The 72,089-nt window shown below is 39.0% G+C and overlaps 1 long non-coding RNA gene across 2 annotated transcripts; it reads right to left on the bottom strand.

Moving 5' to 3' along the window:
• Positions 1 to 9,875: 9,875 nt before the first annotated feature.
• Positions 9,876 to 52,198, bottom strand: LOC134728645 (uncharacterized). Of its 2 annotated transcripts, XR_010109265.1 has the most exons (5): positions 48,003 to 52,198; positions 47,106 to 47,207; positions 11,218 to 11,838; positions 10,948 to 11,076; positions 9,876 to 10,593 (listed from the first exon to the last, which is right to left on the bottom strand). It is a non-coding gene; the product is annotated as an uncharacterized LOC134728645 (long non-coding RNA). The 2 variants fall into 2 exon arrangements; XR_010109264.1 differs by having other exon boundaries at positions 10,948 to 11,838.
• Between the last annotated feature and the right edge of the window lie 19,891 nt (positions 52,199 to 72,089).

The raw sequence follows: 72,089 nt of genomic DNA on the forward strand, positions 1-72,089 counted from the left end.
AGCTCTTTAATTTAATTAGATCCCATTTGTCAATTTTGGCTTTTGTTGCCATTGCTTTTGGTGTTTTAGACATGAAGTCCTTGCCCATACCTATGTCCTGAATGGTAACACCTAGGTTTTCTTCTAGGGTTTTTATGGTTTCAGGTCTAACGTTTAAGTCTTTAATCCATCTTGAATTGATTTTTGTATAAGGTGTAAGGAAGGGATCCAGTTTCAGCTTTCTACATTATGGCTAGCCAGTTTTCCCAGCACCATTTATTAAATAGGGAATCCTTTCCCCATTGCTTGTTTTTCTCAGGTTTGTCAAAGATCAGATAGTTGTAGATATGCGGCGTGATTTCTGAGGGCTCCGTTCTGTTTCATTGATCTATATCTCTGTTTTGGTACCAGTACCATGCTGTTTTGGTTACTGTAGCCTTGTAGTATAGTTTGAAGTCAGGTAGTGTGATGCCTCCAGCTTTGTTCTTTTGGCTTAGGATTGACTTGGCAATGCAGGCTCTTTTTTGGTTCCATATGAACTTTAAAGTAGTTTTTTCCAATTCTGTGAAGAAAGTCATTGGTAGCTTGATGGGGATGGCATTGAATCTGTAAATTACCTTGGGCGGTATGGCCATTTTCACGATATTGATTCTTCCTACCCAAGAGCATGGAATGTTCTTCCATTTGTTTGTATCCTCTTTTATTTCATTGAGCAGTGGTTTGTAGTTCTCCTTGAAGAGGTCCTTCACATCCCTTGTAAGTTGGATTCCTAGGTATTTTATTCTCTTTGAAGCAATTGTGAATGGGAGTTCATTCATGATTTGGCTCTCTGTTTGTCTGTTATTGGTGTATAAGAATGCTTGTGATTTTTGTACATTGATTTTGTATCCTGAGACTTTGCTGAAGTTGCTTATCAGCTTAAGGAGATTTTGGGCTGAGACAATGGGGTTTTCTAGATATACAATCATGTCGTCTGCAAACAGGGACAGTTTGACTTCCTCTTTCCCTAATTGAATACCCTTTATTTCCTTCTCCTGCCTAATTGCCCTGGCCAGAACTTCCAACACTATGTTGAATAGGAGTGGTGAGAGAGGGCATCCCTGTCTTGTGCCAGTTTTCAAAGGGAATGCTTCCAGTTTTTGCCCATTCAGTATGATATTGGCTGTGGGTTTGTCATAGATAGCTCTTATTATTTTGAAATACATCCCATCAATACCTAATTTATTGAGAGTTTTTAGCATGAAGAGTTGTTGAATTTTGTCAAAGGCCTTTTCTGCATCTATTGAGATAATCATATGGTTTTTGTCTTTGGCTCTGTTTATATGCTGGATTACATTTATTGATTTGCGTATATTGAACCAGCCTTGCATCCCAGGGATGAAGCCCACTTGATCGTGGTGAATAAGCTTTTTGATGTGCTGCTGGATTTGTTTTGCCAGTATTTTATTGAGGATTTTTGCATCAATGTTCATCAAGGATATTGGTCTAAAATTCTCTTTTTTTGTTGTGTCTCTGCCTGCCTTTGGTATCAGAATGATGCTGGCCCCATAAAAAGAGTTAGGGAGGATCGCCTCTTTTTCGATTGATTGGAATAGTTTCAGAAGGAATGGTACCAATTCCTCCTTGTACCTCTGGTAGAATTCGGCTGTGAATCCATCTGGTCCTGGACTCTTTTTAGTTGGTAAGCTATTGATTATTGCCACAATTCCAGATCCTGTTATTGGTCGATTCAGAGATTCGACTTCTTCCTGGTTTAGTCTTGGGAGAGTGTATGTGTCGAGGAATTTATCCATTTCTTCTAGATTTTCTGGTTTATTTGCATAGAGGTGTTTGTAGTATCGTCTGATGGTAGTTTGTATTTCTGTGGGATCGGTGGTGATATCCCCTTTATCATTTTTTATTGTGTCTATTTGATTCTTCTCTGTTTTTTTCTTTATTAGTCTTGCTAGCGGTCTATCAATTTTGTTGATCCTTTCAGAAAACCAGCTCCTGGATTCATTAATTTTTTTGAAGGGTTTTTTGTGTCTCTATTTCCTTCAGTTCTGCTCTGATTTTTGTTATTTCTTGCCTTCTGCTAGCTTTTGAATGTGTTTGCTCTTGCTTTTCTAGTTCTTTTAATTGTGATGTTAGGGTGTCAATTTTGGATCTTTCCTGCTTTCTCTTGTGGGCATTTAGTGCTATAAATTTCCCTCTACACACTGCTTTGAATGCGTCCCAGAGATTCTGGTATGTTGTGTCTTTGTTCTTGTTGGTTTCAAAGAACATCTTTATTTCTGCCTTCATTTCGTTAGGTACCCAGTAGTCATTCAGGAGCAGGTTGTTCAGTTTCCATGTAGTTGAGCGGTTTTGAGTGAGATTCTTAATCCTGAGTTCTAGTTTGATTGCACTGTGGTCTGAGAGATAGTTTGTTATAATTTCTGTTCTGTTACATTTGCTGAGGAGAGCTTTACTTCCAAGTATGTGGTCAATTTTGGAATAGGTGTGGTGTGGTGCTGAAAAAAATGTATATTCTGTTGATTTGGAGTGGAGAGTTCTGTAGATGTCTATTAGGTCTGCTTGGTGCAGAGCTGAGTTCAATTCCTGGGTATCCTTGTTGACTTTCTGTCTCATTGATCTGTCTAATGTTGACAGTGGGGTGTTAAAGTCTCCCATTATTAATGTGGGGGAGTCTAAGTCTCTTTGTAGGTCACTCAGGACTTGTTTTATGAATCTTGGTGCTTCTGTATTGGGTGCATATATATTTAGGATAGTTAGCTCTTCTTGTTGAATTGATCCCTTTACCATTATGTAATGGCCTTCTTTGTCTCTTTTGATCTTTGTTGGTTTAAAGTCTGTTTTATCAGAGACTAGGATTGCAACCCCTGCCTTTTTTTGTTTTCCATTTGCTTGGTAGATCTTCCTCCATCCTTTTATTTTGAGCCTATGTGTGTCTCTGCATGTGAGATGGGTTTCCTGAATACAGCACACTGATGGGTCTTGACTCTTTATCCAATTTGCCAGTCTGTGTCTTTTAATTAGAGCATTTAGTCCACTTACATTTAAAGTTAATATTGTTATGTGTGAACTTGATCCTGTCATTATGATGTTAGCTGGTTATTTTGCTTGTTAGTTGATGCAGTTTCTTCCTAGTCTTGATGGTGTTTACATTTTGGCATGATTTTGCAGCGGCTGGTACCAGTTGTTCCTTTCCATGTTTAGCGCTTCCTTCAGGAGCTCTTTTAGGGCAGGCCTGGTGGTGACAAAATCTCTCAGCATTTGCTTGTCTGTAAAGTATTTTATTTCTCCTTCACTTATGAAGCTTAGTTTGGCTGGATATGAAATTCTGGGTTGAAAATTCTTTTCTTTAAGAATGTTGAATATTGGTCCCCACTCTCTTCTGGCTTGTAGGGTTTCTGCCAAGAGATCTGCTGTTAGTCTGATGGGCTTCCCTTTGTGGGTAACCTGACCTTTCTCTCTGGCTGCCCTTAACATTTTTTCCTTCATTTCAACTTTGGTGAATCTGACAATTATGTGTCTTGGAGTTGCTCTTCTCAAGGAGTATCTTTGTGGCATTCTCTCTATTTCCTGAATCTGAACGTTGGCCTGGCTTGCTAGATTGGGGAAATTCTCCTAGATGATATCCTGCAGAGTGTTTTCCAACTTGGTTCCATTCTCTCCATCACTCTCAGGTACACCAATCAGACGTAGATTTGGTCTTTTCACATAGTCCCATATTTCTTGGAGGCTTTGCTCATTTCTTTTTATTCTTTTTTCTCTAAACTTCCCTTCTCGCTTCATTTCATTCATTTCATCTTCCATCGCTGATACCCTTTCTTCCAGTTGATCGCATTGGCTCCTGAGGCTTCTGCATTCTTCACGTAGTTCTCGAGCCTTGGTTTTCAGCTCCATCAGCTCCTTTAAGCACTTCTCTGTATTGGTTATTCTAGTTATACATTCTTCTAAATTTTTTTCAATGTTTTCAACTTATTTGCCTTTGTTTTGAATGTCCTCCTGTAGCTCAGAGTAATTTGATCGTCTGAAGCCTTCTTCTCTTAGCTTGTCAAAGTCATTCTTCATCCAGCTTTGTTCCATTGCTGGTGAGGAACTGCGTTCCTTTGGAGGAGGAGAGGCGCTCTGCTTTTTAGAGTTTCCAGTTTTTCTGTTGTGTTTTTTCCCATCTTTGTGGTTTTATCTACTTTTGGTCTTTGATGATGGTGATGTACAGATGGGTTTTTGGTGTGGATGTCCTTTCTGTTTGTTAGTTTTCCTTCTAACAGACAGGACCCTCAGCTGCAGGTCTGTTGGAATACCCTGCCGTGTGAGGTGTCAGTGTGCCCCTGCTGGGGGGTGCCTCCCAGTTAGGCTGCTCGGGGGTCAGGGGTCAGGGACCCACTTGAGGAGGCAGTCTGCCCGTTCTCAGATCTCCAGCTGTGTGCTAGGAGAACCACTGCTCTCTTCAAAGCTGTCAGACGGGCACATTTAAGTCTGCAGAGGTTACTGCTGTCTTTTTGTTTGTCTGTGCCCTGCCCCCAGAGGTGGAGCCTACAGGGGCAGGCAGGCCTCCTTGAGCTGTGTTGGGCTCCCCCCAGTTCGAGCTTCCAGGCTGCTTTGTTTAGGTAAGCAAGCCTGGGCAATGGCGGGCGCCCCTCCCCCAGCCTCGCTGCCGCCTTGCAGTTTGATCTCAGACTGCTGTGCTAGCAATCAGCAAGACTCTGTGGGTGTAGGACCCTCGGAGCCAGGTGCGGGATATAATCTTGTGGTGTGCCGTTTTTTAAGCCTGTTGGAAAAGTGCAGTATTCGGGTGGGAGTGACCCGATTTTCCAGGTGCCGTCCGTCACCCCTTTCTTTGACTCAGAAAGGGAACTCCCTGACCCCTTGCGCTTCCCGAGTGAGGCAATGCCTCGCCCTGCTTTGGCTGGCGCACCGTGCGTGCACCCACTGACCTGTGCCCACTGTCTGGCACTCCCTAGTGAGATGAATCCGGTACCTCAGATGGAAATGCAGAAATCACCCGTCTTCTGCGTTGCTCACGCTGGGAGCTGTAGACCGGAGCTGTTCCTATTCGGCCATCTTGGCTCCTCCCTCTAAAAATTCTTATTTCTAGCCTGGGGATTGGGGCCACAATTTAGAATGAAGCAGCTTCTTGTGAGGATTTACAACAAGATGGAAACACATACTGCATCCCACATTTTGCAGCAAAACCTGCATAAGATGGTGCTTGATTTCCACATTGCCTAAATGTGCCATCTGTCTTCAGGGCATCTGGTAGAATGCGTCAGTACATCAGCATGGCATTCTTGATGGGAGAGGGCATTTCTGACTCCCATGCTTACCACCAGGTTTGGATCGGGGTTTTAGCATATTCAGGAATACATTAGTAAATGATGCTTACACCATCTACCTCATAGTCTAACATCACTCACTACCAATTGAAAATGAAGTCCCCAGATGTTTTCTTGGGTTCTTCTATGGAACAACAAGAAAGATTAGCTTCTCTTTTTCTCCCCCTGCAGTATAGTCAGTATTTTGAGAAAATACAAGTATAGCTCACAGGGATATTCTTTTGTATTCTTAATGCCATTAAGGAATTGCCCAAAGAATTAAATGGATATCTTCTGATGTTTTCTAACTCATCTTTTCAAGCATTATGAACAAGGCCCAGTGTTCTGAATAGCGTTCTGCATGGGCTAGGCCTGTCAATAAACACCCTAAGCCTTGGTTATTAAAAGCACTCTACTCAGCAAACCCTCAGACTCCTGAGCCATGGACGCAGAGTTCACTCTCTGGACTCGTTTCTCTTAGCTGCTGTAGAAGCTCTTCCTGCTTCAGCAATCCAAGTGATCTATTTTTCCTGTCCTAAAAATTAATTGATTCCTGCTTCTGAGTGCCATGGACTATGAATAGCTATGTCTTTGCTCAGCAACAGTCTATTAGAGTAGATCCAGCTGGACTTACTTTGAAAGGCTCCATAGCCTGGCACAACCTGGGGACCCTGGATCTGAAGTCTGAAAGAAATTAGGACAGGCCTACTAGAAGCTTGTCTAAGAGAGCCAATTAAAAATGTGAAATATGACCAGCAGTCTTCACGGTACAAATTTTCCGACTCCCAGAAGATGAGGGAACTATTGTTATTACCGAGGGAACGGACCAGTGGACAGTTTGCAAACTGATAACCATTGCAGGGAGTGGATCCTTAAAGCAAGACTCACTTGGGTCTAAGTTCCAACTATAAACACTTCGAATTGAGAGGTCTCAGGAATAACACTTAACCACTCTGACCTCAGTTTCTTCTGGGGAAAAAAGTCTACATTGGGTGTCATGGAGAGAATGATAATGAAGTATATGAAGAAATGTATGTTAGGAAAATGACAAATGATGCTAGCAGAGTGCTTGGCACTAGTAGCTGATGAACAATGATATCAATAATAGCAACAATGATTACTAGTCAAAAAAGTATCCACATTCAGGCCGCTAGCAATTTTCTCAGGGAAAGGCTATGAGAATTTCAGATACCTATACTATATTCTGGGGGACATTTGCAGTTCAGCAGGCCACCGCCTGCTCCTCCTTTACAGCAGTTGTCTTCAGGCTCACTAGACTTGAAAACTCTCTCTATGCCTCCCGTGAGTCAGTGGTACGGACAGTCCCAAAGAGATTGCTTTGCTTCCAATGAAGGATGTAGTTAAGGAGAAAATGCATGGAGACTCTGAACAGCAAATGCTTAATTAACTTCACAGTACTGGGGGAAATGTCTTGCTGAGGCTACTTAAATCTTGAGAAGCATACGCTCCTTTCTTGGACCTGAGTCCTTTCCTTCCACAGAGCACTGTTCATGTTCAAGTTATTAAAATTACATGTGACCCTGAGTTTGGACCCCTTCGGTCTATGAAACCTCCATTACTTTTAAGCCACTCTTACACTTGAGGTAAGTTTGTAATTTGGGGAGTGTTGATGGCATTTCACTGGGTCTGCACCACACCAGGAAAAGGGTCTGCAAGGTTCCTTGGGGCCACCAAGTCAAAGATGGAAGGTTAGAGTTTAAAGATTCTTAGAAATCCGTAAATTTAGTAGCTTGGCTTTTAACTTATTTGGGATGAGTGCAAAACAGGTTTTATTAAATAAATTCCTGAGCAGGACACCAATTAAAGCAATTGATAAAACTGCAGTTACGCGCATTGCAGTGGAGGGAGGGAAGAGAATCCCTGAGATACCTCTGGGATCTGAAACACCTTTAAAGACCACATTGTCTAATTTAATTATCGCCTATTAGGAGAGGATGACAAGCCAGTTCTATCTTAAAGTATGGTATCCTGGGTACAGTATCAGCTTCACCCCAGAGATTGTTAGAAATTCAAATTTTTGGGCCCAACCCAGACCGACTGGAGGCGGAATCCAGGAGTCTCTGCTTTAACAATTACTCCAGATGATTCCGATGCACGCTCACTCAAGTTTGAGAACCAGTCCCCCAAGGGCCTTTCAGTGAATATTTCAAGCTCATTTAATACAATGCAGCTTCAATAGATGGCAAGGATAGCCCTTTACACATCCCAAGGAGTTTCTGCGGTACACACCCTGTCTTGGGAGTGGTTCTCTTCCATTCAGTACACTTTAGCAGCATTGCAGGGAACTCTGTCTATCATACATTGCAAACAATTCAAATGGTGGTTCTTCTAGACAAATGGCTTCAAGTCAAGAGATTTTGATCCCTACAATAGATTGTTTTAATGGATTTGGCCAGTAGCAAAACTGTTGCAACGGAATTACACCCCAAAAATAGCTATTCTAAAGAAATTATTTGTCCTTAGAAAAATAGTGAACTTAAAGAGTGATTTTCGGTTTTCAAAACATGTTTTGCATGTAGTATCTTCTCGTGTGATAATGCTGCCATCTTAATCTGACACCCCCACATAACTTTCCCTTCCTATATTTAGGAGTACAAAATCAAGAACGGAAGCGTTAGGTAAATGTTCCTAGATCACATACAGAGATAGTTGCAGAATGAATATTGGAATCCGGTTCTCCTTGGTACCTAGTTCACTGTTTTTTTTTTCTGATGAATTTATTAGGCCATTTCCTGAGACATGAATTTACAACCAGATCAGTTACCTCTATGGAACTTTATTTTTTCTCTCTTTTCTTTTGTTGATAATTGATCATAATAAATTTCATAAGCCTTAAAATTGTTGAATTCCCAGTTTGATTATTAGTTAGGGAGCTTCCTGCCCTATCCCAGTAACAAGTGAGGTGTGAGGTGTTGTAACTAAGGCAACTATTCCCTTCTGATCCTATTGGTGGGCATCTGTTTCTAGTTGTAACTGGCCAAACATCCCCTTTGCAGGAAAACTAATAACATCTTAACATATGGTCTTGAATGTGAGCCGCCAAATGACCTTGCATGGAGATTAATTGAAGGTGTTAATGGCATAGTTCCCAGCCAGGAATGTCAAAATACTGGCTTGGCCTTCTATGTACATGTTTTAAGAGGATTTGCTATTGATACTGAACTGGATTAACTTTAAATATAAAGAAAAATACTATAACTTCAGCAACCACCTGTGAAGCAAGTTTCTGTAGCAAAGAAATCTAGTGCTCTAAGCATGGTGCAGGATAATGAATTTGACATCCTTTCGGACTCCCTTGAAAAAATTCCCAAGATACAATCTTCTTAAGTGGGGGTAATATAGGGAGCAAAATTCTGTTGAGGGTAAAAATCTATTGTATGACCTTCTCCAAGACTCGGCTGGAAAATGCCATTAGAGATTAGAGTTGATTTATGGGTGTTCTTTCCTACTGGCCCCTTCCCTCCCACCTCACCCAGACAGGAGGAATAGGCCAAAGACCAGTGAAAAGAACTGTACTTTAAATTGCATTTCCTCAAATATTTACATAGAAATATGTTCAACTTTTAGGAAGCTGATTCAAGGTTAGTTATCATAATTATCTCATGACTTAATCCTGGTATAATATCCCATTCTCTGATGGGTTCCTTTTTTTTAAATTTCTATTTTACTACCCTAGTGCTTGAGTTCTTTTGCATGTGTGTATGTTTATTATAATTCACCTTAAGGCTGCTTGTGGGATATAGATTATAAAGACATAAAAATAAACATGGAATAATCTCCTTTCACGCATATATTTGCAAACCCATAAACTCTAACGAAGAGTGAATTAGATTTTTAAAACATTGAAAATTATGTTTACTAAGCCTTTCTTTGCCCAGTTTATACAGCTATTTTGGCCAAAGGGGCCATATAAATATGTCAGCTGCTGCCGGCACAACTGACTAGAAAGTAAAAATTATTAACTCAAATATAGCACCACCAATCCAATAATGACTTAGAGAAGAGATCCTTGAAATTACAATTTCATATCATTTTAGGAACTACTCAGTGTCTAGTTCTTTGAGTATTACTCTTTGCTCTTGCAACATCACCTACATACAAATCTCAATCTTCTATATTATTATATAATATTTGTATATATTTTCATTTGTCCTGACAAACTGTGAGCCTCCTGAGGGTAGACCTGTGTTTTATTTATCTTTTTAATACCCAGTGTTTTCTGCAATGACTGACACAAAATAGTTCTCAGTTGTTTGGGGTTTTTTAAATAAATAATTCTGTGAGGTGTGCAAATGAGATCTCAGCTACCATCTTGGCTGCAAGGAGGTTTTGTGGTATCAGTACTTACTTACCTGAGCAAGAAGAATGAAATTAACCCATAGTATCAATACCAACGTTACACATTTGATTTTGCAAACTCACTGAAGCCAGCTAAGTAGTTTTCTTTAGGCCATCCAATAGCACACATTTGTGCTTATTGAGAAACATTTTGTAGCATATGAAAAAACTCTAAAAGCTTAATTATTCTGGGAAACTTAGCACATTTTGTGCTCATGTACTTGTGCCAACAAGATTCCACATGTGCATTTTAATTTTCCCCTAAATAAAATTCTCCAAATTCTTTTTTTAAAAAATCTTAACTCATTGTATTCAGATGAAAGAAGTAGAAAACGAAGTGGGCCAGCTTTATCTAATTTTCCAAATTGAATAAAATGAAAAACAAATAAAGGGATGATGAAAAGCAAGGTATGTCTGATTCCCTTGGCTTTCCTGTTGGTCAAGCCACTCAGGTCATTCAGTTGGGCCCCCTGTAATTCTTTGCACATTTGAATTTCAACATCAGGCAGAATGGCAAGCCATTCACTGGGCAACCCAGAGCAAAGGGAACCATGCAAACCATAAAATGAAGGAATGCTGACTCCAGCTATCATTGGAATGCCAGGCTTAGGTATCTGGGAGCTGTGAAACCCAAATAGAGTTATAAAGAGATGATGTGGCCCTGGATATTGCAAATACGTTATACATTGTTTTCCCTCACTAAAATGAGGCCATGGATAGATACCTCAGTGGAAAAAGCAATTAGTAGTAGGGAATGAAGTTCCTTACTTTTCTTTCCCCATTCTCTCCCTCCCAATCCTTTCAAATCTCCCTTGGGTCCAATTTGGGAATTCTTGCGAAGGCTAAAGTCCAGCAGCTTAACAGCTATTAAACACGGTCGTAAAGTGAAGATGCAGCCTGTGAGTTGGGCTCTTGGCAGCGTCAGAGGAATAAGGCAAACAGCACAACTCTTTTGCTGAAAGGAAATAAAGAAAGAGATGAAGGGAGGGGATGTGGATAAAACCAGATTGGGAGTTTCAGATGGCAACCCATGGAGCATACTAACCCACTCTGGTATTGCTATTTAGTACCTGTGAAGTCTACCATTATGCATTATTAAATTCATGTATTATTGAATCACGAATCCTTGTTCCCTGATAAGAAATGGAGATGATTTCTTAGTTTAAATTAACGCCCTGCCTCCTTATTTGAATAAAACTGCATTACTGGATGCCTAGCATGCTAATCAGAAAGCTGCATTAAGCAGGTAGGACTGTACGAATTAAAAAATAATGAAACAAGACTTTTCAGCCAGACATTGTTCCCTCACCTGCTTTTCATGACAGCGGATTTCCTACTTGGAGTTGATAAGACAACGGCAAATGAAGATAACAACATGAGAGGGAAATCATTCACTCTAATGGGCTCCACCTGTGCAGACTTCAGCTCATTTACATGGCTGCAGAAAAATTAGAAATCATGCGGCAATTAGTCTGTTCTAGATTATGCAGTGTGTCAACTGATACCACTCAGGAGAGCACTAGTGCTAAAATGGTTTCAGAAGATAAATCTACTCTCCTATACAAACAGTTTTAATTACCTGGAAAATGGCATTGCCTATTGAGAAATCTCCATTGTGAACCTGGGCTGCTCTCTTGCTATTGGAATCAGATGTTGGGAAATTCCAGTGTTTATGTAATTGACTCATATAGTATTTGATGACTTGTTGAAACTGAAATTGGGCCTCTTGGTCCGGTCCCCAGTTGTTCATCAAAGGCCTCTTTTTTTTTTTTTTTTTTTTTTTTTTCGAGACAGAGTCTTGCTCTGTCACCCAGGCTGGAGTGCAGTGGCATGATCTCAGTTCACTGTAACCTCCGCCTCCCAGGTTCAAGCCATTCTCCTGCCTCAGCCTCCTGAGCAGCTGGGACTACAGGCGTGCACCACCACACCCAGCTAATTTTTTGTATTTTTAGTAGAGACAGGGTTTCACCATGTCAGCCAGGATGGTCTCTATCTCCTGACCTCATGATCCACCTGCCTTGGCCTCCCAAAGTGCTGGGATTACAGGTGTGAGCCACCGCACCTGGCCCAAAGGCCTCTTTTAATGTCTACTTCAGAGTTGGTCCAGAAAATGTAGGAGAGGATTAGTTTTTTTTTCGGCTCTTCTGCTTATAGGTAGTCTTTGCATCGTCAGCCTTAGTTCTCAAAGGTCTATAGAAATCTGAGAAATTATCATAAATTAGTTTCAAATATGAACCTTGAGTCAGCAGATCAAACAACTATAAACATCTCCTTATGAATAAAATGTTAAGACCATAAAGGTTTTTGTTTCTCACTGAAGACATTGAGATAGTATTTTTCTTTATTTGAGACGGAGTCTCGCTCTGTCACCCAAGTTGGAGTGCAGCAGTGAGGCAGTATTTTTCTATTTATTCTGGCCTTAAAGTATATGTATCACTTTCTTTAAAAAGTATATCTAGAGAAGAAATGTTCATAAAAATCTAGTTTTTGCATATATGTATAAGGGATTATTTAAAGGTTTTGCTTTGGGTTGCTTACAGAAGTGCTTATGTATTCACACCCACTATTTCATCATTGTTATTTTTTGGGGGGTAATTGTTTTATTGGATTTGGGGGTAATGAAATGAAGTCAGGGTTAATGGATCAATTTACAGCAGAAGCAATAGTTGAGGAGGGGTATCCTATAAGACAAAGCTTTTGTCCCTGGGTAGGAATTACCTCCTGGGGTGTTGGTGGAATGTCTGTCTTCTGCCTGTATCTTTAAGGATGAGAGGGTCAAGGACTCCTTCAAGAAACAGCAGGCCAGGCCGGGCACGGTGGCTCACACCTGTAATCCCAGCACTTTGGGAGGCTGAGGCAGGCGGATAACAAGGTCAGGAGATTCAGACCATCCTGGCTAACATGGTGAAACCCCATCTCTATTAAAAATACAAAAAATTAGCCGGGCGTTGTGGCGGGCGCCTGTAGTCCCAGCTACTCGGGAGGCTGAGGCAGGAGAATGGCATGAAACTGGCAGGCGGAGCTTGCAGTGAGCCAAGATCACGCCACGGCACTCCAGCCTGGGCGACAGAGCGAGACTCCATCTCAAAAAAAAAAAAACCAGCAGGCCAGCACTTAGCATTGTCTGCAGCGATATTTATAGCGATATTTGATATTCATAATATCAAAGGGACTCTAGTTTCCTCTGCTAATCTTTATCTTCATTTCCTCAATCACTTCAGTGAAGGCACTTATAGTGACTTCAAAATTTGCATTTAATGCCCAGAATGACAACCTGCCTTTGTTTCTTTGTTGTGGGCCCAGTGTCAGTATCTGCGTGCCTTTATCAGCCACAAAAGATCAAAAGGTGTGCAAAATACAATAAACAGCAGACAGAATACAGCAGATAAAGCCACACCTCTGCAAAATACCCTTGATTTGGTGAGAACTTAGAGCAGGAGTTAGCTGAGGGAGTTTGCAGTATGGTGCCCAGAGTATAAGATATAATCCACCACACGAGATTCCATTGACTAAGAGCATAGTAGAGCACTCAGAACATGGGACAAAATTAACATCTGAACAGTATCCCATTCGCTGTAAGCCCAAGGAGACAGTCCTTCATCTTGTTCTCTATCTCTGCTCACTCCCTGGTGATCTCTTTCTGAAATATGACTTTAAATACCAGAAAGTGCTGGATACTTGGAAACATTACATCTCCAGCCCAGACCTCTCCCCTGAACTCCAGATTCATATATCAGATTCAACTGCCTACCTGACATCTCCTCTTGAAAGTTTAAGAAACATAACAGACTTTCATGAAACTCCTGATTTCCCCATATAAGCATGCCTTCCCTATCTCAAAAAGGTAGCAATTCCATTCTTTCAGTCACTAAGTCCTCTCTTTTTCTCATCCCACCTCTGAGAAGGAAATCCTGTTGGCTATTACCTTCAAAATATATCCAAAATCTGGCCACTTCTTACCACTTACACTGCAACTCCCCTGATTCAAGCCCCCATCATCTCTCATCTCAATGATTGTCATGGTCTCTAAGTGACCTCCTCAACTTTGCTCTTGACACCTACTGTCCATGATTATCACATTAGCCAGAGTCTGTCATGCCAGACCTTCAACAGTGGCTTCTATGTCTTTCAGAGGGAAAGCCCAGATCCTCACAATAGCCAGAAGACCTTACTGATCTCCCACCCACACCTTACCTCTTTGACACCATCTCATAGTCACCTCTGCCCTGCTCATTCTGCTCTAGCTACATTGGACTTCTGAATGTGTTTTTAAAAACATGTTAGGCATGGTCTACCTTGGGAATTTTTTTCTATTTATTTTGTCCTATGCATGAATGATTCTTCCTCCAGATATCTGCTTGGCTAACTCACTCACCTCCCTTAAGTCTTTGTTTAAATGACACCTTCTCAATGAGCCTTTCACAGACCACCTTATTTGAAATTTGAACACTCACCATGATATCCCCTATTCGTTTCTCTGCTTTCTTTTTCTCCATAGCACTTACTTTACGTGAAATTATAACTTTACTTAATGATTTACTGTCAATGTCTTCCTGCTAAAAAGTAAACACAGTGAAGATAGAGATTCTTTTCTCAGTTCTCCACTGCTATAACCTCAGTGCCTAGAATAGTGCCTGGAATGTAGAAGACATTTTTTAAAAGAAAGAGAAAAACATTTACATATCTTTTTATTCACATAAGATAATATTTAGGAGAGAAAGATATGTATGACAGGTCAGTGCTGTGCAAGGCAGTTTATATGTAATGCTAACAGCTGTGACAAACATCTCTAAATCCCAATGCCTTCATGCAAAAGTTTATTTCTCATTTGTACCAAAGTCCACTGTAGATGGCTCCTGGTTGTGCACGTCTTCTGGATGTCTCTCCTACAAGTAGTAACTCAGAGATGTAAACTATTTATATGTATCTTTATCTATGTCCTCAGAATATTTGACTTATACCAAACAAGAGACAGAGGCAGATAGAGAGTGATTTCATGAAGTTTTACATAGAATACCTGTATTGCATGGGGCAGGCTTATAAGTGGCATACATATTTTTGCTCATCTTTCTTTGACCAAAACTCAGGTACATGGTCTCATCTTGATACAAAGATGGTGGGAAGGGGGCTGGAAAATATAGCTTAACTATGTGCCCCCTTCCCACCATATAGTTTAACTATGAGAAAGTAGAACAAGATGGTGAACATTAGCAGTCTTTATGACATATTACTAGATGATATAAATTGATAAGATAAACACCATATCCCTTATAGGCCCTGAATAGGTTACTCATAGAAGAGAAAATAGAAAAGCTAATGAACATATAAAGGGATTGTATAACCTCAGTATTTCAAATAAAAATGAAAATTTTAATGAGACAACATTTTAGGAAGTTCTTTTCTAGTTTGCTGAGTGTCTATTATGAATGGTTGTTAAATGTTGTCAAATGTTCTCTTGTCCGCCTTTATTGTGATAATAACTATTTTCTTCTTTAGTTTGCTAATGTTATTAATTACATTAATTAACTTTTGAATGTTAAAACAACCTTGCATTCTTGGGATAAAGTACAGTTGGTCATAATGTATTAGACTTTTTTCGTATATTGTTGAATTCAATTTATGAATGCTTTGTTAAGGATCTTTTTGTTCATGATCATGAACAATATTGGTCTGTGATTTTCTTTTACTGTAATGTCTTCATTAGGTTTTGGCATCAGGGAAATTGAGAAGTATTCCCTCATTGTCCATTTCTAGTCTGCTTTCAAAAAGAGTTTGTGTAAATTTGGTATTATTTCTTCCTTAAAAGTTTGACAGAATTCAGTGGAGCCATCTAAACTGAGTTTTCTTTGTGGTAGAATTTTTAGTAACAATTTCAATTTATTAAATAGAGAGGGAAATTCAGATTTTTTACTTTCTTCTGTGTAAGTTTTGATACATTGTGTCTTTCTTTTCAAGGAATTTGTCTATTTCATCTAAGTTCTGGAATTTATTGGCATAAAATTGTTCATAATATTCCCATATTACCATTTTAATGTGAAATATCATCTTAAAAGTCCATGTTAGTGAATTGAATATGCAACGGGATTTATATTTTCATGTACTGCTGATGAGAGAGTAAATTTGAACAACCTTCTGGAAGGCAATTTGACAATGTGTACCAAATGGCTTTTAAGTATTTATACTCTATAAAAAGATGCATAAAACTTGTTAAGATAAAAAAACTTTATCAAACATATAGTTGTACTATATGATTAAATTCTGACAAATGTATGTATATTTACACTTTTGGAGTATACATATTTGATGTGCATATGATGTGTAGGTATTTCATACGTGACTATTTCATGCTTTTTTGGTCTGTTCTCAAATGTCTAACACTTTTTCTCTCTCCCTCCTCCCATCTGATAAACTTATTTCTTCTTTCTCCGAATGTGATGGTTAATTTTACATATCAAGTTGACTAGGCTACGAGATGTCCAGATGGCTGGTAAAACATTAATTCTGGGCATGTCCATGAAGGTGTTTCCAGAAGAGATTAGCATTTGAATCAGTGCTTGGCCCTCCGCAACATGGACAGGCATCGTCCAGTTCCTTGAGGTCTCAAATAGAATGAAAAAGAAGAGGGAGGAGGAATTCTCTCTCTCTCTTTTTAAGCAGGGATATCCATTTTTTCCCGCCCTAGGACATTGGAGCTCCTGGTTCGTGGGCCTTCAGCCTCAGACTGAATCATACCCACTGGCTTTCCTGGTTCTGCAGCTTAGAGATGTCGCTTCTCAGCCTCCATAATCATGTGTGCCAATCTCCATAATAAATCTCTTTTTATTTATATCTACACATATATCTTCTATTGGTTTTGCTTCTCTGGAGAACCCTAATACACTAATGAAAAATAAAAGTAATCAGAAAAGAATTCCCTGAAAGAACTAACATCAAATCCACCATTTATCTGCATTGATACTCCCAAATTCTCTGCTTCTCTTCCACCGCAATGCAAAAAGTGGCCCCCTCCTGTCTTTTGTCAAGCTCTCTTTGGATATGGAATCTCATTCCTCCTCAGCCTTTCACAGTTATCAATGTTGAAATTATCCCCTTCTCTCCTACATCATACATTTCTCTCTTTTTACCAGATTATTATGATTAGCTCACAAATATTCTATGTTATATCCCAACTTAAAATGAATCTCCCCACATCTCCCTCAATCTACTGCCCTAATTATCTGATTCTCTTTATGGCAAAACACCCCAGCAGTCGTCTATACTAGGCTGCTGTCACGAACATCCCACTGAAATGGTTCTTGCCAAATCCAGTGGTCAGGACTTATTCCTCCTGTTACTCCACTTCCAAAAGCATTTTAGAATACAAAGCAGTAGGCCAGTCCCTCCTTCTTGAAACATTTTTGCAATTGACTTCCAATATACTATACCTCCTTCTTTTCCTTTTATCATACTGACTACAACTTCTTAATTTCTCTGTTCTTCATTTTATATACTCTAAAATTTGGAAAGTATCAGAGTTTACTCCTTGGTCCTCTTGGCCATGTCACTCCCTGAGTGAGCTCATCTACTCACTAGTCATAGGTTTGAATACCATCTCTACACTGATAATTTACAAGTTTACATCTCTAACACAAGCCTTTCTCTCTGAAGCCCCAGAGAGCTCTCCTGAGTTCAACGGCTTCATCTGGGCCTCGAACATAACTTGTCCAAAAAGAACACTAGATGTTCTACTCTAAGATGCCCTTCTCCCAGTCTTTGCCATCTTAGTAACTACTTTCATTACACCTTTAGTTTCTCTGCACCAAAACCAGGGAGTCATCTTTTCCACACACCCCACATCCATCTAACAGTGAGTCGTGTCAACTCTACCTTCAAAATAGTTGCTGGATTTGACCAGTTGGGCACCTCATCCACATCATTAACTGCAGTTTAACTAATGCAGTTCATCTTTTGCTCAGACTACAGTGATGTCATCTAACTCACTGTTATTTGAATTACAGATAAAATTATCTTTCTGTGGTTAGGCTGTACCCATCATTAAGATCAGCATCCACTTACTTTGGAGGAAGTGGAGAAAAGTACACATTTAAGTGAAGAATCAATTGTAAAATACATCCCTATTTTTTGAACTCTGGAAAATGTTATTCTTACAATTAAATAAATTTCAAGTATTTATACACTAAAATTTTATTAGTAGATATTTCCCATTGCTATTTTCTTGTTGCACAGCTAAAGTTTTTTAAGCTTTGCACAGAATAAAGCAATGTTACATTTGTCTAAAGGGGAAAATAAGTTATTTTTAAAAATTTGTTACTTTAATACACTGATATTTTTTGTAAATCTAATTTAAGGAAATAATTATAAATGTGGACCCAGATGTGCATATATAAGTAGTAATCAGAGCAACTGTTATAAATGTTAATTTATAATATTTTAACCTTAAATGGTTCTGTTTTATCAATTTCAATTTCTGATTTTTCATTGTGAGTGTATAAAAAACACTAATTGATTTATTGTACATTGATTTTGTATCCTGTGACCTTTGTACACTTACTTATTAGTTCTAGAGCATTTTTATAGATTCTTTAGAATTTTCTACATTGATTACCATGTCGTTTACTGATAAAGATAATTTCACTTCTTCGTCTCCAACCTGTGTACCTTTCAATTAATTTTCTTTCCTTACTGCACTAACTAGAACCTCTATTATACACATAAATAAAGTTACGACAAGGAAATAGGTATCTTGTTCCCAACCTGAGGGAGCAAGCTATCAATTTTTTTGCCATAAAGCATGATGCTAGCTGTAGATTTCTTTTTTCAGTAGGTGTTCTTTATCATGCTTAAGAAGTTTCCTTCTGTGTGTATTTTGCTGAGAGATCTTATCATGAATAGACATTGGATGCTGTTAAATGCTTTTTCTGTATTGCTTGTGATGATAATTTTTTTAAAATTCAATAGTTTGTTGATAGGGTGAATTACATTAATTGATTGATTGTCAAATATGGAACCAGTCTTGCAAATTAGTCACCATGTTTTATCCTCCTTTACATATTGCTGAATATAATTTGTTAGTTTATTAATAATTTTGCCACTATGTCCCTGAGGCATATTGGTCTATAGATTTCTTTTCTCTGTCTGACTTACTACTTGAGTAATTTTGGTCCTATGAAATGACTTGGAAAGCATTTTCTCCACTTCTGTCTCTGAAAATCTTTGTAGAATATGGTACTATTTATTCCTTCAATGTTGGTAGAATTCAGAGAAGCCATTTGGGCTTTTTTCTTTCTCAGAAGGCTTTTTTAACTGTGACTTCAATTCCCTTGTAATAGATATAGGAATATTAGGATATCTCTCTTCTTGAGTGAGTTTTGGAAGTTTGTATCTTTCAAAGACTTTTTTCTACTTCATCTAAGACATCAATTTATAGGCATAGTTGCTCATAATATTTCCTTTTTATCCTTTTAATGTCTATAATAATGTGATATCTATAATAATGTCCTATCTTTCATTCCTGATATTGGTTGGTTTGTGTTATCTCTTTCTTGGTAAGTCAGGCTAAAGATTGATCAATATTATTAACATTTTCAAAAATAATTTTGTTGTATTGATTTTATTGATTTTTTATTGGTTTTCAAATTTTAAAAATATCACTGATTTCTGTTTATCCTTTCATTTTTCTTCCTTCTACTTGCTTTAGTTTTAATTTGCTTTTATTTGTCTAGATTCCTAAGATCAATATTGGATGTCTGATTTGAGATCTTTGTTCTTTTCTAATATAAGCATTTAATGCTGTCAATTTCTTTCTGCTTTAACTCCATCCCACGCATTTGGATATGATGTCTTCATTTTTATTCATTAAAATAGTTTCTAATTTATTTCTTTTTTGGCACATGGACTATTTAGAATGATGCATAATTTTCAAACATTTGGGGGTTTTCCACATATTTTTACACAATCCAGGTTGTGGTCACAAAATGTATTTTGTGTAATTTCATTTCTCTTAAACTTATTGAGACTTGTTTTATGACCCAAAATATGGTCTACTTTAGTGAACATTCCAGGTGCACTTGAGGAGAATCTATAATCTGCTGTTGCTGGATGAATTATTCTGTAGATATCAATTAGGTCAAATTGGTTGATAAAGCTGTTCACATCTCCTGAATGTCTACTGATATTCTGTCTACCTGTTTTATCAGTAACTGAGAAAGAAATGTTTAAATCTCCAAATGTAATTGTGGATTTGTATATTTCTCTTTTCAATTCTTTTGGTTTTTATGTGTTTTAATGTTATTACATACTATCACATTTAGGTTTTTAAACATCTTTATAAGCTAATCTTTTAATCAATATGAAATATCCCTCTTTTTCTCTTTTAAAGTCTAATCTATCTGATATTAGTTTAGCCACGATAGCTTGCTTATGTTTAGTTTTCAGTAGGTATGACTTTTTCTATTTATTTACTTTCAACCTTTGCATTTGTATTTAAAGTACATTTTTGTAGCAGTGTGTAGTTGGTTCTTTTCATACAAACTGACAATCACAGCCTATTAGCTAATGTATCTAGATGGTTTATATTTAATGTAGATATTGATATATTGCATCAAAATATATCATCTTATTATTCTTTTTCTATTTGTCCCACCAATTCTGCTGTTTTATCTTTTCCTGAATTCTTTTAAATTAATTGACCTTTTAAATAATTTTATGTTATCTGTAGTATTGGTTAATTATCTGTACTTCTGTTTTTGGTTTCATGGGTTGTTCTAGCTGTTATATACCTTTAAATCATCAACTTCTACCTTCAAGTAATATTATACTTCAAGTAGAGTGTAAGAATTTTACACAATGTATTCTCACTTCTGCTTTCCTTTCATTTGTGTTAATGTTTTCATGCCTTTTTTCTGTACATAGCTACAAGCCCTTAATACATGGTTATCCATTTTGCTTTAAACAGTCATATATTATCTTTTAAAGAGTATTTGCTTTTAAAGAGTTTCAAATTTTTGGAAAATAACTTTTAGATTTACTGACATATTTACCATTTCTAGAGCTCTTTATTTCTTTGTGTAGATCAAAATTTCTGTCTAGTGTCCTTTTACTTTTTCATGAAGAACTTCCTTTAACATTTCTTATAGTGTAGATCTGCTGGCAAAACTGTTTAAACTCTGTTTTTTATTCAATTGTGAAAGATATTTTTACGGGGTAAACAATTCTAGATTGACAGTTCCTTCTTGTACCTCATCATGTCTTATATTGTCTTCTGACTTCCTTGTTTTTTATGAGAAGTCTGCTACCATTCTTTTTGTTGTTCTTCTCTGTACATACTGTATCTTTTATTTCTGGCTATTTTCAGGATGTCCTCTTTGTCACTGGTTATAGAAATTTTATTAGGAGGTACATTGACATAGTTTTCTTTATATTTATTCTGAATGGAATACAAATATTTGCTAGCTTCTGTCTCTATGGGTTTATAGATTTCATCATAGTTGAAAATTTTTAGTCACTATGTCTTTTAATTTTTTTCTGTATATACATTTTCTCTCTTTCCAGGACTTCAATCACATTTAGGCCACTCAGTAGTTTTCTACCTATCACTGGAACCCTGTTCATTATTTTTATTCCTTTTTGCTCCCATTTCTTTATTTTGAATAGTTAAAGATGGACTCGAGTTCACTGCTCTTTTCTTCTGCAGTGTCTAATTTGCTGTACATTCTATCCAGTGTAGTTATCATTGTAAATATTTTAACATTCATCTATAGAAGTTTTATTTGCATCTTGTTTATATTATTTATATCTTCCATTTCTTTCTGCATCATGGTCATATTTTTCTCTACTTCCTTAAATATATATTATACGTATATGTGTGTGTGTGTGTGTGTGTGTGTGTGTGTGTGTGTGTGTGTGTGTGTGTGTGTTTGAGACAGGTTCTAGCTCCGTCACCCAGGCTGGTGCGCAGCGGCACAATTTCGGCTCACTGCAGCTTTGACCTCCTGGGCTGAAGCAATCCTCCTCTCTCAGCCTCCGAAGTAGCTGAGACCACAGGTATCCACCATCATGCTGGGCTAATTTTTGTATTTTTTGTAGAGACAAGGTTTCACCATGTTGCCCAGGCTGGTCTTGAACTCTTGAGCTCAAGTAATCCACCTGCCTCAGCCTCCCAAAGTGCTGGGATTACAGGCGTGAGCCACCATGTCTGGCCCATGCTTTTTTTTAAATAGCTGTTTAAAAGTTCTTGTTGGCTACTTCTACCACCTGTATTACTATTGGATCTGTATATTTATGGATTTTTTTCTGGTTATGGATCATATTTTTGTGCCTTTTTTTTTTTTTTTTTGAGACGGAGTCTCGCTTTGTCACCCAGGCTGGAGTGCAGTGGCACGATCTTGGCTCACTGCAAGCTCCGCCTCCCGGGTTCACGTCATTCTCCTGCCTCAGCCTCCCAAGTAGCTGGGACTACAGGCACCTGCCACCATGCCCAGCTAATTTTTCTGTATTTTTAGTAGAGACAGGGTTTCACCATGTTAGCCAGGATGGTCTTGATCTCCTGACCTTGTGATCCACCTGCCTCGGCCTCCCTCTGCTTCTTTTTATACCTGGTAAGTTTTTAAGTGCACATTTTGACAAGTTTCGAAAAATGTGTACAGCAATGTTATCTATCAACTCAATTGTGATAACCTTTTCTTTACCCCCAAAAGTTTTCTAGTATCCTCTGTATTCAACCCATTTCCTCAACCCTCAAGCCCTGGAAATCACTGTCATGACCTTTATTACTATGGTTTTGCTTCTCCTGGAATTTCATATAAATGAAATCATACAGTGTGTAGACTTTTATGTCTGGCTACTTCATTTATCACAATGTTTTTGAGATTTGTCCATTGTTGCTTATATCAATACTGTGTTTCTTTTCATTGCGGACTACTAGTCCATTGTATGGATATACCGCCTTCTGTTTATCCATTTACTATGTCAATGGATGTTTGGGTCTTTTTATCCCCCATTTTTGTGCTATCATGACTAAAGCTCATTGATTATTTGAGTACATGTATTTGTGTGGGCATATGTTTAAATTTCTCTTGGGTAAATACATACTAGGTAACTTTTTGTTAGTTCCAAACATTGTGCATTTTACATTGTTAGTTGCTTCATTCTGTTGACTTCTTTTAGATAATGTTGGGTTTTCTCCTTGTGTGCAGTTAATTGAAATCTGTTGGGTTATTTTGAGGCTTGCCTCAAAATTTTAATAAGGCATATCCAAAGCACTCTTTAGTCTCAGATTAATTTAACCCTATTACTAGAGCAATAGTCTATTGAGGAGTCTACCCAATACTCTGTGTATTTTGAGATTTTTCCATCCTTCAGTTAGATACACAAACTATTCCTAGCTCTGTCAAAGCTTTGGAGATAGTCTTATTTACAATTTCTAGTGACTCCTTCCCTGGCCTCACACTTAGTCCCTCCTCATACATGTACAGGTCAACAGTCTGCAAAAGACCTGTGGGAAACTCTCTCTCTCTCTCTTGCTCTCTCATTCCCTGTCCCTTTTCCTCTCTCTCTGTGCAACTCTCTTGTCTTCAGTATTCTGCCATGCAAATTCCAGACACCTTAGCCTCCCCAAACTATGATTTCTGGTCTCTTCAACTCAGTAAGACTAATGGGCTGTGTTTGAATTTCATCTCCCTATAGTTGTATCTGAAACTTACCTCATGGGAAGGCTATGTTTGTTTCTGTTTGTTTCTCTTCTCTCTGAGAGCAGAAGTATGCGCTGCTCATTTTCTAATATCTGAAAAACCCATGTTTTATATATTTTGTCTTATTTTACTAGTTCTTTAAAGTAGGAGGGGGAACTACAATTCTTCTTACTCTATTTTGACTGAGTGTAGGAGATACTGTTCTTTTTCTTTCTTTTCTTTTCTTTTTTTTTAATTAAAAATAACCATGAGGCTGGGTGCGGTGATTCACGCCTGTAATCCCAGCACTTTGGGAGGCTGAGGTGGGCGGATCACGAGGACAGGAGTTCAGGACCAGCCTGGTCAGCATGGTGAAACCCTGTCTCTACTAAAAATACAAAAAAATCAGCCAGGCATGGTGGCTTGTGCCTCTAGTCCCAGCTACTCAGGAGGGTGAGGCAGGAGAATCCCTTGAACCTGGGAGGCAGAGGCTGCAGTGTGCCGAGATTGCACCACTGCACTCCAGCCTGGGTGACAGAGCGAGACTTCATTAAAAAAAAAAAAAAAAAATGAATATGGTGTCAAACTTTAGTAAATGCATTTAAAAAATAAAGATAAGCATGCATGTTTTCTTATAATTAATTGATATATTACATTGATAGTTTTTTTAATGCTAAACCATTGTCTGTGAAATGAACTTACTTGATCACAATGAATTATTTTTAATGCATGCTTGGATTTAATTGACTAATATTTTTGATAAAATTTTCACGTATAGTTTCAAGTAATGCTTTCATAATATTCTTGTGAAACTAAGATTACGCTAACACCTAAAATGAGTTGGGCAGTTTTTCTTCCCTCCTTGTTTTGTGAAACAATATTTTAAAAACGAGAGCTATCTTTGCTTGATGACTTATGATATAGAACAAAAAAAAGAGAGAGTGACCTGTTTCCCAAAAATTTGGAAGAAATTTTCTTTACAGGTATTTATGCTTAGAAAAACTTTGGGAATTATAAATCTCTAATTACTATTTCAATTTATTTTGTGGCTATCTATCTATACATAGATTCCTCTTTTTTGCTCCAATTTTTATATTCTGTGTTTTTCATGAATTGCATAAACTGGATTTTCTACCTTCCTAAGTTAAATGGTTTTCTCATTTGGTCTTATTTTTTCTTGGAATTCTACAAAGATGTTTAAAGCTATACATTTTATTTCAAATATTAGTTAACTATGACCCTTAATGTGTATGTATTGTATTCATATTTATTCAGTTTTAAGTATTCCACAATTTTACTTATAATCTGATTATCTATTTTTCTCAAGGGCTATTCAGAAGTATGTGTTCTATTTTCCAGGTATATGAGAGTTTTTTTAAACAAAATACCTTTTTGTTGTTCATTATTGATTCCTGAATATAGTAGATTGTGAATTTAGAAGACAACCACTGTGATGTTAATCTTGTGGAATTGATTGAGGTTTGCGTGTTTGTATGTGCCTCAGCATTTGGCCAATTTTTGTAGAGATTCTGTTTAGTGAACGTTTCATGTGACTATTCCACAAAGAGAATGTGATTTCGCTAAGCATTTTGTATAAAGATATACATATAGAAATAGATACAGATATGAAATTTGAATTTATTGGATCATGTTATTACTATTTTTAATATCTTTAGTTATCTTTAATATGCTTGATGTAGATATAGCTAAGAATGATGAGTTTAAAATCTCTAAGTACTATTGAATCTAATTCTTAGTTCTGTCTCTTACCATTTGTATAAACAAATATATATTTCGTTTGATACACATACACTCCTTGTTGATATCTTTTGATGTACTATAGCATCTCTTTTTGATATTTCCTGAGAATTATTTTGTCCTGATATTGTAATCAATATCTTTCTTTTTTCAGAAATGTCAAGTTGTTTTTAGTTTTCATCTTAGTAATAATAAATTCATCATTTAAAGACTTAGGCCAGGCGCGGTGGCTCATGTCTGTAATCCCAGCACTTTGGGAAGCCGAGGCAGGTGGATCACCTGAGGTCAGGAGTTCAAGACGAGCCTGGCCAACATGGTGAAACCCTGTCTCTACTAAAAATACAAAAAATTAGCTGGGCATGAAAAAATTAGCTGGGCGTGGTGGCAGATGCCTGTAATCCCAGCTACTCGGGAGGCTGAGGCAGAAGAATCGCTTGAACCTAGGAGGCATAGGTTGCAGTGAGCTGAGATCATGCTATTGCACTCCAGCCTGGGCAACAAGAATGAAACTCCATCTCAAAAAAAATTATGTAAGTACATATTTTACTTTTGGATTGCTATTACATTCTTCATTGTCAAATTCTTCGTGTAGAGCTTCAGAGTCTCTCATAATTCTCTGTGATTTTAGGTTGTTTTGAATTTCTCTCATTATTTTACACGTTTCCTTTATTCAAGCTTATGCTTTCTGATGAAAAATATAAACAGAAAGTATCATACTTTACAAATGTAAATAAAGAGTGTGACTAAAATTGCCCACAACTTCCTCTTCCTCAATTTTAGGGTCTTCTGAATTTTGGGGGAAGTCATTTCAAGTGAAACTATGAGTAGTTAAATTTTGAGAAAATACTTGGTGAAATACAAACTGAGAAGTTGGATAGATTTGTAAAAGCTTATTTTTTAATCAAAAATTCTTCTTTTTAAAACTAATAATTCTTAAATGAACAGACTATCTTTGCCAGTGTCTGCTGTTCACCAAGAAATTCCAAACCACATTTCTGAATCAACAGACAGACATTAGTACAGTTGGCCTCCTGTATCCATTGGTTCTGCATTCATGAATTCAACCAACCACAGGTCAAAAATATTCAGAAGAAAACTTCTTCCACAAAGTTCCAAAAAGCAAAACTTGTATTTGTCATGTGCAAAGTACTACACTGAATTCAAATGAATGAAGTGATGTGTAGGCATTTTATTAGGTACTATAAATAATCTAGACATGATTTAAAGCATATGGGAGGATATGCACAGGTTAAACCCACATATATGTAGTATATGCAAACACTAAATCATTTTATATAAGGGACTTGAGCACTGCAGAATTTGGTATTGGGGGAGGGGGTCCTGGAACCAATCCCCTATGAATACCAAGGGATGACTATGTACTACATTTTTTTCCCCTGGTTGCAATGAGTCAACTGTAGCACTAATCCTACTGGGTTCCTCATGACATAAAAGTATGACATTTCCTAATTAACCACCACATATAAATGAACACATCTATATGTATTCTCTCTCAGTTTTACCTATATGTATTCTCTCTCAGTTTTACCTATATGTATTATGTATTCTCTCTCAGTTTTACTTTTTTAAAAAGATGGAACATGTATCAATAATATCATAGTATAAACATAATTAAACTCCAAACATGTTTTCTGGGAGTCTGGGGATCCACCTGCCCTGCTCACTGCCACTGACACCTGTGCCTGAGCATGCTATCCAAGGGCCTGAGGACAGGGCTGCCCTGCTTGGCACCACCATCACTGATGCCTGAGGACCAGCCCAGCTGGTATCCCCATTCTCAGCAAAGCCTCACCATAGCCTTTATTAACAACTGCAGTCTAAGCTACTGAGTAACTCACAGACATCACTGACACTGATTATGTCCAAAGAAATCTTATGGAGAATACACTACTGCACCCATTCAGAATCAAAACCAAAACACCCCATCCAATCAATTCTATAAATACATGTATAGGAAAAAATCTTTTCCTGTGAAAGCCAATCTGTGAAATTAGAAGAAGTAACTATTATACCAGATGTTCAGATATCAACATGAGAACACAAGAAACATGAAAAAAAAAGACAAGGAAACATGATATCTCCAAAGGAACACAATAATTGTCTGTCTGGTAATAGAACCCAAATCAAAGGAAATTTATAAAGTGTCTGAAAAAGAATTCAAAATAATGATATTAAAGAACTCAGTAAGATATAGGAGAACTCAGATAAACAATATAAATGAATCAGGAAAACAATTTGTGATCTGAATGAGAAATTCAACAAAAAGATAAATATCATAAAAAAGAACCAAATAGAAATGTTGGAACTGAAGAATTCAATTAATGAAATAAGAAATACAACCAAGAGAATCTGCAATAGAATAGATCAAGCAGAAGAAAAAATGTCTGAACTTGAGGACAGGTCTTTTAAAATAACAGAAAACCAAATACTGCATGTTCTCACTTATAAGTGGGAACTAAATGATGAGAACTCATGAACCCAAAGAAGGGAACAACAGACATTGGGATATACTTGAGGGTGAAGGGTGGATGGAGGGAGAGGAGCAGAAGAAATAACTATTGAGTATTAGGCTTAATACCAGAGTGATGAAATAATCTGTACAACAGACCCCTGTGACACAAGTTTACCTGTATAACAAACCTTCTTATGTACTCCCAAACCTAAAATAAAAGTTTTTTAAAAACCTAGTTAGAACACAAAGGAGAAAAGAATGAAAAAGAATGAAGAACGCTTGCACGACATATGGGACATTATAAAGTGACAAGGATTCAAATTTTGGTGTCCCAGAAGATGAAGAGTAAACCAAAGGCTTAGAAAAGCTATGTAATGAAATAATAGCTGGAAAGTCCCCAAATCTTGCAAGAGATGTAGACTTCCAGATAGAGGAAGCTCACAGATCCCCAAACAGATTCAACCCAAAAAGGTCTTCTCCAAGGAATGTTATAGGCAAACTGTCAAAAGTCATAGATTAAGAGAGAATTCTAAAAACAGCAAGAGAAAAATGTCAAGTCACACATAAGGGAATCCCCATAAGACTAACAGCAGATTTCTCAGCAGAAACCTTACAGGCCAGGAGAAAATGGGATGATATATTCAATGTATTGAAAGAAAGCAAAAAGAAACATATCAATGAAGAATACTATACTCACCAAATATATCCTTCAAAAATAAAGGAGACATAAAATCTTTTACAGACACGTAGAAACTGAGAGAAGTAATCACTACCAGACAAGTCCTACAAGAAATGCTTAAGGGAGCTCTACATCTAAAAGCAAAAGGATGATATCTACTATCATGAAAACACATGAAGGGATAAAACTCACTGGCAGAACAGACACACAAATGGGAAATAAAAAGGAGCCAAATGTTATTACTAAATAAAAACACCAAACTGCAAAGATAAACCATATGAGAGGAAGAAATAAACATGGGATTTCCTTAAAACATCCAGAAAACTAACAAAATGACAGGAATAAGTCCTTACCTATCAATAATAGCTTTGAATGTAAATGGATTAAATTCCCCACTTAAAAGATGTAGACTAACTGAATGGATTTTTTTATTTTATTTATTTACTTATTATTATTATTATACTTTAAGTTCTAGGGTACATGTGCATAACATGCAGGTTTGTTACATATGTATCCATGTGCCATGTTGGTGTGCTGCACCCATTAACTCGTCATTTACATTAGGTATATCTCCTAATGCTATCCCTCCCTCCTCCCCTCACCCCACGACAGGCCCCAGTATGTGATGTTCCCCACCCTGTGTCTAAGTGTTCTCATTGTACTTTGTGTACAACATATGACACTTACATATAAATACATCTTTTAAAATCATTTGCAAAGAATCTGCTCTCATAAACTCAACCCTTTCTGTATTCTTATTTATTAATTAATTTAGGAAACCTTTTCCTCATAACTAGTTCAAAAGTGATCTTCATTTCAACCCCTCTTCAATGCAGACAAAAATGCTTAATGCACATTTCTCCCAACACCATCCACATACACAGCTGTGTGATGTTCCCCTTCCTTTGTCCAAGTGTTCTCATTGTTTACCTCCCACCTATGAGTGAGAACATGCAGTGTTTGGGTTTCTGTCCTTTGATCCAACTATATGCTGCCTACAATAAACTCATTTCATCTGTAAAGACACATATGGACTGAAAGTGAAGGAATGGATAAAGATGTGCCATGCAAATGGAAACCAAAAGCAAGTAGGAATTACATCAAATAAAACAGACTTTAAGTCAAAAACTAAAAAACAAAAAGACAAAGAAGGTCATTATTTAATGATAAAAGGATCAATTCAGAAAGATAATATAACAATTCTAATTATATATACACCCAACACCAAACACTCAGTTATATAAAGCAAATATTATTAGATTCAAAGGGAGAGATAGGCTTCATTACAATAATAATTAGGGACTTCAACACCAAAACTCTCAGCATTGAATAGGTTGGTTATATAGACAGAAAATCAATAAAGAAACATTGAATTTAAACTGCATGTTAGACCAATCAGATATAATAGACATTTACAGAACATATTATTTAACAAATGTAGAATACACATTCTTCTTATCAGCACATGGAACATTCTCCAGGATAGAATATATGTTAGGCCACAAAACAAGTCTTAACAGATTTTAAAAAACCAAAATCTAATACCACAATGGAATAAAACTAGAAATTAATACCAAGAGAAACTTTGGGAACTATACAAACATACAAAAATTAAACAACATGCTCCTGAATGACCACTGGATCAATGAAGAAATTAAGAAAAAAGCCAAAAGTGTATTGAAATAAATGAAAATAGAAACACAACATACCAAAGCCTAGCATACACAGCAAAAGCAGTGCTGAGAGGGGGGTTTATAGCAATAAATGCCTACATCAGGAAGATTTCAAATAACCTAATGATGCAACTCAGGTAACTAAAAAAGTAAGAACAAACCAAATTTAAAATTAGTAGAAGGAAAAGAAAAATCAGAGCAGAACTCAATGAAATAGAGACTACAAAAGCAATAGAAAGGATCAACAAAACAAAAGATTGATTTTTGAATAGATAAACAAAATTGGTAAACTGCTAGCTAGACTAGCCAAGAAAAAAAAAGACCCAAATAAATAAAATCAGAAACAAAAATGGAGATGTTACAACTGATAATGCAAAAATACAAAGAATCATTAGCTATCATGAACAACTATATGCTAACAAATGAGAAAACCTAGAAAAAGTGGATAAATTCCTAAAAACATACAACATACCAAGAATGAACCATGAAAAGACAGAAAAGCTGAATAGACCAATAACTAGTAATGAGATTGAAACAGCAATCAAGTCTCCCAACAAAGGAAAGCTCAAGACTGAAAGGCTTTACTGCGAAATACTACCAAACTTAAGGAAGAACTAACACTAGTTCTTCTCAAACTATTCTAAACAATTGAAGAAAAGGAAACTTTTCCTAACTCAAATGAGGCTAACATTACCCTGATACCAAAACCAGACACAACAAAAAAAGAAAACTACAGGCCAATATCCTTGATGAACATAGATGCAAAAATGCTCACTAAAATGCTAGCAAACTGAATCCAACAACACATCAAAAAGACTATACACCATGATCAAGTGGCATTTATCTCAGGGATGCAAGAATGGTTCAATATATGCAAATCAATAAACACAAAACACCACATCAACAGAATGAAGGACAAAAAACATATGAGCATCTCAATAGATGCTGAAAAAGCATTTGATAAAATTCAATATTGCTTCTTGATAAAAAACTGTCAACAAATTAGGCATAGAAGGAAATCACCTTAATATAATTAAGATCATATATGACAATTTCACAGCTAACATCATACTAAATGGGGAAAAGCTTAAAGCCTTTTCTCTAAGAACTGGAACAAGGTAATGATGCCTACTTTCACTACTTTTATCCAGCATTGTAATGGAAGTTCTATCCAGAGCAATCAGACAAGAGAAAGAAATAAAAAGCATTCAAATTGGGAAAAAGGAAGTCAAATTTCCTCTATGCAGATGATATAATATTATATACAGAAAAATCTAAAGACTCTACCAAAGAACTCTTACACATACAAAAATCAATAGTGTTTTTATATACCAAAATGATCTAGTTGAAAAAGAAATCAAGAAACCAATCCCATTTACAATAGCTACAAAAAATAAAATTCCTAGAAACAAATTTAACCAAGGAGGTGAAAAGCCTACCTCCACAACAGAAACTAGAAAAAACTGATGAAAAAATTGAAAAAGACACAAGCAAATGGAAAAACATCCCATGCTCATGGGTTGGAAGAATTAATATTGCTAAAACGACCATAGTACCCAAAGCAACCTACAAATTTAATGCAATATCTACCAAAATACCAATGTAATTTTTCACATAAATAGAAAAAACAATTCTAAAATTCATCTGGAACATATGAGAAAGAGCCAGAATAGCCAAAGCAATCCTGAGCAAAAAGAACAAAGCTAGAGCCATCACACTACCTGACATCAAAATATACTACAAAGCTATGGTAACCAAACCAGCATGGTATTTGTTTAAAAACAAACACATATGCCAATGGAACAGAATAGAGAACCACCCAGAAATAAATGCATGTATTTAAAGCCAACTGATTTTTGACAAAGGTGCCAAAAACATTCACTGGGGAAAGAACACTCTCTTTAATAAATGTCCTGGGAAAAGTGTATATCCATACGCAGAAGAATAAAACTAGACCCCTATCTCTCATCCTACATACAAATCAACTTAAAATGGATTAAAGATTTAAATGTAAGACCAAAAACTATAAAACTACTAGAAGAAAAATAGGGGAAATATTCAGGATACTGGTCTAGTCAATGATTTCATGGTTAAGACTTCAAAAGCACAGATAACTATAACCCCAAAAGACAAATGGGATTATATTAAACTAAAAACTTCTTCACAAGAAAGGAAGCAATGAATGGGGTGAAGAGAAAATTCATTGAATTGGATAAAATATTTGCAAACTATACCTTTAAAAGGCACTAGTATCCAGAATATATAAGGAGCTCAAAGAACTCAACAATAATAAAAAAATCTCATTAAAAAGTAGGCTAAGGACATGAATAGACATTTCTCAAAAGACTTACAAACAGGTACATGAAAAATATTCAGCATCACTAATCATCAAGGAAATGGAAATTGAAACCACAATGAAATATCATTTTATCCCAATTAGAATGGCTACTATTAAAAACACAAAAAATAATAGATGCTGGTGAGGTACAGAGAAGAGGAAATTCTTATACTCTGTTGATGGAAATATAAATTAGCACAACTACTATGGAAAACAATATAGAGATTTCTCAAAAAACTAAAAATAGAACTACCGTATGATCCAGCAATATCACTACAAGGTATTTATCCAAAGGAAAAAAAATTGTATATCAAAGAGATCCCTGCACTCACATGTTTATTGTGGCACTACTCACAATAGCTAAGATATGGAATCAACATACATGGCCACTGACAGAAGAATGGATAAAGAAAATGTGGTATATATACACAATGGAATATTATTCAGCCATAAAATGAATAAAATTCTGTCATTTGCAGCAATGTAGGTAGAACTGGAGGTCATTATATTAAGTGAAATAAGCCAGGTGTAGAAAAATAAATATTGCATGTTCTCACTCACATGTGGGAGCTAAAATAGTTGATTTCATGGAGGAAGGGAGTAGAATGATGGCTACCAGAAGCTGGAAAGAAGGGGAGGGAAATGAATAGAGATTGTTTATTGGGTACCAATATACAGTCAGATAGCAAGACAAGTTCTAGTGTTTGACAGCACAGTAGGGTAACTATAGTTAACAATAAAGTATTATTTATTTCAAAATAGCTGGAAGAGTAGAAATGTTCCCAACAAAAAGAAATGATAATTATTTGAGATGATGGACATCCTAAGCACCCTGATTTGATCATTTCACATTATATGCTTATATCAAAATATCACATGCACCCCATAAATATGTACAATTATTATGCATCAATTAATTAATTCTAAAATGTCTCTTCTAATATTTCTAATAAAATTGGTACTCCAGGAAGATATGTTCTGTTTAGCATAATATCATGTATACACCCTGCATGTGTGTATCTCTGAGCATATGTGCAGATTTGTTTTAAAATCATAAACAAGGTAGGATAAAATAGAAACTCCTCAACTTACTACTTAAAACCCATCGTGATCTGGCTACCTACCAACCCAGCTTCACTTCTATTACTGCCTTACTTGCATCCTATATCGTAAGCATATCAAACTTCTTGTTAGTCTTTTCATCACCTGTCCTATTTCATACCTCTGTAACTTTGCATATACAGTTTCCTTTGCCTGAAATACCCCTCTTCATTGTCTATCAGGTAAAAACATATTTATCTTTCAAGTCTCAGGTCAAATTATTCCTCCTTATGGAAATGTCCCTCATTATCCCAGGCAGAAATAAGAATTCATTCTCCACTCCCACTGTTCTTTATACCAAGTCCATACTGTGTTGATTATTTCATTATATTTTAATAACCATCATTTGTTTATAAAATGTATTTTTCATCATTATCACCCATCATTGTCACCTAGCATAGCACATATTTATTAATGTATAAATATTTGTTGAATGAGACATTTTGGGTCCAGGAATTTAAAGACACAGGAAAACACCCCCTAAACACTCAATTTCTAAGATTATATTTGATATTTTCCTAGAGGGACAAGGGCCTGCTTGACAGAACTTTACACAGAATGGATGTGAAAATTCTCATATCCACCCAACAAAACCCCCTGAAGTTCCCAAGGCTCTGTGACTGCTCAGCCTCACTGACCTTTGTTTTCTCTGAACTGTGAACATATAAACCTTCAAAAGCCCAATTTCCCATTGAGAAAAACCAGGCAGTCATGGGGTAACAGAATAAATCTTCAAAAACTGAATCTTTACCTACTGATAACATAAAACTCTCTTTTGTAGGTTGGAGGAAAAATTTAGACAGATAGTTATTTCAAATGTTGCATAAATCCAACGATCATAATTTTTGCTCATCTGCCATGTGATCTGTCTTTTGTACTCTGTTGAAAGACATCAGATGATGAAGTGGACCCTGGCAAGTGCAGCCTGCAGAAGGGCAGACCTTTAAACCTGGGAAAAGCTAATGAAGATGCAGTAAACCTGAAACATACCAAAAGAATATGTAAATATGTAAATGTGTGTGTCTAAGTAGGTATACTTCTTTTTTTTTTTTCAGTTTTTGTGTTCTTTGGTGGCATTGTTTTTGGAATAAGACAAACCTAAGTTTGAACCATGACTCCACCATATATTTGCCCTCTTAAACATGAGCAAGTTAGAGCTAATCTTTTTAAGCTTTCATTTTCTCAACTCTAAAAATACCTCTTTTTCGTCACTAATATAAGTACACACACACACACCCTACATTTGTATTTAAATTAATTAGAAACATACATATAATTTCTTCCTTTGTCGTGATCATATATATTGGTCTAGACAGTCAGTGTCTCAAAAATACAGTAAACCTGAGATAAATAATTTGACACTCCCTAGAATAATTTAGCACATTACTTATTTACTTACTAGGGACTGCAATGGGGAATGAGGCTAGAATCCACCTTTTGGCCTCTCTATCTTCCCACCCCAAGAGGCACCTGAGATACATGAGCAGAGTTCTAGCACCACACTTTGGAAAACACTGAGCTAAGCTAACGCCCTTTATTTCTAAGAAAACAGACTCAGACAAGTAGAGTATGTTGCTCAACGTCACATATAACCAGAACTAAGACCTCCGACTTCTGATTTCCATAGCAATGCCAATTCCACAGCAGACCAGAAAATCTGGTTGCAGGAGAATCTCCTGATGGGCTGAACACCTCCTGTTTATTTCATAGATCCACTCTCCACTCCCTTTCATCCTGTGTTGTCTCAAGAAGGGGCAGAGGAGGGTTGACCTTTAAGGACAGCAACAAAAGGCTCCCTTATCTTCCCGCTTCTAGCTAGGTTCTGTCATGAGGAGGACAAGTAGCAGATGGAGGGGGAAGATGAAAATGTGGTTGGGATATAGCTTCCCTGGCTGCCTTCATATGAAATTACCCAGGGTTGGCTGCATCCTTAGACTTAAGGTCATATAGCTCCTGTCAGGTGACTCTCCCCAGGGGGGCTTCCCCTTTCTCTGGGTTCTGATGACTATTTCCACCCTTTCCTTTTCTAAACTAGGGGTGATAATAACACCCTACTGCTCCTAGACTGAAAGTACTGCACTATTCCTTCTAGTTTTCCTGTACTCTGCTGGCACCTTTGTAAAGAGTCCCTTTATTAAACTTTCTTCAGCTTACCCAGTTTGAATCTGTCATTGATTTCCTGTTGGGACCATAACTGCAGAGCTTTTAAGAAGTATAAATGCCTGGGGGCTTTCAAAAGCTGCCCGGATGATTCTAGTTTATAGTTGGAGTTGAAAACCTCTATACTAAACAATGATGATAATTTTTGTTATTAAGTCACTAGTGTACACACACACACACACACACACACACACATTCACTGTTAGAATGGTAGAGCCTTCAAATGTGAGGAAATATCATGAGCTATGTTGGCTGAATTCTGGTGATCTATGGTTTTTGCAAACTACCATTCAGGCTGACCTATAGATTGCTAAATGTGCAAACTCTTAGAATCAAGCAGCCTTGTAAACGCATTCAAAATATTTACTTTCATGCTGTTTCTTTCTTCTTCTAACAAACACCCAAATGTCAATTTTAATGGAAGCCACATCTCCATGTATTGATTGGTTCATCTTGATTTTTTTAAGGTTCAGTTTGGCTGCCCAGGAAGCTTTTCTAGCATTTGAAACATTTATAAAAATTGTCTATTTGAGAGGGGCAGAAAGGGAGACAAGGTAGGTGGGGGCAATGAAAAAATATCCCATCTTGTCTAAAGTAAAACATAGTTTGTTGCCAAGATTTCATTAATTCAATAAATAAAAATACAAGTAAGGTCCAACTTCAACAAGCTCGAGTTTCCCTCCTAGCTGTGAAACCACAGCACCCCAACGGCTTCTAAATATGTCAACACATCCCTTCCCATCCCAAACTCACCAGTGTGGAGAATATGATTTATGAGGTTGTCTGACCATCCTTGAAAGAGGTTTTTAATGTTTTACTCTTATAATAAGTGTAGTTCCTTCATTCAGTGGTAAATGATTGTGGGTTCTTAGAGAAAAGGGGTAATTTCTGGAAGAAGAAAAAAAACAGCCTAAACTTGGAAAAGATCTGCAAATAGCTCTGTAGCACCTTATGGTGTGTGAGCTAATTACTGGCCCTAAGTTGCCTAGTAAACGGTCTTTGATTGGGAAGGTTAAGTTTCATCTCGGTTCCAAAAACTCAGAGCCAGACAGGGAAGGGGAAAAAATGATGGTGTCTGTGGCGAGGCTGGCAGTGCTGCCTGCCGGCTGGTTATTTGGAAAGGTTTTAGAAGATGTGTTATGAGGCACAGTAATGTGTGTCATCTGTCATGACTTAAGTCAAAGGATTTAGTAGGTTGAGTCTGTGGACTTGAAGTTGGAAAAGGAAATTATCAGATAATGTGTGAGCTTCACTTTCATACCATCAAAGAGGGAGGAAGAGGGCACTACTTTTTGGACTGCAGAATATAACCAAGTAGAAGAGGGGAAATTTGGCTCACCCAACTTTAAATTTATTTTTATATAGGAAAGTGAGTTTCAGTTGTAGAAAAAGTTCCTCAGTTTAGAAGCTGTTAATGAAGAATGTGAATGTTCTAAAATATTTCACAAAGGAGGCATCCCTTGTTCTGAGACAGAAGTAACCCTTAAAAAAATGGAATGTGAAGATGGCCGAATACGAACAGCTCTGGTCTACAGCTCCCAGCATGAGTAACGCAGAAGACGGGTGATTTCTGCATTTCCATCTGAGGTACCGGGTTTGTCTCACTAGGGAGTGCCAGACAGTGGGCGCAGGTCAGTGGGTGCATGCACCGTGCGTGAGCCAAAGCAGGGCGAGGCATTACCTCACCTGGGAAGTGCAAGGGGTCAGGGAGTTCCCTTTCCTAGTCAAAGAAAAGGGTGACAGACGACACCTGGAAAATCGGGTCACTCCCACCCGAATACTGCGCTTTTCCGACGGGCTTAAAAAACTGCGCACCAGGAGATTATATCCCGCACCTGGCTCGGAGGGTCCTACGCCCATGGAGTCTCGCTGATTGCTAGCACAGCAGTCTGAGATCAAACTGCAAGGCTGCAGTGAGGCTGGGGGAGGGGCACCCGCCATTGCCCAGGCTTGCGTAGGTAAAAAAAGCAGCTGGGAAGCTTGAACTGGGTGGAGCCCACCACAGCTCAAGGAGGCCTGCCTGCCTCTGTAGGCTCCACCTCTGGGGGCAGGGCACAGACAAACAAAAAGACAGCAGTAACCTCTGCAGACTTAAATGTCCCTGTCTGACAGCTTTGAAGAGAGCAGTGGTTCTCCCAGCACGCAGCTGGAGATCTGAGAATGGGCAGACTGCCTCCTCAAGTGGGTCCCTGACCCCTGACCCCTGAGCAGCCTAACTGGGAGGCACCCCCCCAGAAGGGGCAGACTGACACCTCACACGGCCGGGTACTCCAACAGACCTGCAGCTGAGGGTCCTGTCTGTTAGAAGGAAAACTAACAAACAGAAAGGACATCCACACCAAAAACCCATCTGTACATCACCATCATCAAAGACCAAAAGTAGATAAAACCACAAAGATGGGAAAAAACAGAGCAGAAAAACTGGAAACTCTAAAAAGCAGAGCACCTCTCCTCCTCCAAAGGAACGTAGTTCCTCACCAGCAATGGAACAAAGCTGGACAGAGAATGACTTTGTCGAGCTGAGAGAAGAAGGCTTCAGATGATCAAATTACCCTGAGCTATGGGAGGACATTCAAACCACAGGCAAAGAAGTTGAAAACTTTGAAAAAAATTTAGAAAAATATATAACTAGAATAACCAATACAGAGAAGTGCTTAAAGGAGCTGATGGAGCTGAAAACCAAGGCTCAAGAACTACGTGAAGAATCCAGAAGCCTCAGGAGCCCATGCAATCAACTGCAAGAAAGGGTAACAGCGATAGAAGATGAAATGAATGAAATGAAGCGAGAAGGGAAGTTTAGAGAAAAAAGAATAAAAAGAAATGAGCAAAGCCTCCAAGAAATATGGGACTATGTGAAAAGACCAAATCCACGTCTGATTGGTGTACCTGAAAGTGACGGGGAGAATGGAACCAAGTTGGAAAACACTCTACAGGATATTATCCAGGAGAACTTCCCCAATCTAGCAAGGCAGGCCAACATTCAGATTCAGGAAATACAGAGAACACCACAAAGATACTCCTCGAGAAGAGCAACTCCAAGACACATAATTGTCAGATTCACCAAAGTTGAAATGAAGGAAAAAATGTTAAGGGCAGCCAGAGGGAAAGGTAGGGTTACCCTCAAAGGGAAGCCCATCAGACTAACAGCGGATCTCTCGGCAGAAACTCTACAAGCCAGAAGAGAGTGGGGGCCAATATTCAACATTCTTAAAGAAAAGAATTTTCAACCCAGAATTTCATACCCAGCCAAACTAAGCTTCATAAGTGAAAGAGAAATAAAATACTTTACAGACAAGCAAATGCTGAGAGATTTTGTCACCACCAGGCCTGCCCTAAAAGAGCTCCTGAAGGAAGCGCTAAACATGGAAAGGAACAACCGGTATCAGCCGCTGCAAAATCATGCCAAAATATAAAGACCATTGAGACTAGGAAGAAACTGCATCAACTAACGAGCAAAATCACCAGCTAACATCATCATGACAGGATCAAATTCATACATAACATATTAACTTCAAATGTAAATGGACTAAATGCTCCAATTAAAAGACACAGACTGGCAAATTGGATAAAGAGTCAAGACCCATCAGTGTGCTGTATTCAGGAAACCCATCTCACATGCAGAGACACACATAGGCTCAAAATAAAAGGATGGAGGAAGATCTACCAAGCAAATGGAAAACAAAAAAAGGCAGGGGTTGCAATCCTAGTCTCTGATAAAACAGACTTTAAACCAACAAAGATCAAAAGAGACAAAGAAGGCCATTACATAATGGAAAAGGGATCAATTCAACAAGAAGAGCTAACTATCCTAAATATATATGCACCCAATACAGGAGCACCCAGATTCATACAGCAAGTCCTGAGTGACCTACAAAGAGACTTAGACTCCTACACATTAATAATGGGAGACTTTAACTCCCCACTGTCAACATTAGACAGATCAATGAGACAGAAAGTCAACAACGATACCCAGGAATTGAACTCAGCTCTGCACCAAGCAGACCTAATAGACATCTACAGAACTCTCCACCCCAAATCAACAGAATATACATTTTTTTCAGCACCACACCACACCTATTCCAAAATTGACCACATACGTGGAAGTAAAGCTCTCCTCAGCAAATGTAAAAGAACAGAAATTATAACAAACTATCTCTCAGACCACAGTGCAATCAAACTAGAACTCAGGATTAAGAATCTCACTCAAAACCGCTCAACTACGTGGAAACTGAACAACCTGCACCTCAATGACTACTGGGTACATAACGAAATGAAGGCAGAAATAAAGATGTTCTTTGAAACCAACAAGAAAAAAGACACAACATACCAGAATCTCTGGGACACGTTCAAAGCAGTGTGTAGAGGGAAATTTATAGCACTAAATGCCCACAAGAGAAAGCAGGAAAGATCCAAAATTGACACCCTAACATCACAATTAAAAGAACTAGAAAAGCAAGAGCAAACACATTCAAAAGCTAGCAGAAGGGAAGAAATAACAAAAATCAGAGCAGAACTGAAGGAAATAGAGACACAAAAAACCCTTTAAAAATTAATGAATCCAAGAGCTGGTTTTTTGAAAGGATCAACAAAATTGATAAACTGCTAGCAAGACTAATAAAGAAAAAAACAGAGAAGAATCAAATAGACACAATAAAAAATGATAAAGGGGATATCACCACCGATCCCACAGAAATACAAACTACCATCAGACAATACTACAAACACCTCTACGCAAATAAACTAGAAAATCTAGAAGAAATGGATAAATTCCTCGACACATACACTCTCCCAAGACTAAACCAGGAAGAAGTTGAATCTCTGAATAGACCAATAACAGGATCTGAAATTGTGGCAGTAATCAATAGCTTACCAACCAGAAAGAGTCGAGGACCAGATGGATTCACAGCCGAATTCTACCAGAGGTACAAGGAGGAATTGGTACCATTCCTTCTGAAACTATTCCAATCAATAGAAAAAGAGGGAATCCTCCCTAACTCATTTTATGAGGCCAGCATCATCCTGATACCAAAGCCAGGCAGAGACACAACCAAAAAAGAGAATTTTAGACCAATATCCTTGATGAACATTGATGCAAAAATCCTCAATAAAATACTGGCAAAACAAATCCAGCAGCACATCAAAAAGCTTATCCACCATGATCAAGTGGGCTTCATCCCTGGGATGCAAGGCTGGTTCAATATACGCAAATCAATAAATATAATCCAGCATATAAACAGAGCCAAAGACAAAAACCACATGATTATCTCAATAGATGCAGAAAAGGCCTTTGACAAAATTCAACAACCCTTCATGCTAAAAACTCTCAATAAATGAGGTATTGATGGGACGTCTTTCAAAATAATAAGAGCTATCTATGACAAATCCACAGCCAATATCATACTGGATGGACAAAAACTGGAAGCATTCCCTTTGAAAACTGGCACAAGACAGGGATGCCCTCTCTCACCACTTCTATTCAACATAGTGTTGGAAGTTCTGGCCAGGGCAATTAGGCAGGAGAAGGAAATAAAGGGTATTCAATTAGGAAAAGAGGAAGTCAAATTGTCCCTGTTTGCAGACGACATGATTGTATATCTAGAAAACCCCATTGTCTCAGCCCAAAATCTCCTTAAGCTGATAAGCAACTTCAGCAAAGTCTCAGGATACAAAATCAATGTACAAAAATCACAAGCATTCTTATACACCAATAACAGACAAACAGAGAGCCAAACCATGAGTGAACTCTCATTCACAATTGCTTCAAAGAGGATAAAATACCTAGGAATCCAACTTACAAGGGATGTGAAGGACCTCTTCAAGGAGAACTACAAACCACTGCTCAGTGAAATAAAAGAGGATACAAACAAATGGAAGAACATTCCATGCTCATGGGTAGGAAGAATCAATATCGTGAAAATGGCCATACTGCCCAAGGTAATTTACAGATTCAATACCATCCCCATCAAGCTACCAATGACTTTCTTCACAGAATTGGAAAAAACTACTTTAAAGTTCATATGGAACCAAAAAAGAGCCCGCATTGCCAAGTCAATCCTAAGCCAAAAGAACAAAGCTGGAGGCATCACACTACCTGACTTCAAACTATACTACAAGGCTACAGTAACCAAAACAGCATGGTACTGGTACCAAAACAGAGATATAGATCAGTGAAACAGAACGGAGCCCTCAGAAATCACGCCGCATATCTACAACTATCTGATCTTTGACAAACCTGAGAAAAACAACCAATGGGGAAAGGATTCCCTATTTAATAAATGGTGCTGGGAAAACTGGCTAGCCATAATGTAGAAAGCTGAAACTGGATCCCTTCCTTACACCTTATACAAAAATCAATTCAGGATGGATTAAAGACTTAAACGTTAGACCTGAAACCATAAAAACCCTAGAAGAAAACCTAGGTGTTACCATTCAGGACATAGGTATGGGCAAGGACTTCATGTCTAAAACACCAAAAGCAATGGCAACAAAAGCCAAAATTGACAAATGGGATCTAATTAAATTAAAGAGCTTCTGCACAGCAAAAGAAACTACCATCAGAGTGAACAGGCATCCTACAAAATGCGAGAAAATTTTTGCGATCTACTCATCTGACAAAGGGCTAATATCCAGAATCTACAATGAACTCATACAAATTTACAAGAAAAAAACAACCCCATCAAAAAGTGGGCAAAGGACATGAACAGACACTTCTCAAAAGAAGACATTTATGCAGCCAAAAAACACATGAAAAAATGCTCATCATCACTGGCCATCAGAGAAATGCAAATCAAAACCACAATGAGATACCATCTCACACCAGTTAGAATGGCAATCATTAAAAAGGCAGGAAACAACAGGTGCTGGAGAGGATGTGGAGAAATAGGAACACTTTTACACTGTTGGTGAGAATGTAAACTAGTTCAACCATTGTGGAAGTCAGTGTGGCAATTCCTCAGGGATCTAGAACTAGAAATACCATTTGACCCAGCCATCCCATTACTGGGTATATACCCAAAGGACTATAAATCATGCTGCTATAAAGACACATGCACACGTATGTTTATGCGGCATTATTCACAATAGCAAAGACTTGGAACCAACCCAAATGTCCAACAATGATAGACTGGATTAAGAAAATGTGGCACATATACACCATGTAAACTATGCAGCCATAAAAAATGATGAGTTCATGTCCTTTGTAGGGACATGGATGAAACTGGAAATCATCATTCTCAGTAAACTATCGCAAGAACAAAAAACCAAACAACGCATATTCTCACTCATAGTTGGGAATTGAACAATGAGAACACATGGACACAGGAAGGGGAACATCACACTCTGGGGACTGTTGTGGGGTGGGGGGTTGGGGGCGGGATAGCATTGGGAGATATACCTAATGCTAGATGACGAGTTAGTGGGTGTAGCATACCAGCATGGCACATGTATACATATGTAACTAACCTGCATATTGTGCACATGTACCCTAAAACTTAAAGTATAATAACAAAAAAAATAAAATTGAATCTGCAGTGTCTTTCCCCTGAAGTACTCTTTCTGTTCTGGTTTCTTTAAAATTTGTGTTCAAGGGCAATTGAGTGTAAATCTCTCTCTCCTCACCAAGGATTCTTAGTTTCAAGTAATAGAAACTCTCTCAAACTAGTGTAAGCCAAAAAAGTAGCATTTCTTATAAGGACAGATAGGTATCTCATGGAACTGAACAGGCTAAAGTGAGTTCAGACTTAGGACAGACCAGAACCAGGAGCCAGAAAACCATGAAAAATCAAAGCACCTGCTCTATCTGTAGGCCTTCCTGGTCTCCTGATTTGCCTTTTCACTCCATTCTTTTTTCTCATCTTGTCCTGAAGACTGTCTTTCCCTCCTTATTCAGGTCCAAGCCTGAAGCTGATCATTCCACAGTGTCTTCAATTCCCAGACCTACAGCTCTTTAATTCATGTGACCAGTCAAGGTCACAAATTAGCCAACCCTCAGATAGTGCATGCCACAGTTCAGACTCTACTCCAAGCAGTTTACATGTATTAACTTACTTAATCCTCTCATCTAAACTATAATGTTTATCCCCATTTTACAGACAAAATTGAGGCAGAGAAGCTAAGTGACACATCTAAATTCCCATAGCAAATGAGTAATAGATTTGGACGTCAAACCCAGGCAGCCTGGCTCGAGAGTCTGTGCTCTTAACCATTGCTGGTCTGCTTGCTCAGTCCTGATGCCACACCCCAGAAGAGAGAATAGAATTGGCTTATATCTGCTTGAATAATACCTCTTGGATTGAATGGCTATCCCACTCCAATCAGCCCTTCCCTGGGTGGTGATGGGACCCCAACAGGGCCACATGGCACCACATGAATTTTAGGACCCATTATGGTGGGGAGAAATCAGTTTTCAGGGATTGGGGAATGGAGATTGGACAGGTACTAACAATGTCTTCCACATTTCACTATGAAAATGCTTATGTTTTCTGAGCCAAGTCATGAGATAGTGTGGCAATATAGAATTGAAGGTCGTTAAAATTTTTGAAACAAAGAGGATTTTCCTGGACACGATTATTTTCACTAAGGCAATTCTGTATGTGAGTGGTTGTTTCACTTCTCTCTAGAATTCCCTAGAGATGAGGATTTTAAGTTCCCCACATAGCGCTTCTGCCAGGTTCTTGCAGTCTGGGAGTTCTTCTCCCAGTCCAACCTAAATCTCTGTAATGGCAGCTGAAATTGATTTCTTTGTCTTGCTTTCAGGGTAAACTCTACCAAAAAAGAAACATGAGGATATTCTGAAGTAATTCTGTTCTTTGGCCGAGTGTCACACTGACTTAATTAGAAAATTTTATCAAAAGACTAATAACAAAGGCATTATAAAGTTCCTGGAATTATGTGTCTGGAAAGAGATTTATTTATATATATATGTATGTACTTGAGTACATGAGTGAGAAAAGTATTCCAAATCTGAGAAAATGTTGGCTTCATAGCAGAAATGATGAGGAAGATAAAACTGTGAACTAAGAAATAGGCATTTTTTGGATACATATTTCTGACCCTCACCCCATAAATGCCCTAATGCATGAGACATTGGTCTACATGGAAATTTTGATGCATTTAACACTTTCCTAATACAAAATTCCATTGAATGTATATAATATTCTACCATGGCAAAAGACCAAAGTAAAATGAAAAATCAAACAAATATGCTCGTTCTGTTCTAAATTATCCAAAGACAGTTTCAGCTCACTCTCTCCTTCCCAGAATTGCCTAGTTTTTGCTGCTAATATAATAGTTATCTCAGTTTTGTAGGCCTCAAATCTTTTAAGCAGTTCTCATCTCCCTTCTACTGCAGCCAAATGATTAGCTGATGGGTTAGCCCTGCTTCCACCTCCGACACACACACACACACACACACACACACACACGGATGCATGCATGCACATACACAAATACACTTCCTGTGTCTATTCCTTCCCATTTTCCTTGCAATATTGGTTTGGGCCTATTCTACTCCAGGGTTAACCTGTAACAATAAGCAGCCTCTTAGTCATTCTAGGCCTTGTTTTCCCTCCCAAAAGACAGCAGTGGCCATCAGCTTCCAGAGGTAGCATTTCTGTCTTATTGCTTCATCTTCACCTCTCATTACCTTGTAGAACCAATAGAAGTTGCAACTCAGTGACCTCTCAAAGGTCTCTGCCTTAACTAGAGAACTTCAGTTCATACCATACCTCCACCTGTGATTTCACTCCAACTCTATGGAGCAACCTGCTTTCTGTTTCTGTTACTGTTGAGAATCCCATCTGGTAAGCAATACTTGCCAGAGACGTCAAATGCATGAATTATGAATGAAGCCTCTGTTCCACTGATGTGAGAAACAACTTCAACCAAGGATAATCCCACAAAATGCAAAGTACGGATTCCAGGTCCATTCCACTCCACACCTCATGGAATTAGAACCTATTTCATAGGCACCACACCCTTGATCAAATGCACTAGAGACCAAGCAAGAAGGCTTTAACAATCAAGATGGCTTCAGAGGGACGCACTGGAAATATTCGATTTGTTCATTCAACAGATACTTATTAAGCTCATGGACCAGCCACTGAGTTACTACTTCAGGTTCTTGTGTTCTTTCAGCTCCTTGGAGGTATTTGCTGAAAATCTTGGTGGGAGTTGGGGACTAAGAATTTCAAGGGTAGTGGGTGGGAGGCTAGAGCCAACCCCTAGTAGACCAGTCTCAGTGGCCCGATCATGCTCTCCTGCCCGTAGATGCCCCCACTGTTATATGACACCAGTGGTTTCCTTTGGATATCTCTTTCATTAACCCCTTTACCTCTAGCTTCTTTGTTTGCCAATGTCCCTATCTCAACACCTCTTTGTTCTGCTCTTCTGCCTCTCACTAATTCTCAGGGTTCTCCCTGCCCTCAATACCTTCCACTCACAAGAAAAGCTAATTGAGCCAACCAATCCAGACCTCTCCCCTTCCAGGAATTTTTTTTTCACAAAGCACAATGCTTCAAGGGGGCAACATTTAGCTCATATGAATGAATTACTATTAACTGAATTTCAGGTATTTTTCCCTTGGTTGAGAATGGAAGGGCTGCTCTACAAGGGGATTTTTGGCTGATGGAAGCTCTCCTGAGGTAGTTTAAGGCAACTTAAAGAGACAGCAACCTTTCTGCCTACTTCCAGGGTCAGCTCTGAAGAAAAGTTTCAGTGTACTCTAACAAAGAAGGAACAGAGGCTTAAATAACCTGTGTTGTCTACAAAGTTGACTCCTTGGATTTGTTTTAAACATTAATCTGTCTCCAGCCTAAAGTTCTCTGCCAATGATAGAGAAGTACTTTTCTTTAAGACTTAGTGGCCATAGTGTGACCATGTTGGCCTTGACTTTCAAGTCACCAGACACAGCGGTCTAGTGTAAGAGGGGTTGGTTGCACAGCTGGTGCCACTCTGTGTGTGTGGACGGTGGCTTTGTAAAAGACACACTCTCTAGGAATGTGGGGAAGGGCTACACCAATCATTCAGGCCAGCTGCGTGGGGTGGTGGGTGCAGCATACAGGATGGGGAATCACTAGTCCTGGGTTTCCCTCTCTGCTCTCTTCCTTCTGGGGCTGACCTTTCCAAGGCATTTCCCTTTTCTGTGTCTCAGGTTGCTCATCAGGGGTTGCAGGATCCCAAATTCTTAAGTTTTCCTGCAAGCTCTTAGATCCTGGGATTCCTTGAACTTTCCTCTTAATCCAGTCTTTATGACTCTGGTTTCACCAGAAACTCTTTGTGAGGAACAAGGCCCAGCTGTGGGAGGCATCGGTGAGAAACCTCAAGTCAAACCTAGGGCACAGGGCACAGGGATGGACCATGAACAGAATGCCTGAAGGTCATGATTTTCACATTTTTAGAGGCCTGGCAGGTGACATGTAATGTGTCATGCGGCTAAGTCTAGGAAAATAGGAAACGATGAGGCTCACTGTAAACTGGAGAGGGCACTTCCCACCTAAAGGCCCTCCAATTCTTACCTTTTAAACACAGTGCCTGTCACACAGAATGAACCTGTGGGCTGGATTGCACTCACAGGCAGCAAGTTTGCGACCCAATATGATCTCCAGAATTACAGTAAATACCTTTTCTGAAGCAGCCAACTTGTCTGTCACCGACCTAGAAAATTTTCTTTTAGGAGCTTTAGGTCAGTGAGTTCCATTTCAATCAGATGTTTCCTATGGCATCTAAAAGCAGAGAGACAAACAGGATAGAATTCACAGGAAGGAGCTTAAAAACTTACAGCCCATCTGAATCACCCCTAGGTCCAGCATTAATTTCAAAGTTTGTTGTGCTGCTAAATTGAAAACCTTGTCTGCAGCCAAAATGATCTCCAACTGCCTTCCAAACAATGTAGTCTCTGGGAGTTGGGGAGAGTCTCATAGGACTGTGACTTTTCAGATGAGAGAATAGTAGGCAAGAAAGGAGACTTCTTGCTAAGCCCCATTAACGTTTTAATAGAGCTTAAAGCAATAGTCCTCTTTGAAAATACTTTATTCACAATTGACCAATTGTCATTAGATATAGTTACACTCCATGGCATCTTATTAGAAAGAGCTTTTTTGAACCACCTCCTCATGCATTCATAGTAAATTCCTAACAGATGATGTCATAACAGGCCGTTACGATCCATAACATGTAGATACCATTAAAGCAATGTGTGTGACTTTTTGATACTGAAACATCTAACTTTATTATGAAGTTTGCTATAAAACCTGCTATGATGTATTTAACAATATTAAAGCGTTTATTCTTTAATATTGGAGTCATACTGCCCCTGTAAAGCCTGTTACTGCTGCCACAAATGAAAATTGCCAAATCTATCAGTTCAACTTTTAAACACTTCCTTAAGAGATTTTTTCCTTCTTCTTTCGTCTTCTTGCTTTTTTTTTTTTTTTTTGCTATGAAAAAGCAGATGTTCTAAAGCTATAAGTAACTGAAAACCAGCAATATATGCTCAAAGGCTGAAACCTAATACTTACAATAAGCTGACCGAATGAGAAATGTCTCCATGGTGACCCTGGTCTGGTCATGAAGTAGGAACCCGTGTGGTTGTCAGTCCTCGCTGAGAAGGTCGCCACTCATCAGGACACTGTGCATTAGGGATTCTCAATTAGAAACTTTCCTGACATCAGCAACTCTCCACTTACTTGATAAAAAGGCAAAATAAATATAAAATCTAACTTTACTGCATCACATTCCATTGGCTTTACAATTGTCATATATGGCAGTTATTCTGCAATTTATGTGGATTCTGTGATGTATGTGAATTCTATAATTCTGTAAGGAGATTTGAGTTTTGAGGTGGTGGCCCTACTTTTAATCTCTATTACTATGGCAAACATTAAATATCCTAATAAATCCTCCAGATAGGAATTGCTGTCATGAATATGTATTTCTAAGACCTAATAAGATCTATAGATCTTAATATGCAGACCAATGCCAAAAATGAGAGGAAAGCTGATCTTCCCTAGAAGAAGCCATAAAATTCAAACAATGGAAGGGATTTGACTAAGTATGGCACCAAATTGCTAACCTTGGACTTCTAGGGAATGTGTGTATGTTGGGAAGAAATTCAAACTTCTCATAAGACCTTTGAGTCCAAACATGTCTGCATATTCTATCAGTTACACATGAATTTACTATAACCAGATCCTCTTTTAAACTACATACATTCCTTAGAAGGGTTAAGCCTATGGATTATTCATTTTTTGCCTACTTTTCTTTGCTTTACTAATTTTTAGAAGAGTCTCTTCAATTCAACTACCAAATAATTTAATGAGCACCTATTAGGTGTAAAATAGAGGACTATGTTCACTTGGAAGTTATAAAAACAGATGCTGTCCTCTTCCCCTTGACAGCTCCTCAGAGGAGAGGTTGAAGGGTCTCAGTAAGAGGTTTCAAGTACTTCTGGTAACAGGCTCCATCCTGCTCCTCCTCACCCTCCAGAACCCTCTGGATCTTTCCTGCTGTTCCTGTGGCCTGTATCCATGGAGACATTTTATGCTCATATTCTTTCCCAAGTCTTCTTTTCCATCTGGACTCTCTCAATCTCATGGATCTACATGCCACAGCCATGGTCCAGCACTTCTTACTCTCCCTATTCTAGAACCTCACCTGGACCAGTGCTCTGGGCTTCCATTTGCCAAGAGGAACATTCAGATGGCAAAGACTCTATTTCTCTGGCTCCAGAACTGCACAACCCATAGGTTGTCATTAGAAGCACCTACTCATTTCCCACAATAGTAAATCCATGGGGTGCTGTGGTTTTCTTCCCCCTCCTCATTCATTGATCACCCCAGCACTTGCCTCCTGAAAAGTGGTGAGTTAACTGACCAGGAGTTTGAAAGAAGAAATGGTCATGCTTGACTCAGGCCCCTCTTCTTCCTTTTCTCTTCACACACCTGCCCACAGATATAGGTGTCTGTCTGTTTGTGGGCCGTGGAGAAAAGGCCTCACCCTGGGAGTGAGGCCGCTGATTTCATGGGGGACATCAGGTTCACAGCAGCAGAGTGTTAGCAAGCCCATCGGGTCCCCACATCTAAGCCATGTTCTTTAATTCAGTTCTAATAAGTAAAAAGCTGTTATTCAGATCTTTACTTGTCCAACTTCTGTGCCTACTACCTCTTATCTCATTCTGAATTCTGGCAAGGAAGAAGACTGTTATTCTTTGGGTCCCCTAAAACACAAGCACTTTGACACTTTCTATGCTCTAGGTGGTACCTACTCCACCCCTCCCCACCATGCTCCAGGTCTGCCTCCTGTAGCATTTACTTGGAGGCACTTTCCCTAAAAACAGGTGAAGAGTTATTCCACAGGCCTGGAATAATTCTGGGCGGTGCCCTGCCATCCAACCCAGTTTCCTACAAGAGAAATGTTTCTTTTTGGACACCAGTAGGCAAAGAGTGATCTCATTAAATCCATACCAATTTAATGTTAGAAAAGTAACACTACATTTCCTCTTTCAGAAGTGTTTGTGTTGATTTTCATAGAGGATGGATGACATAAGGAGTCAAATAACCCAAAGCGATGAGTAGTAATGGGGAAATTTCAGGCATACCTGAGGCAGATACTTGGGGACAAATCCAATCACTCTTCACTGGAGATGGAGGGCCCAGGCAGGAAACATAAATGGTTGAAGCTTCTGAGCCTAAGAAAACCACTACCTCAAGTATGATCACTGGCAACTGGTATTTGGTGTCAGCATTAAGAAGTAATAGAGAGTGGAAGGGACTCAGCCAAACTTAACATTTGTGGACAGCAAATAGCTTAGGTCAGTTTGCAACAAGAGGAGGAAGCAATTAAAAAGACACAGCCCCTACCTAGTGCCAGTGAATAGATCTTTTGTATTTTCAAGGGAAGTAACAGAAATGTGGATTTTTATGCAAAAATGCATTCCCCCTTCCATGTTAGCCACTAACTCATTAAAAAAACAAGAACAGGCCAGGCGCAGTGGCGCATGCCTGTAATCCCAACATTTTGGGAGGCCGAGGCGGGTGGATCACCTGAGGTCAGGAGTTCAAGACCAGCCTGGCCAACATGGTGAAAACCTGTCTCTACTAAAAATGCAAAAATTATCCAGGTGTGTTGGTGCGCTCCTGTAGACCCAGCTACTCAGGAGGCTGAGGCAGAAAAATCGCTTGAACCCAGGAGGCAGAGGTTGCAGTGAGCCAGTATCGCATCACTGCACTCCAGCCTGGATGACAGAGCAAGACTCCATCTCAAAAAGAAAAAAAAGAAAAAGAAAACAAGATCAAACAACAACAACAACAACACCTTGTGTGGGTGATTGTTTGCAAGACGTCCGAGATTGTCCTCAGGCCCATGTGGTGGCATATGGTTTGCCTGCTGTAGCCATCACCGAGTCTTTCCTCTTCCCCTCCTTCCCTTCCACATATTAGTTAAAATCACCATGAAAACCTTCAAGGAGATAAGCATAGACTCATTTTCAATAAAATGAATTCTGGCTAGCCTGAGAAAGGGTTGCTTCTCAGCCATGAACAGCTGTTACTATCACCTTTAATGTGCAATATAACTTAGTGACTTCTGATATCACTACTTTAAAAAGCTGAACTATACCAGAGGAAAAAAATGATAAAATTATTATCAAATTCAGACTTTTTCAAAACACACAATTTTCCGCCATAGACTGTAACATCTTTAGAGTTTAAAACACCTGAAAAAAATCAGCGAGGGTGAATCCATCCTTCAAGTTACAGCCTTCATCAGCATTCGGGGTGTCTCTGTTCTGCCTGCCCAGATTTTCACGTTGAAACTTACCAACTTTATCCTTCTTACAGCAACTCACTCCTCCAAGCTAGAATGGGTTCAATAACTTGGTCCAACTGAGTCTTTTGATTGTTGATCCTATATTGATCTTACGTCTCAAACAAACCGTAAAAGGAAAGGTGAATTTCCCACTCCATTGGGTACCTGATGGCAAGGTGCTTGGCCCTACAGGTTTTATTCACAGATCCACAGGGAAATGCAGTCTATCTGAAAAGTGCTAAAAAAAAAAAAAAAAAAAAAAAAACAGTCCACGTGTGTAACTGCCACATGTGTGTAACTGGAAGCTGATGATGCTCTTTTGGGACATCAGCAGGGCCCTGGGGCTGTCTGCATGAGAAACTAGCCTGCCCCACGGTGCAGGAGAGATCTCCACTGCAGAATGGATGATGGAGGTTGACAAAAACAGAATTGGAGGCCAGTGATGACTCCTTGCCACTTCCTCCTCAAAATCCCCACCAGAGAGAACTTTGTAGGGACTGGATCATTAAATACATTAAATTTATGGAGACAAAACAAGTGGTTTGGGAGTAAAAATCAAATTACTGCAGATCAGGGCTAGGGAAGGGGGTCACACAGCATTTATTGACAGACTTGAGCTGGTTCCTTTCCCCCACCCTCTCCAGAAGGGGTGAGTTTTTGGCTCAGTGCAACCACCTGCTGCTGTTTGGGTGTGTGTTTCTCTGCCCTCAGAACCACTGGCTAGTTAACACAACTCAGCCTTGAGAAGTGCTGCCCTGCTTTAAAATGCTCGGTTCCTCAGATGCATTTGTGTGGGTCACAAATTGGTTTCCAGATACAGAAGCCTCCAAACTCGGTAAGCTAGTGTGGATTCCTTCTGGTCCTATTCTTCTCAGCTTTCCTTACAGGCATGGAGGAAGTTTGGCTTACAGTTCAGTTGCATAGGGACAGATAAACCTCCGGCTATCCACAAACCCAGGACGACATATGGTGGGAAAAGGGAGGGAGTTAAGTAATTTTCAATTTAGTTTAACAAAGAATTATTCAGAGATCCCCATCTTGAGGGAGTTGATAGCTCAAAAAGAAAATGGATCATCATATACTGAATTTGGTGGTTAATTAGAGTGAACAAACAGCCAGCCTAGTTTGCCTGGAACTGTCCTGGTTTACACGTTTTGCCCCAGTATACTTATTACTGAAAAAAAAAGTCCCTGTTTGAACACTTAAAGATGTATTCACCAGATGTGAGGAGAAAAGAAGAGAGAAGACTCCTCAATTTTTTTCTTGGCTATGATTGTCTTCCCTAGCAAGGCACAACAGCAGTATTGTTGATGGCTCCAAGAAGGTTCTTCAATGCCCTTTAGACATGGTTTCGGTATTCCTGCCATTCCTGGCCCCTAACAGCGCAGAATAGTATTGCTCCACAGGTGTAAATGTCCTCTCTGTTTTTCCTGCAGACATCCAATTAGTGTCAAATTTAATAAATAAAAACACAGGATGCTCAGTTAAATTTAGATTTCAGATAGACAACAAATAATATTTTTAGTATAAGAGGTTCAATTCACAGACCAGACTCAACCAGTGTTTTAGCGGCTGTGATCTGTAGGTACCTCGTCCTGCTCGTGAGTTGCCCTCTGGCAGGCACTGCTTCCCCAAACCAGCTGATGGGACCTGGATGTCAGAGGGGCCCTAGGGGAGCCCCGACCATCTCTACCCTCTTTCTCCCAGAGTCAAAACATTTTCTTTTCCTCAGTGGAAGATGAAAGATTGCACAGAGAGGCCTACTCCTAGATGATGGTGACATGAGACAATGATCTTCTGGGAAGAAGAAATACACCACTTTGGAGAAGTGAGCAACTTCTCGGAGGGTTCAGTTCTTTGCCTGGAACCCTTTGCCCTTGTAATTCTTCCATCCAGCACTAAAGAAGGGGAATGAAGGAACCCTGAGAGGATGGGCTGGAGCCACAGTCATTCTTCCCAGTGGGGTTTGGAGAGCAGCGTAAGCAGCTTCCAATCTGCATCCTCCCATGCCCCCAGACACTGTGGTCTGAGTGGTCTGTATGTTAAAGCCCACTAATGTCAGCCTTAAATCGTGCCAGCTTCCACCTGTGGGAAGATTCCAGGGGACAGGTGAACGCATACGGAAACACACACATACACACACACGTACACACTTGTTTGTAAGACACATTTCATACCTTAGGTAAAATGTAGGTGGCGGACACACATGAAGGAAAGAAAGAAAAAGGAAAGAAGGAAGGAAGGGAGGGAGGGAGGGAGGGAGGGAAGAAAGGCAGGCAGGCGGGCAGCATGGTGGATGAGACCCAATGTAGCTTCAATTCAGCGATTTTTTAACTCGAGCCTTCTCTGATTTATTAATGTTTTTGATCTACTTAAGTGTCTTTCTCTGAAACCGAATTCTGACAGGAAAAAATATTTTAATGAGATGAATATTCAGAGTTTAGAAAGGTGAGTTTAGAACTGAGAAGGCCGGGATTGTTACTTGTCCTGGACTTCTGACCGCAGAGGGATTTTCAGTTCTTTGTCTTCTCAAGCACAGGAGGAAGGGTCCAGAGAAGGGCCTGGACAGCAAGTGTGCTCAGGCTAGAGGTCAGGTCACTGTTTGCAAACTGCAGGAAGCCACCTATTTGGGGATTTCTCATCTAGTTACACTGCAGGGAGATAGGACAAAGCGTGACTTTCTGGGACTCAGAAATGGATGTACCAACCAGGCAAATTAAAGCTGGTGGTGGGGTTGGTGGGGGATGCCTGTACTTCTGGAAGCAGTCGGGTGACACCCAGAGGGGCTGTGTTGAAATTGACCCACATCCACCCAACCGCAGAAAGGACCGCCTCTCACCCTTTCCCAAGGGAAAGCACTCAGGGAAGGGACAGAGAGTGTGGAAAGAGTGAGAGCTAGGGAAGCACTAGGTGAGTTGCCTTCAGGTCTGGCTGTAAACTGAGAGTGAATCTGAGACCCCGCACACTTGGACACACACCTCGTGTTCCAAAGTACAAAGGGATGTCCTAGAATTGGGGGTTTGGCCCCCATGTCATACATTTTTAAACTTTTTACCAAAGTGATTTGTTAAATATTTTGCATGGTGAAGCTGGGTTATTACTGCTTTGTAAGACTTTTCAGCCAAGAAAGCCCACAAGTCAGAGAAAATCCTGCCAAACCCAGTGCTGAAATTTCTGCTTCACGAAGTTCAGTTACCAGATCTAGAAACTGGAAATAGGACCTTCCCCAGGCAAAATTCTGAAGTAAACATAGTTTGCTTTTTAAGTCATGCGCCCGGCCTTTCTTTTCCTTGCTTTCCTGATCATTCTGACCCCTGAAAATCTCAGCCTCATGGCAGGCTCTCTGACACAGGTGTTTGAGGTCATCCAGGGTTTCCTCTTGGTTTTAAAATTGGGGTGTTGGATGTAAGCCCTATTTCTAACAATAGAAGGATGTTTTGCTCTATGGAGAAAGTGGTGGAAGAAACTGGAGGCCAAAAGGTCCACAGCCCCACGAGAAATCATGACCCAGAGTGAGCACCCGTTCCAGCAACAGCTGGGAAGGTCCTGAGAACCCTGGCTGGAGGAAGACTTGTTTGAAGCTGGAACCTTCAGCTAGAAATAGAGCACACCCCTTGCTTGATTCTTGAGTTTAGTCTCAGAGTGGTCTAGGAAACCTTCTTTTCTTTTTTTTTTTTTTTTTTTGCCAGACTTTCAGTGTCTGCCTCTGTGACTTGGAGCTGGTCGTCATTAAGAGAGGAAGAGAGTTATCAGTGAGAGGTGTTCATTCTATTCTTTGCATCCACTCCAGAGCAGCACCATGTGATAAGCCAGATGGGGACTATGTGCATGTGCCCACAATAATGGGTGAGTTTCTCTAGAGCACCTGTGTCTCCTGCTTACAAGTCCAGTCTAAGGTGGCTTAAGGGAAAGTGACCCAGGGATGGGACTGTTCCCATAATGGTTGCATCCCATCAGAAGGACTGGAGGTGCACACACATCTGGCCCACCTCCTACTCTTGAGCTCCCTCCATTGGACCCTGTGCTGGCCAGGGACTTTGGCCAGAGTTCATGGCTGTAGAAAGCCAGGTCACAAACCCTTGAGCCTATGGGCCCACTCTGCACCACCAGACACTTTAATATTTCCAGCCATTTTCAGGGTCTAGCCCCTCCCAATCCATGACTCCAAGATGGCTCTCAAATAGTACATGCTGCTAGCCTCGAATTGTTCTCCTTTTGGCACTGCTATGGGGAGAGGTGTTGAAAGGAGTCTGGAGCAGATGGAAATGAGATTCCATTACTTTGTAAATGCCTAAATGGCATTTCTTTCTAATGCAACATGAGAGTTTTAGCATGCTTAAAAATTGTCCTGTGCTAATTATGAGGCCCATTTTTGTTAAAGATGCATACACCTCTCTTGTAGTTGGGGACATTTTGGCTTTGAGGTTGGTTTCCATGTGTGAATTCCATCCTGGGCACTGTTTAGGTCTGTTAGTAACCGGCTTAGCACTTGCCAATTTCCCTCCCTGGGTAATGACAGAGATGCTAACACAATAGCAAAGCTGTTAATCCCAAACATGTTACTAATAAGGCAGGCTGCCTTGCTAGAGGTTGCAGAGAAGAGGAGACGGATGTGGAAATGCTAATATGTGAACGAGAGAGCTCTCTCATACCCACGGATTTGCGGATAATGAGGAATGTCCTGCTTTTTTCAAAATGTCACCGCACTTAATCAACTCAGAGCTCCCTCACTAATCACATGCCAGCGACTGATGTTTGGTATTTGGGAGGCAGTGAAGGTGAACGGCAAATGTGGATGATTTCGCTCCATGGGTGGCACTGGAAAGATTCTTGCTGGATTCAACTTTCTTCGTCATTTTTGACATGCTTCCCTATGTGCTTTATTGACTCTTTGGACACATAATAGACCCCATAGCTATTTATTTATGGAAAGAAAATCAATAAATGTGGGAATGAAACCAAACCCACCTCAATCTGGGTTATCATTTCAGAAAAGAGCAAAAGCAGGGAGACTAGATACTGTAAGATTTGGGCCAAATGTAGTTTGGAAGCATGGCCTGGCCAAGTTCAAGAACTCTGAGGAGGTGGAGGAAAAGACAGAAATCATGGAAACTGATTCTTCCTTTCCCTAAGGAACAGGTGCAGACAGCTGTGGAGGAACCACACAAACAAATTCCAGCTTTGATTTGGAAATAGAAGTTGCACTGCAGACAATTGATTAAATCTTTAAGCAGTCTCAATTCCACCTGGCAATCTTGTTAGTAGTCCTGGACATGCTTGAAATTTGGTCGTGCTCACCTGATAGGTTTGGTGATGACAGAGGGGTAGCCACTGACCAAACTGATACATCTTGCTTGACATGTAGGGTAGTTCTGAAAAGCCATAAATAATTCTTCAACTTAGCCATAAACCAGAATGACTTCAGGAGCTTTAAAATAATATTGCGGCATTGTGGCCTAACCTTCACCTCCGGAGATTTGGTTTCAATTAGTTTAGTGCGGGCTCCTGAGAACTCCATTTCCTAATGCTTTTTAGATGATTCTGGAGCTCATCTAGGTTTAAGAAGAATTTCTGTGTTTTCCAGACTTTGGTATTTCACAGACAAGTTAAATATCTAAATAGGAGCTTGACTTAGGGCTGTCAACATTTTACTTTGCCAAGTAAGGGGGAAGGAACTAGCACCTGCTGTCTTGGTCGGCTTGGGCTGCTCCAACCAGAATAGTAGGTAAACTGGGTAACTTATAAACAACACAAATGTATTTCTCAAAGTCTCAGAGTCTGAGAAGTCCAAGATCAAGGTGCTGGTAGATTTGGGGTCTGATAAGGGCCCATTCCTCATAGTTGATACCTTCTAGCTGTGTCCTCACACAGCTGAAGGACAAACAAGCTCCCCTGAGCCTCTTTATAGGAGAACTAATCTCATTCTTGAGGGCTTTGCCCTCAATAGGTGACCTAATCACCTCCTAAGGGCCCTACCTCTTAATCCTATCTCACTGGGGATTATATTTCAACATATCAATTTTGGGGAGACGCAAGCGTTCAGACATAGCACCTTTTGTCAACATTATTTCATAAACAAAAAGGTGGATTCATACCAAGGAAAAAACTGGAAGTACAGATCTTTAAACACATTTAGCTTTATAAAAAAATTCACCATGCTGGGCGGGTGCAGTGGCTTACGCCTGTAATCCCAGTACTTTGGGAGGCCAAGGAGGCAGATCACTTGAGGTCAGGAGTTCGAGACCAGCCTGGCCAACATGGTGAAATCCCGTCTCTACTAAAAATACAAAAATTAGCCAGGCATGGTGGTGCACACCTGTAAGCCCAGCTACTCAGGTGGCTGAGGCAGGAGAATCACTTGAATCCAGGAGGTGGAGGTTGCAGTGAACCGAGACCATGCCACTGCACTCTAGCCTGGACGACAGAGTGAGACTCTGTCTCAAAAAAAAAAAAATTACCATGTTGCCACAACCTTATCCATAGCAGCTTATTCACAACACCTCAAAGGTGGAAACAGCCCATTAGGATGAATGGATAGGCCAAATGTGGTATATACATAAAATGCACTACTATTCATTCTTAAAAAGGAAGGAAATTCTGTGACATGCTATATAACATGGATGAAACTTCAGGACATTTTTATGCTAAGTGAAATAAGTCAGTCATGAAAGTCCAAATATTAAATGATTCCACTTACATGAGTTTCCTAGAGTAGTTAAACTCATAGAGAAAATAGAATAGTGGTTGCCAGGGATGGAGGGGATGAGGAATGAGGAGGTAGCATTTAATGGGCACAGTTTCCGTATGGGATGATGAAAGAGTTCTGGAGAAGGATGGTAGTGATGGTCACGCAACAATGTCAATACACTTAGTGCCACTGAACTGTATACTTAACGATACATTTCATGTTATGTATATTTTGCCCCAATAAAACAATTACAACTTTGCTTTTATTCTCGAATTTTGTTGTGCAGATTGACATTTGAAAGCCACTGCTCAGAATGAAGTAATCTCCGATGTCTTAGATAGAGGAAGGAAGGCCTGTGGATGCAGCCTAGGTGACTGAGTCCAGTTACCCAGGATCCGTTCATCAGAAAGCCTCTAAACTGCTCCAGAGAGGCTGCAACAACCTAACTCATGCTAGATGATGAAAATGCACTTCGAGATTACTAAACAAACAAACAAACAAACAAACAGCCATGCCCTTGGAGAAACGAAACAATCTCTCAAACATAGACATACCTCAGGCCAGGGGTCAACTTGTACATTAAAGTGTTTGATACTTTTTATGAGCAAAGATGTTTAGTGGATGTTGCTCCCAAGAAAGTTTTCAAGAAGACCCTAAAGATTATCTAAGTGGGCAGAAATTATAGGTGACACCTGTTTTTTTCTTGACAAAGCAATAGAGTAAAGTAGGAAAGAACTGGTGGTTCTTTTCTACAGAGAGATTAAAGTTAAAGCACAGAGGTTAAAGTTAAAGCAATTTGGCACCCACAGGAAGACACTTACAGACAAGATGTTCTCTGGCACAGACTTCATTGTTGGTGAAATTATAAGATTACATAAAGAGCAATACTATTCTTTCCTATAGTGGTTGCTTCTTATTAATATATATGTATATAACACATAGTACATGAAGTTTTGTGATGACTGGTTAGTAAGTTTTCACAATTCAGATTAATCTGTTCTTAACAATATGGACACTGATAGCCTATTAGGCAAGCCATTTATTTGGAATTTATAATCATGGAATTTTCGTACTACATTAAGAATCTCCATGGGTGATAATAGAGCACTAAAATAGCTAGCATTGCACTGATGTTTCTCACTCTCTACATTTGTTTAATTCCTCTGCCAGAGACACTTACTTAACTTGTCTTGGTGGATTTTTGTAATGTGTCTTTCAAATGGAAAAACCGTATTCAAGCATTCCAGTTTTATCAAGTAGCAAAAACACCCAGGCTGTTGGCCAGAATTTGCATGTTTGTTACTGCAGTACATACCCAGATATCTCAGGCAGAGGAATAATAACAATTTTCCACAATGTCATTGGATCCATAATTCTGGCAGTAGGTTAATTCACTTAGCCACTTTCATTAAAGCAATAATTATTGGCATATAATCTTAGAAATCACCATGCATTGCGGTGTTCAATTCCAGTTGAAATAGAATTTTTAGTTCAATAAATGTTTGCTAAGTACCTACTATGTGTACTGCTGTATTATTTCTTACCTTTGTCCAGCACTTCAGAATTGTAAAAGTTATGTTGATTTTATCATTTCATTCTGACAGAACTTTGTGATGAGGACAAGCAGGTTAACATACAAGGAAACTGATGCATGCAGAGATTAAATACCTTGCTAAATACCTTGCTCAAGATCTCGAAGACAGTAAGTGATGTAGTTACAAATACAATCCAGGTTTTCTCAAGCCCATTCCAGTCTTCTCTGCTCTGCCCTGCTATACCCCACCTCATTGTCACCACTCGCTGTTGATGTCTATCTTAAATTGCCCTTTACCAATTCTCTGAATAATTTTCTGTGCCAATATTTTTTTCTTTTGTTTTCTTGAAATGTTTTACAATCTCACTAAGCAACGTATTATGTGATTCAGAAGGTCTTATCTTCATAAGCTCATCTAATGTGGCTACCAGTATTTGCCAATCAGTTCCTTTGCTTTCCATATTGCTAATGATAGCTTTGCATACCTCTTTCTTCCAGCAGCAGGAACAAAAGAGAAACCTGGCCATTGCACCAGGATAAGCAGTGTGATACACAGAGAAGTCTGAGAGTGAAGAGACCTGAATTCTTGTGTTGATTCTGCCATTACTTTGACATGAAATGTTGGACAAGGCAATATGCCACCACAGGCCTTACTTTTCTACTCTACAGGGATTGCAATGCTTTTTTGGACCTCAGAGGGTTGAGGTTAGCACAAAATATGTGAAGGATTTGAAAAGAATTAAACTCTATATTAATGTAAATATTACCAAGTCTTTTTAGAATCCCTGCTAGCATAAAGTGTGTGTGTGTGTGGTGTGTGTTTGTGGTGGAAGCTGGGGGAGAGTAAAGAAACTTCTCAATGGCTATCCTGGATCAAACATATTTGAATTATATTTCTGTGTGTCTGTAAACACACACGTTATAATTCTGTGCCTGTGGGATGGAGAGTGTAGATGGGAATGCAGAAGGATATAAGATACTACCTTACATTTCAGGGACTTGATGCCTTTGTAATGTATACATAGACTCAATTTTCTAAGCACTACTATCTACCCAGTTATGCATATTCTGGGCACAAAACCAGATAGGATTTCTCCATTTCTGGTATCTGCAGAAAAACAGAAATATCTAGATTGATAGTTGCTATGGTTTGAACATTCTCTCATAAATTCACGTTGAAATCTAATTGCCGTTGTGATGGTATTAAGAGATGGGACCATTAAGAGACAGTTAGACCTCACAAATGTATTAATGACATTATTGTGAAAGTGGGTTGGTTATTGTGGGAGTGGTTTCCCAGGTGAGTTTGGCCAACTCCCTCTGTCTGGTATGCTTGCTTGCCCTTCCACCTTCTTCCATAGGATGGCTCAGCATGAAGGTACTCCCCAGATGCCAATGCCATGCTCTTGGATTTCTCAGTCTCCAGAACCATGAACCAAATAAACTTCTGTTCATTATAAATTACTCAGACTCAGGCAATCTGTTATAGAAGCAGAAAATAGACTAAGGCAATAATTTAATATAGAACTCAGTGAAGATAAAAATAAAATCATCTACCAGTACACACTTATCAGAATGGCCAAAACCTAGAACATTGACAACACCAAATGCTGGCCAGAATGTGGAGCAACAGGAGTTCTCATTCATTGCTGGTAGAAATGAAAAATGGTACAGCCACTTTGGGAGAAAGTTCAGTAGTTTCTTTCACAAAACGAAATACATCTTTACCATATGATCCAATAATCAAATTCCTTGGTATTTACCCAAAGAAGTAGAAAACGTTCACACAAAAACCTGCACACAGATGATTATAGCAGTTTTATGTATAATTTCAAAAACCTGAGAACAACCAAGATGTCCTTCAGTAAGTGAATGGGATAAACTAGTACATCCAGACAATGGATTTACTAATGAAAACTTTACATTTCAAGTCATGAAAAAACATGGAGGAGCCTTGAATGCATATTACAAAGTGAAAGAAGCCAATCTGAAAAGGCCACATACTGTACGATTCCAACTATACAACATTTTGGAAAAGGTGAAATTATAGAGACAGTAAAAAGATCAACGACTACCAGGGGTTAGGGATGGGGAAGAGAAAAATAGGTGGACCTCAGAGAATTTTTTAGGCAGTAAAAATACTCTGTATGATAGTATACTGATGGCCATTATACATTTTTTCCAAACCCAAAGACTATACAACACCAGAGTGAACCCTAAAGTAAACTATAGACTTTGGGTGATTGTGATGTGTCAGTGTAAGTTTATCAATTCTAACAAATGCACCACTTCGGTGGGGATGTGGATAATGGGAAATGTTATGCATGGGAGGGCAGGGGGTATATAGGAAATCTCTGTAACTTCATCTTGATTTTGCTGTAAACCTAAAAGTGCTCTAGTGCTCTAAAAAATAATGTCTTAAAAATAAAATAAAGTTATCTGAGAATAATTAAATAATATCCAATGATGATAATATTATATTGATGATATATATATTTACAATGATGTTAATATTTACATTGAATGTACTAAAAAGAATCCTGAATCTCGTCTCTACTTCCTATTCATTAAGGAACTAGTGGTAACTTTTAAAGAATATGATTAATGGAATTATCTTCTAGCCCCCTCTCCATGTCCAGATCTTACAGTTTCAAGCCTTCTGCATTGAGATGGCTGATTTTAACTACAAGTCCCTTATTAATCACAGAAAAAATAATGGTCTATCTACACTTGCCACTTTCGAGGAACAAAAACTTTACCAATTTACACCTATGAAAAATTCCCTTTCCCTCCAATGCACTCTGCAAATGATTAGTGACAGCTTGACTATGTGTTAATAAAAATGGCAGCAAAATACTTTATCTCTATTTCTCAAACCCTTTTTAAATCTGTCTTCTTTCTACCTCATTCAGTGTCCTCTTTGCTATGTGATACTGAGAGGAGCATTTTAAGTCTTTTTTCATGCAATGAATTTTTTGCTGCTTGAAGTACCAGCTGAAAAAGGTCACCCATTGCATTGCACCATATCACCTCCTATGTAACACCATTAAGCTCACGCCTGGCACTCATTGCTCAAAAGTAGTGTAGGGACATACCAAATTAATTACCTAATGTTCAATATTGCAAAGGTTCTGTTATTCCTCTCAGAATAAATCTGCATCACAAGAAGAAAGCCTTTTGAGGGTTGTGTTTCCTTGAGTTAAGAATCATGTAAAATACTGGCCAAGATGTTTCCTCTCTAATCATCTTTTTTATTCATAGCTTAGTTTGGAAAATGTAATTCCTTTGCCCCAGGGCTCCAGAATGATGAGATTTGTTTCTTATATTTGGATTATGAACAGGTTAATCATCTGCAACTGATTGCACTTGTCTTCGTGAATGTTCATAGGTAATTGGAGCACTGCTTTTTCTTTGCTCATTGGATCATGACACAAGAGTTGTTCAATAACTCATCCTTTCTGGTCACTTCGAAACAAAAAATTCTCTCAGGAAGAGATTTTCTAAACAATATTTCCCTTAGAAAAAAAAATCAAGACTCTCTTATTTGACCTCTGGATATGATACCAAGATTGTGTAACTCCAGGAAAGGCAGCAATGAGCAGGTCTGTTTGCCTTCAATCTGTCTCTTCAAAAACAGAATGGTCTACAATGTGGTGAGTAATGCCCAAACTCCACTGGCTGTATTCTTCCTTAAATGGGCTTATAGTTACTCTCTTAGGGAGTAAGGGTCAGAATATTAAAAATCTGGCAGTTTTCTATGATATCCTTCCTTGGGACCCTTGCATCCTTGGAGATGGTACCCCAGGCTCAGGAAAACAGAAAACAACCTAGAATGGGCAAGGATAGGATTGTGACTAATTAAATACTGATCTAGTTCTTGAATGAGCTCTGTAGTCATGCAGAAAGTTGATTACCCTTTGTCATTATGGCCTGGGGCTGGGGATCTCGGGATTATAAAAACATGAAAAGAACTATGCCAGAGGGACTTTAACATGGACTCAGTGTCTAATATAGAGCAGGTCATTTCTTGGAGTTTGAGAATTTCCCCCTGTAGCAGATCTATGACGTGATAGATTCAAATGATTTTAAGAATCCTGCATCAGGCTGTGTTTATGAGGCACAAAACATGAATTAAACTTTTTGCAAGGAAGTTTCATAGAAAGTAAGTTATTCTTACAAGGGACGTGAAAGACCTCTTCAAGGAGAACTACAAACCACTGCTCAATGAAATAAAAGAGGATACAAACAAATGGAAGAACATTCCATGCTCATGGGTAGGAAGAATCAGTATCGTCAAAATGGCCATACTGCCCAAGGTAATTTACAGATTCAATGCCATCCCCATCAAGCTACCAATGACTTTCTTCACAGAATTGGAAAAAACTACTTTAAAGTTCATATGGAACCAAAAAAGAGCCTGCATCGCCAAGTCAATCCTAAGCCAAAAGAACAAAGCTGGAGGCATCACACTACCTGACTTCAAACTGTACTACAAGGCTACAGTAACCAAAACAGCATGGTACTGGTACCAAAACAGAGATATAGATCAATGGAACAGAATGGAGCCCTCAGAAATCACGCCGCATATCTGCAACTATCTGATCTTTGACAAACCTGAGAAAAACAAGCAATGAGGAAAGGATTCCCTATTTAATAAATGGTGCTGGGAAAACTGGCTAGCCATATGTAAAAAGCTGAAACTGGATCCCTTCCTTACACATTATACAAAAATCAATTCAAGATGGATTAAAGACTTAGATGTTAGACCTGAAACCATAAAAACCCTAGAAGAAAACCTAGGCATTACCATTCAGGACATAGGCATGGGCAAGGACTTCATGTCTAAAACACAAAAAGCAATGGCAACAAAAGCCAAAATTGACAAATGGGATCTCATTAAACTAAAGAGCTTCTGCACAGCAAAAGGAACTACCATCAGAGTGAACAGGCAGCCCACAAAATGGGAGAAAATTTTCGCAACCTACTCATCTGACAAAGGGCTAATATCCAGAATCTACAATGAACTCCAACAAATTTACAAGAAAAAAAACAAACAACCCCACTAAAAACTGGGCGAAGGACATGAACAGACACTTCTCAAAAGAAGACATTTATGCAGCCAAAAAACACATGAAAAAATGCTCATCATCACTGGCCATCAGAGAAATGCAAATCAAAACCACAATGAGATATCATCTCACACCAGTTAGAATGGCAATCATTAAAAAGTCAGGAAACAACAGGTGCTGGAGAGGATGTGGAGAAATAGGAACACTTTTACACTGTTGGTGGGAATGTAAACTAGTTCAACCATTGTGGAAGTCGGTGTGGCGATTCCTCAGGGATCTAGAACTAGAAATACCATTTGACCTAGCCATCCCATTACTGGGTATATACCCAAAGGACTATAAATCATGCTGCTATAAAGACACATGCACACGTATGTTATTTTTATTGCGGCACTATTCACAATAGCAAAGACTTGGAACCAACCCAAATGTCCAACAATGATAGACTGGATTAAGAAAATGTGGCACATATACACCATGGAATACTATGCAGCCATAAAAAATGATGAGTTCATGTCCTCTGTAGGGACATGGATGAAATTGGAAATCATCATTCTCAGTAAACTATCACAAGAACAAAAAACCAAACACCGCATATCCTCACTCATAGGTGGGAATTGAACAATGAGAACACATGGACACAGGAAGGGGAACATCACACTCTGGGGACTGTTGTGGGGTTGGGGGAGGCGGGGGATAGCATTGGGAGATATACCTAATGCTAGATGACGAGTTAGTGGGTGCAGCGCACCAGCATGGCACATGTATACATATGTAACTAACCTGCACATTGTGCACATGTACCCTAAAACTTAAAGTATAATAATAATAATAATAAAAAGAAACTAAGTTATTCTGGAGGAGAAAGAGGTTGGTGCTCCAGATATACTATAGAGTAACCATATGTACTGTTTTTCCATGGATGCTTGAGATTTGCACCTGTTGCCCTGACTCAATAGTGCTTCCCCTTTCATATTAAAATATTTCCTAGTTTGGCAGAAGAATTCTATGGTCACCCTAGCTATATGATATTTGACTATTACTTTCCAACAGCAATGGGTTTGTTGACCTTGCACAGGATTGGTCAGGCAAAGCATGTGTTCATGTAAGAAGAGCCATAGTGAAGCCCTCTGCTAGACGACACTGGATACAAAATAAAAAAGAGTCAATACTTGCCCAGCTAATTGGTCCCCAATAAATGAAACCCTAAAGGAATAGGTTCCAAATGTTTCTGAGACAAATTTTCTCAACTCAGATTTCTCTTCATTTTACAACAGGAACATGGGACCAGATAATTCTAATCAAAGGAAGAGCTGAAGTATCATTCTTTACCTATTATATGTAGATAAAGAACAACATGCAACTCTGAAGTAAATGGGAAAAACTGGAAACACTGCAGATTTGTGGAACAATGAATTCTATGGCTTCAATATCCAAATCCGTAATTGTTGTGCCCCTGCAATTTCCATTCAAAGTAATTTAAGAAATGCCACTTGGTGCCATGTGCAACCCCCTATGTCTCCCATCTAGAACTCCCACCAATGCACAGATACTTAAATGTTATATAACAGAAATTTCCTCTTCACCCAATTCTGTTCATATCTGAAGATGACTGATATCGCTGAGATTTTCTTATTTCACAATGTACTTTGAGTAAATATGTTACACATTTTTATCATTGAGACATAATTCTCTACTTTATTGGTTATTGCACTGATTTTAGTAAATAACAAGTTAGCATATTAACATAAAAATCTAACTTTGATTTCAAAATAAAATAGGAATTTTTTTAGAAGCCTGACTTTAAAAATAATTCAGAGAGGGGAGAGGTGAATGTCCTACAGCAAGAAATTAAAATTGGATACAATGATGTAAAAAAAAAAAGGTTTTATTAACTTTAGATTAAACAGACATGAGGTATTCAATTAAAATGATTTCTGAGGGTTTAAAACTATCATGTCCTGTGATTAATACAGTAAATGTATGTTTGATTGAAATATTAAGCAGAAGGGAAATAAATAACAGAGTTTTAAAAATATATATTCTCATTAGCAATGCAAGCCTGAAGTAAAAAGTCCAGTAAAAATATGGCTTGCTTCTAGGAGATGAGTAATATTATTTACGGAACTCCTTTGAACAAGTCAGGATGTTCTCATTTACATGTGTAGCCTGATTGGTGAATTACGCCCTAGATTCCAAATCATTGTTCTCTAAACTTGAGCCCAGAAATATACCTGTGGTCCAACCTCCTTCTCCTTGTTTCTCTCACTCTCTTTTCCATGCAGTGTGGATGGGGCAGGGGGCGGGGCATCTGGCTGAAATAAAGACTGCCGCTCTATCATTTTAAAGCAACTGGATGAAAAGCAAAAGAATTGGTCAAACTGAGTATTTAGTGTCATGTAGAATTTTTTTAAAGTCTCGTCTGGTTGTATTTAAACCACCAATCCCTTCGAAGTTTTTCTTTGAAATTTAAATTGGTGACTATTTGAGTGAAGATAACAATCAAGGTGGGTAAGTACTAGGAAAGAAAAATCAATGGTCCAGTTCAAGAGGGGGTCAAAAGGCAGAAGCAGCAGTCAAATTTTAGCTGTAAACTTAACTATGAATAGGCCAGAAAAATCTCCAAATAACATGCAAATACACTATGACTTGAAATATCCTTCCCTGACAGTAAGCAGCTGTTTGACCCTAGACAACTCCATGCAATCTCTTCAATCTTTGGTGACCTGAGCCATAAAATAAGGGCATTCATTCACTTTCCACTCAACCAATATTCTCTGAGCCCTCACTATGGATCAGGAGCTGTAAAAGGCCCTAGGAAATCAATGGTGGGTAAAATAGACAATGCTCTGTCCTCTAGAGGGGCATGTGGATTACTAGGAAATAACCACATAAACAAATACAAAACTTACAGCCAACACATGTGCTGCTGCACAAAGAAACATGTGCTGTGAGAGTCTATAATGAGGGAGTGACTCAGTCACGGAGGTTAGGAAGAAGTGTTGAGGTGAGATCTAAAGGCTCTACTAGGTGAAGTGGAGGTAGGCGGAACCATTGTAAAAGAGGAAATAGCACATGCGAAGACCTTTTGGTAGGAAGAAGCAAGATAAATATGAAAGACTGTAAACACCCAATGTGGCTGAGTCCAGACAGCAAAGGTGAGTAGACTAGAGGTGAAGTTGGAAAGGTCAAGTAGGGGTCAGACCATGCACAGTTTGTAGGATTATGTTCTGGCTTCTCCTAAGAGCCACTGGAAGGTCATTGAGGAGTTTTAAACAAAGGGATGACACAATCAGAATTGAAAAGGTTACTGTGCCACCAGATTGTTTCAAAAATCAAAAATATGGCCAGGCACAGTGGTTCACACCTGTAATCCAGCACTTTGGGACACTGAGTTGGGAGGATTGCTTGAGACCAGGAGTTCGAGACCAGCCTGATCAGCACAGCAAGACTCCACTGCTACAAAAAAATTTTAAAAATTAGCTGGGCATGGTAATGCATGCCTATAGTCCCAGCTATTTGGGAGGCTGAGGCAAGAGGATTGCTTGAGTCTAGGAGTTCAAGGCTACAGTGAGCTATGTTTGCACCACTGCACTCCAGCCTGGGCAACAGAGTGAGACCATGTCTCTAAAAGAAAAAAAGAAAAGAAAGAGAAAAAGAAAACCCCATTACGCCAGCTGCTGGGAGTTCTGCCAGAAGAAAGCCTTACCTGTAAAATACCTTTGGGAATTGCCTAAACTGCAGAGCCACCAGGCCCAAGATTGCGCACTTTCCAGAGTCCTATCTTAATCAATCAGTGCAGGAGTGGAAAGGCCTACCCTGCACTTTCCACCTTGAGACAGCTCTGAAAGGTCACCCCACCTTCAGAAACCCTCACAGTGTTGGATGAGGCTGCAGTTGAGACTTTATTGCTGCTCAGCTTCTCCCTCTGCCCAAGCTTACTTCCCTTCCTTTCACAAGAAACACTCCCTAATCAACTTCTTGCTTGCTAATCTCCATCTCAAGTCTGCTTCCCGGGAAACCCAACCTGTGACAGTCTGAAAGTAACATGAAGAATGATCCAAAGAGGGGCCAGTGGTGGTCATGGTAACCTAAGTAAGTGGCTATACAGTAGTAAACAAAAGACAGCAGTAGCTGGGTCTAGAATGATGGAGAGAGACATGGGGAGAGTGAGCAGATTCCGAAGACAAATTTAGGAAGTGAAAACATAATAAAATCTGGTAAAGAAATGGATATGGGGAAGAATGATAGTGGAGAGTGAAACATCAAGGATGATTCCTTTGTTTACTATGCACAGCTAAGAACACTGCGATCCTGAAAAGGACTGGGTATGAGGGAAAGATCCAAAGTTTCCCCTTGGTGCCAGCTGAGTTGACACATTCAAGTGGTGTTTCAAAGGAGGGCATTGGCTGTAGGCTCTGGATCATGGGAGTAAGTGCCTAGATCACACAAGGAGCCACGGATCTAGAGTCATTTAAGAAAAAAGAATAATCTCAGAAGAGAAAAGGCCTGAGGTCTACACCTGGATGGAGGAATCTCACTGTTCTTCTCAGCGCTGATTGTCTATACTTCCATGCCCTCAAGAGCTCTAGAAGCAGAGTTCCTAATTTTTGAGAAGTGATTACCCCTTTGAGAGTAAGAGGGAAATTAGAGCATTTTTGTTCATATACACAATGTTTGTGCACAATTTCAGGGTGTCTCATGTCCATAAGTTTATCACTAGGCCTCTTAGTGATCCACAGCCTCCAAGTCATACACCCCCACTCTAGAGAAAGCCTCTGCTCTTGTAATCTTACTGTTCTTGTAGTATATAAAATGCTACAAATGCACACAAAAATCCGCTCACAAAAAGCACTTGTGCATCTAGTAGATATAAAGGAAAGCTTAGGAGTTGGAAAACACAGTTTGCATTGCAACAATGAGCACAATTTTAAATACTAGACATTCTCATTCTTAAAATCTGCTTTGCCCATTCCCGTGTGGAAAGTTCACTAGTTGTTTATCTCACAAAGAGCTCAAGTTCATGCCATTCCTTCTTCCCCCCATTGTACCTTTCTATCCATCTATTGTCTTCTCTCCCTATCCTCTCAGGAACAAAGCACATTTCTTTTAGTCTCCCATGAAAAGCACTTAAAGGATCTGTTAAAAACCATGTGATTTGACCGTGCGGGGTGGCTCATACCTGTAATCCCAGTACTTTGGGAGGCCGAGGCAGATGGATCACCTGAGGTCAGGAGTTCGAGACCAGCCTGGCCAACATGGGGAAAGCCCATCTCTACTAAAAATACAAAAAATTAGCTGGGCATTGTGGTGGGCACCTGTAATCCCAGCTATTTGGGAGGCTGAGGTAGGAGAATCACTCGAACCCAGGTGGTGGAGGTTGCGGTGAGCTGAGATCTCACCATTGCACTCCAGCCTGGGCAATAAGAGTGAAACTGTCTCAAAAACAAAACCAAACCAAACCACGTGATTCTGTTGAAACTGTTATCCTCTGAGTCTCACTTTCTACCCCAAATGGCTAAAAAAGTTATTTCCCCCAAACAATGACAGTTCCTTATCCTAGAAGAGAGATTATGCTAGTATCTAAAATGATAAAATTTTCACTAACTTACACGTATGTTATCTGGCTGAATTACCACTTTAAGTCGCTTTCAGCCATTAATACTTTAGCTTAGGTCAGTTAATCAGATGAGTTGAAAGAGAAAAACCAAGTAAACAGAAGAAAAAACATGTTTTGTTGGGGTAGAGAAGGCCAGGGAGGAAGCACAGAGAGAAAGTTTTTGGAGCCGTAATATATGGATGAGACAAAATCCAACAAAACAAAGCTGGAGGGACAGTGGGGAAAGAAAGGACGAATGATATACGAGAGGATGAGAGAGTGTGCAGAGGAAATGTGTCTGTTTTGCCTAGAGCAGGATATTGTTTTAGATTTTGCATGAGTGGAATTGAAACCTATCATACAGCACCCATTTAAGAGGACAAGGAAAATCCTCCTTTGATGTGGCCATAGCTAGCAAGGACATCTGTGCCTCACCCTGTGTGAATCTCAGCTGCTCTAGAAGTCTGCTTTGGCTCTGCCCTGCCGGGGGGTGTGGGGGCCCCAGAGGATGAAGGATATAATGTAATTGATTACCAAGGCTGTAAACTGTACAACTCTAATGACGCTCTAATTAGGGTGCAGAGGGCTGGGGGAGCGGGCGGAGGCCATTTTTTGTTGCTGTTTTCTGCAGGCTGCTTTGGCATTTTCCCATCATTCTCTCTATAACAATAGACATTAGCATTTTCATATGTCTTGAAAGTTAAAGCAACATGTGGGAAATTCAATTGTTGAAGAGCAAAATTCTCTAATTACACTGTTCAGAGATTTCCAGTACTTTTGGAAAATGTGCATTGACAAAGGGCTTAATTTAATTAGTGGTACTGTTTCGTTTCCAGGGATGGCCTGATTTCCAATCCACCCTCCCACCCTGATGTACTTGCTGTGCTGTGGAAGCACCCACTAGCTTCAAAGGGAACAAAGAATAGTGCAAAGATGCTGAAAGGTGGAGTTAGATATGATTCACGGTGATTTTTTTTTCCATCTTCCCTAAGTCTGTGTCATCACTGCATAAAGCAAGTTGCTTCTGGGCAATTGACATATTAAGAATTGTTCAAAAGAGCTAGAGTGGGACCTGGAATTTTAACTGGCAGGGGTGTTTCATAGTTAAACAAGATGTCTCATCAGATTTCATCTATTTTCTGAGACAGTATTGACTTCAATTAACATGCGCACTGTTACAGATTTACAATCCTCTCCCTGTCGCCTCTCCAGTACCAACCCATACACACTAGTTAGAAGCTTGGCTGAGAAGAAAAATCAAATTCACCCTTATCATAACCTTGCATAAAAATTCATATCTTCTCTATTATTATTAAGGAACATTTAAGAAAACCCTTATTTTCCAAGCATTAAATGTCTTTGCTTTTACTCTAAAGATTTCTGTAGACAGCGGTGCCTTCCACTATGGCCCAACAGAGCATGCTCCATCCATGTCTTCTGACTCATGGATCCCACAACCAAGCATAGTAGATGGAATGTAGGAAAATGCCTACAGGGGCAGCCAGGCCCTTGCTAATGAAATTACGGCAATGACTAAATAACTAGAAACTAAAAGTCTATTTGTATGATGCTTTTTTCATACATTTAGCAGATAATCCAGAGGTGATGGTAGGGAATGAATGAATTGAAGAAACAGGAAATGTGACACCAGCTAAGATCCTGACCTGGGATCCGCCAGAGGTTGTGGGCCTGATGCATTCAAATTGACCATTGACTAAGATGTCAGGAGGTCTTCAATTTTATGGAGCAATTGGCATGATGCTAGATGGAAATCAATACCTGCAATCTAAATTTTTTATTTGATGTGTTGTCAGCTGAAGTTTGATGTCTGTTTCTCTTTCTTGGAGTGATTTTCTTTCTGCAATCAGCATGATGAAAAAGAAAATAATGTTATAAATGAAGTCAACATAT

Source organism: Pan paniscus, chromosome 12, assembly GCF_029289425.2.
Source record: "Pan paniscus chromosome 12, NHGRI_mPanPan1-v2.0_pri, whole genome shotgun sequence".
Lineage (NCBI taxonomy): Eukaryota > Metazoa > Chordata > Mammalia > Primates > Hominidae > Pan > Pan paniscus.